This window comes from Chenopodium album, chromosome 1 (genome assembly GCF_948465745.1).
Source record: "Chenopodium album chromosome 1, dcCheAlbu1.1, whole genome shotgun sequence".
In the NCBI taxonomy this organism is placed as follows: Eukaryota; Viridiplantae; Streptophyta; class Magnoliopsida; order Caryophyllales; family Amaranthaceae; genus Chenopodium; species Chenopodium album.
The window spans coordinates 81,093,317-81,165,405 of record NC_137834.1 but is presented as its reverse complement, the minus strand read 5'-3'; the positions used below and the strand labels follow the sequence as shown (position 1 = coordinate 81,165,405).

At 34.3% G+C, this 72,089-nt stretch overlaps 2 protein-coding genes, 1 long non-coding RNA gene and 2 pseudogenes across 3 annotated transcripts; all 5 read left to right on the top strand.

The window, feature by feature from the left end:
- The first annotated feature begins 1,911 nt into the window (after positions 1-1,911).
- Positions 1,912-2,994, top strand: LOC145612799 (uncharacterized). The gene is made up of 3 exons (XR_014106766.1): positions 1,912-1,965; positions 2,062-2,139; positions 2,553-2,994. It is a non-coding gene; the product is annotated as an uncharacterized LOC145612799 (long non-coding RNA).
- Positions 2,995-44,285: 41,291 nt separating this feature from the next.
- On the top strand, positions 44,286-45,875 carry LOC145612706 (peroxidase 57-like). Its single transcript, XM_081668033.1, has 3 exons — positions 44,286-44,725; positions 44,846-45,025; positions 45,174-45,875. Exons 1-3 carry the CDS (start codon positions 44,456-44,458, stop codon positions 45,738-45,740), a joined length of 1,017 nt encoding a protein of 338 aa, XP_081524159.1. The 5' UTR covers positions 44,286-44,455; the 3' UTR covers positions 45,741-45,875.
- Positions 45,876-47,106: 1,231 nt separating this feature from the next.
- Positions 47,107-48,869, top strand: LOC145636720 (peroxidase 57 pseudogene; annotated as a pseudogene).
- Positions 48,870-53,758: 4,889 nt separating this feature from the next.
- Positions 53,759-55,530, top strand: LOC145636715 (peroxidase 57 pseudogene; annotated as a pseudogene).
- Positions 55,531-59,134: 3,604 nt separating this feature from the next.
- Positions 59,135-61,013, top strand: LOC145612612 (peroxidase 57-like). The gene is made up of 3 exons (XM_081667975.1): positions 59,135-59,537; positions 59,905-60,084; positions 60,222-61,013. Exons 1-3 carry the CDS (start codon positions 59,142-59,144, stop codon positions 60,786-60,788), a joined length of 1,143 nt encoding a protein of 380 aa, XP_081524101.1. The 5' UTR covers positions 59,135-59,141; the 3' UTR covers positions 60,789-61,013.
- The last annotated feature ends 11,076 nt before the right edge of the window (positions 61,014-72,089 follow it).

Genomic DNA, 72,089 nt, shown 5'->3' with positions numbered 1-72,089 from the left:
ATTGAAATAGGGCAGGCTAGGTTTCAAGGAACTCCAGAATCTTCTTGAAGTCCTCCTTTGTCTGATGTGCAGAGGCCTCCAACCTTTCTTCAATACCCTTGAGTTTCACTAGGAACTCCTCCTTCTGTTCCTGTAGAGCCTTGTTAAGTTCTTGCTCTTGAAACTCCTTCTGTTCTTGAAGGTCCTTGGTCTGTTTTAGCATCAACCTCTTGAGTTCCTTCAACTCCTTCCCCTGCTCCTGGACCAACTTTTCCAAAGTCAGCACCTGCAGCTTTCCAGCAGAGTCCTTCATTCGACCCTCAACCCTTGCTATTCTGTCACCAAGTTCAGCAACTTGCCCACTGAGGATATCTTCCTCAACATCCAACTCCAGTGGCTGTTCCATACTGGTTTGAGGAACACCACTGGCAGAAATCCTCCTGCTCTTCCTCACAGGCTGTTCAGACACAACCTTTTCCTTCCTCTTCCCTGTCACTTTCTCTTTCTTTTTCTCTCCCTTCTCCAATCTTTGAATTTTTCCTTGTATCACTTCCAAACTTAACCCAGCCAAGGTTTCTTCATTAATCACATTTTCTGGCTTTTCATTCAAGGCCCCATATTTACCCTTCAGAACTACTCCAGCATTTTCAAATATAGTGGACAAAATGGCACCATACCCTACTTTTGTCCTACTAGGAACACAGTGTGCTAAGTGCTGGTACATTAAAGAAGGAAAATTGACCTTAATTTTCTTAGAAATACAGAAAATCACTGCCATATCCAACAGACATGCTTCCCCCTTTTTAGCAGTTCTGGGCAGAATTGTCTTCTTTACCAAATTGAACAATAGCTTTTTTAAGGGACTAAGATCATTATGACTCATGACCTTCTTCCCTCTCTGGCCACCTAGGGCTTCAACAATATCACCAGTCAAATAGCTACCTACATTGACATTTCCCTTTCCCTTAACATAGGTGTCATATCCTTCAGTAGGAGTTTTCAAAATTTTACCTAGGGTTTCAATGTTCAATTCAATTTAACCCCATTGACCATACTTGAAATTGTACCTAATTTTGCTTGAAAATTTTGGCAAAATTCAGTCATAGCTACAGAGTACATATAGTTTGCTGAGACTCTTGACAACAGAAATTCCCAACCTTGAAACTTAATTAAATCAAGAAATTCTAGAAATCTTGCTTTCCTACACCAAACAACATCAATGCGATGACCAACTACATACCTTCCAGCCTGTGACTCAAGTTCCGCTTGATCAGTCACTTCCTCTTCTTCCTCTTCCTTTTCAGACTCTTCCTTTTCTGAATCATTTTCCTCATCCTTATCTTCTTCTACTTCCTCGCTCATCTCTCACTACTAGAAATAGGCTAAATTGCGACGGAATGCTTACGACGGATATGATTTTCCGTCGTAAAGGTGGATATTTTCGACGGAAAATATTTCGTCGCAATTTAGCGACGAAAAATTTCTATTACGACGCATTTTCCCTCGTAAAATTTACGACGGAATTTATTTCCGTCGTAATTTAAAACTTGCGACGGAATATTCCGTCGTAAAGTGTTTTGCGACGGAATATTCCGTCGCAAGTTTTAAATTACGACGGAAATAAATTCCGTCGTAAATCTTACTGTCATTTTTTGAAAATTAAAAGTTGCGACCTTGCCCTAAAAAAAAAGGGGGAAATAATTGAAAATCAGAGAGAGAAGTGAAGCAGCGCGAGGAGAGAGAGAAAGAGAAGGAGAGAGAGAAGGAGAGAGGAGAAAGTTGCGGCGGCGGTGGTGATTCCTTTATGCCGGCGACGCCTGCAGACGACGCACATCAGCCGCCGAGAAAGAGAACGGGAAACAGAGAGGAGAAAAAGAACGGGAAAGAAAGAGAGAGGAGAAAGAGAACGGGAAAGAGAAAGAGAAAGATAAGGAGGAAGGGAGAGCTGTCGAGCCCTGGTGGTTTCCGGCGAGCCGCCGCGTCTAGGTAAGTGTGTGCAATTGTCAATTAATTTTTTTTTTTTTTTTTTTTTTTTTTTTTGCAAAAAAACTACCGGAATAACATATAACCACCACAACGCAGTCGCACCTCCGTCCCCTAGCCGTGACTGAACCCACCGGCCCTTGGTTGTTTCCGGCGACGCCCCACCTCCGCCTGACAGTAAGTGTGCTCAATTGAATATCAGTTAGTTAGCTGCTCGAACTCTGTGGCCAAACGATCGCAAAATTACTGCTATTTTTCTTGCTTAATGTGCTAATTTTTATGATACTATGCTATATTTTCTCAGGAATTGTGCTAATGGTTTGTTAAATCAGGATTTTACGAAGTAATTATTTCAATTTTGTGTTAGTAGCTAATTATTCTGGAATCGTTAATTTTGTTGAATTATGTTTGCATTTTTATTTTTTTCTGGAGAGGGAACGATTAAGGTGATTAATTAGATGACAAATTCATAAATGCTCGAATTCTTTTTTTTATTTTTTTTTATTTTTTTTTTCTGATTTGCTTGAATTTTGTTGCATTGATTTGAATTATAAACCCTTATTTTTTTTTTTTTTTTAATTTTGTTGTAGGATTTGTACAATTTTGTTGGTTTAATTGTTAAAAAGAAGTGCAGATCTAAAGGTTAGTTACATTACAAACCCTAATATAATGTATATGTGTATCTTACTTTGGTTGTTAGATATTCAATAACTTTTAGTTTGGTTAATTTAGTGACATTGGTGATCTCTTATAAGTAATTAATTGCTCCCTTCTCTTTAAAAAAACAATATAATGTTAGTTTGGTTTAGTTTAGTTTAACATAATGTAGTTTAGTTAAGTTTATGTTAATATAATGTGTTTTAGTTTAATTTATTTTAATATAAAGTACCTTATTGTAGTTTATTTTTTTTTAGAAATATGTTAGTTTAATTTATTATATATAACGGTAGTTTGGTTTGGTTTAGTTTAATATAATATATTAGTTTACTTTAGTTTGGTTTGATTTGGTTTATATTAATAGTATGGTGTTATGATATGTTTCTCTTGTTTAGTTTAATCTTGATATATTTGTTTAATATTATGTATGTTAGTTAAGTATATATATTTTTAAATAAATCTTATAATTAATTAATTGCTCCCTTGATCTTTAAAATAAACAATGTTAGTTTGGTTTAGTTTAGTTTAACATTATGTAGTTTAGTTAATATTATGTTAATATAATGTGTTGTAGTTTAATTTATTTTAATATAAAGTATCTTAATTTAGTTTAGTTTTTTTAGAAATATGTTAGTTTAATTTAATATATAAAACGGTAGTTTGGTTTGGTTTAGTTTAATATGATATATTAGTTTACTTTGGTTTGGTTTGATTTGTTTCTCTTGTTTAGTTTAATCTTGATATATTTGTTTAATAATATGTATGTTAGTTAAGTATATATATTTTTTTAAAAAATCATTTGCATAATCATATGCCTAGATACCCGTTCAAGGCATACACATTAGGAGTATGTCTTGAATAGTCCCCGGTTGGGACTATCCTTGTACGTTTATTCTCACTTAGGTGGTGAATGTATTCCTTTGTTTTAATTCTAAGGAAGATCCTTGCTTGTCATTTCTCTACAATGTTCTCTAGGTACATATATAGGTGTTTCTAATCGCCTATATTGTGTACTCGGGGAACTGTAGGGAGATGCTGCCGGATTTTCCATAGAATTGAAATTCTGGCATACATTCACTAGTGAGATTGAACGTACAAGGATGGGTTAGGTTGGAGTGATAAGGACCCTTGGAAATCATTTCTCTTCTCATTTGCATTTCCATAACAGTTTGATCTACAATGAATATATATTGTGCTTTATGACTAATGTGATTAATGGCATATGTGTTAGTTGTGTAGAACTTGTAATCATGAAACGAAAAGAACGTAGCTGGATGTACGAAAGGAAGGTTGGGAATTCTATTAATCCTGAGTTCTTGAAGGGGGTAGATGAATTCCTTAAATATGTGGAAGATCATCCCGAGAGTAGCAACCCGAATGAAGTTAGGTGTCCATGTTTTAAATGCAAAAACAAACGTCTCTGGGATCCAGATACGGTCAAACTTCATTTGTATCGCAGCGGTTTTTTACCTAATTACTATGAGTGGATGTGTCATGGGGAAGGGTTTCCAGGAACTCGTAGAAGGGAGTCAAATGAATATCGTGAAATGGTTTTGGATGCCTATGGTCAGTCTCAAGATCAAGGCCATTCCGAAGAGCCACCTGTTTCATTAGAGGAGGAGCCTAATGCACAAGCCAAGCCATTTTTTGATTTGTTAAGGGCTTCTGAACAACCGTTGTACGAAAGGAGTTCATTGTCTGTGTTAGAGATGGCTTCTAGAATCACTAGCCTAAAGTGTGAGTATAATTTGCCGCACAGATGTGTTGATGGATTTGCTTCTTTGGTTAATGAAACGATTCCTAACAACAACCACATGGTCGAGACATTCTATGAGGTCAAGAAAATTGTTAAGGGGTTAGAGTTGCCCCATGAAAAGATTCATGCATGCCCGAAAGGATGTATGTTGTTTTGGAAAGATGATGCTCAATTATCTACATGTAGGGTGTGTGGCAGCGACCGATACAAGAAGACTTCTAAAGGTAGCTTAGTGCCTTTGAATGTTCTATTTTATTTCCCTATCACACCTAGGTTGCAAAGGCTTTTTGCAACTAAAAACATTTCTGAGGAAATGACATGGCATGCTAAAAATCCTCGAGTTCAAGGCACAATGGCACACCCTAGCGATAGTGAAGCGTGGAAACACCTAGATAGTTGCTTTCCTGAGTTTGCCTCTGAACCTCGTAATGTTCGACTTGGCCTATGTACGGATGGATTTGCTCCACATGGTCAGTTTGGGGGACAGTATTCATGTTGGCCTGTCATTTTGACCCCTTATAACTTGCCTCCGTCAATGTGTATGAAAAGACAGTTCATGTTTCTTTCGTTACTCGTTCCTGGTCCTAAAAACCCTAAGGGCAACTTGGATGTTTACATGCAGCCGCTCATACACGAGTTGAAACAGTTGTGGGAAGTTGGGGCAAATACTTACGATATTTCGAGAAAACAAAATTTCAATCTTCGAGCAGCCATCCTATGGACCGTTAGTGACTTCCCGGCTTATGGTATGTTATCTGGTTGGACCACAGCCGGTAAGAAGGCTTGTCCATATTGCATGGAGAAAAGCAAAGCATTTTGGCTCGAAAATGGTGGTAAGGTTTCTTGGTTTGACTGCCATCGTCAATTCCTTCCGACAAATCATCCTTTTCGAAATAGTAAAAATGCATTTTGTAAAAACAAAGTCGAAAAAGGTTCACCACCTCACATCATGTCAGGAGAGGAACTTTGGGAATGTGTGAAAAACCTCCCGAAAGCAACAGATGGCCCCGAGGCACTGAAACGTCTCAAGAATGCAAAAAAAGGGTGGTTCAAGCAAAGCACTCTATGGGACCTTCCATATTGGAAACATCTGCTTGTTCGTCACAACTTAGATGTCATGCACGTTGAAAAAAACTTTTTTGATCAGTTGATTCACACTATAATGGACGTGAAAAAGCAATCTTGTGACACCCCATCAGCTCGGAATGACATTGCTAAATACTGTAAACGACCCCAGCTACATCTTCAAGAGGATGATAGAGGAAAAGAATTCATGCCAAAGGCTCCATTTGCTCTTGACAAGGCTCATAGAAAGGTTTTGTGTGAGTGGGTCAAACAGCTGCGGTTTCCTGATGGTTACGCTTCCAATTTGAGCCGATGCGTTGATTTGCAATCAGGTAAGTTACATGGAATGAAAAGTAATGATTGTCACGTGTTCATGGAGAGGTTGCTGCCCACTGCTTTGAGAGAATTGCTCCCTACCCATATATGGAATGCAATTACAGAGATAAGCCAATTCTTTCGCGATTTATGTTGCTACATAGTTACAGTTAGCGACATGGAGCGATTGGAAAAAAACATAGCTGAGATCCTGTGCAAGCTTGAGAAGGTTTTCCCCCCATCTTTCTTCAACTCCATGGAGCATTTACCAATTCATTTGCCATATGAGGGCAAGTTATGTGGACCTGTTCAATATCGGTGGATGTATCCTTTCGAAAGGTAAATCAAAGGTCCTTTCTGAACTCTTACTTTCATCTCTTTCATTGATTTCCGTTACTTATACTTCTACGGCTACATAAACATAATTACAGGTTCCTCAATCACCTGAAACGAAAAATTGGTAATAAGGCTCGTGTTGAAGGTTCCATATGCAACGCTTATCTCACTGAAGAGATATCAAACTTCTGCTCCAATTACTTTCAGCCCTCAGTTGACACAAAAACACGAGATCTAGGTCGAAATGTGAATGCTGATGTGGAATCCCCGGTTGACAACGATGAAATCCCAGAGCTGTTCACGGTGGATAAGGGTCGTGTGTCAAATTTGGGTAAAACTCGGTATTTAGATGACAAGGAACTCGAACGTGCTAATTTGTTCGTTTTAAGAAATACCGGCATTCTTGGTGAATACGAAAGGTATATATGTTTACGATAAACTTTTGAAAATCCCTTGAATTTAATATAATTGCTGCAATGATTAACCATGTGTCATTAATCTATTAGGCAGTTTGAGGACTACATTCTTAGTACTCGAACTTATTTGCGTCGAGAAGATGTCATGGAGAAATGCGAAAGTGAATTCCCTGATTGGTTTCATCACAAGGTGATAATACTTTTCGAACATTGCATCTCGATTAATTTGTGATAATATAATATAATATATTTCATTTCAATTAGTGTGACGCTTGTATTCGTAACGGTTATAGGTGAGAGAACAAAAACCAAGTTCCGATGTGTTGCGAGCATTGTCTATGAGGCCTTTCAAGCGTGTTCGAACTTGGAACCAGATATTTGTCGGTGGCTTTAATTTCCACACACAGCCCTATGGCAAACACAAATCTACGATGAATTACGGGGTGTGTGTCTCAAGTGAGGACGGTGGAGAGTACTTTGGCATTTTAAACGACATAATTGAACTTGTCTACACCGGTCCCGAAAAAGAGTACAAGACTATTCTGTTTAGTTGTAGTTGGATGGATTGTGGTAAAGGAATGAACATTCATGAACAATACAAGCTTGTCGAAGTAAATCATACTAAGAAGTATCCCAAGTATGATCCATTTGTCTTATCTTACCAAGTGTCTCAAGTGTATTATGCATCTTACCCTAGCCTTAAACGTGATCGGGTTCAATGGTGGGCTGTATTTAGAACTTAAGCAAGGTCGGTGATTGATTCTCCGGTGGATTTAGAGTTTTTGCAGGGTCCTTCCCCACAAGTACATGCAACGCTTTGTCCACCAAATGACATTCCAGACTATGAACTTGATAGTGATGATGATGATGACGATGGCTTTATTATCTCAAGCGATGAAGAAGAAGAAGAAAGCATTGGCTCCAGTGACAGTGACGAAGAAGAGGACATCGATGTATTTTTAGATGACACTAGTGATAGTAATAATGATAGTGATAATGATAGTGGTAGTAGTGATAAGAGTAATGAAGAGGAGAATATGTAGTTACTCCTTTTACTATTGTCTTCGAATGTTTAGTTTTTAATGACTACTCAGATTTGTAATATTGCATTACATTTTTGGTCTCATTTTATTATTTTAATGTCTTATGGATCTAATTTATGAATTTACAATGTGCGATTATGGTACTAACAACTTTTTCAGGTGGTCATCATGGGAGGAGGAAATAAAGGAGAAACGTCCAAGAGGAGAAAGTCTAAGGGGAAATCTCCGGTTGTACGTGTTGACGAGGATGAGTCAATGGAGGAAGCGGAGGCACATGATTTGGGGGCCTCTCAAGAAATCGTCAGAAATGTACAAGGGCAACAGGAGCAACAACAGCATCAGAAACAGGAGCTACAGGACCCGTATCCTAATGACTTGCTAGAGTTGGACCCTTCCACACTTTGGTGCGTATGTATTTGTATAATGAAATATCCTTAAATTCGTATTTACTTTGATAAAGTGAATTTGTATTACTTTAACCATGTTTTGTTCACTTTTTGTTGATTATATACTTACATGAATGTCTATCCTTTATTATAGGTTTGATGATATCCTGGTGAAGAATGTGCTCTCCGACTCGCTAACCGGCTACTATGTTCAGCCTTGGAGGAATTATGGAGAGGTTGATGAAGATTCGAGAGAGCACTTTTGGAACTTGTTCAACGTATGATAACTTTAACCTAACATAATACATGTTTTATAAATTATATTGATGGAGTTGAATTTTGTAATAAAGACATTTTCTTGATTTGCAGAAAAAATTCAAGTGGGCACCTGAGTTAAACAACCAAGTGAAGGACACTTTCGAAGAAAAGTTTGCAAATCGCCTACGTGACACGTTCTACAACATCACACACAGGCTGAATGGTCGCAAACCAAGATGGCTTAATAAGGATGTCCACGAAGGCATGATGCGAATTGTTGCCACCGATCCAAAATATAAGAAGCGGTCGGAACAAAACAAGAAGAACCGAAGAGGCGGATCCATGGAAAATGTCGTTGAACCGACCACTTTCAAGGTTCAATGTCATCTGTACAACATGCTAAAAAGATGGTAAGGTTCCTACAATATGTCCAGTAACAATTATGTCATTTGTCTATTAATGAATTTTGGTGGGATAACATGTTTTCATTGATTTTCTGCATGTACATATAAAGGCTGCAAAAAACCAAGGCCAATTACCAAATGCCCATGATCTTTTCTTGAAGACACACTTCAAGGAAGTGCCTGGTAAAGGCCAAGTGGCTGCCAACAACAAAGCAAAAAGGATTGCGGTAAACACTTATTATATGAGTTGAAATATGGCAAATTAGCAAAGTAGAACTCAATATATGCTTATTTTGGATGAATTTGGATGAGTTAGGGTCGAACATTGACATATGTGCTTATTTCTCTTAATTTCTATCCTTAGGAACTTAAAAGTATGTGATATTGGAATGTTATAAAAAAAAAACGAGTCCATTTGCTTGAAAACATAGAAAATAGGCATGGTTTTAGCCATATAGGCCAAATTTTGATGATTTTCGATGAGTGAGGGTTGAAAATTGACATATGTGATTATTTCTCTTAATTTCTATCCTTAGGAACTTAAAAGTAACTGACATTGGAATGTTATAAGAAAGAACGAGTCCATTTGCTTGAAAACTTAGAAAATAGGCATGGTTTTAGCCATATAGGCCAAATTTGGATGATTTTGGAGGAGTGAGGGTTGAAAATTGACATATGTGCTTATTTCTCTTAATTTCTATCCTTAGGCACTTAAAAGCAATTGATATTGGAATGTTAGAAGAAAGAACGAGTCCATTTGCTTGAAAACTTAGAAAATAGGCATGGTTTTAGCCATATAGGCCTAATTTGGATGATTTTGGAGGAGTGAGGGTTGAAAATTGACATATGTGCTTATTTATCTTAATTTCTATCCTTAGGCACTAAAAAGCAATTGATATTGGAATGTTAGAAGAAAGAACGAGTCCATTTGCTTGAAAACTTAGAAAATAGGCATGGTTTTAGCCATATAGGCCTAATTTGGATGATTTTGGAGGAGTGAGGGTTGAAAATTGACATATGTGCTTATTTCTCTTAATTTCTATCCTTAAAAACTTAAAATCGATTGATATTGGAATGTTAGAAGAAAGAACGAGAACATTTGCTTGAAAAATTAGAAAATAGGCATGGTTTTAGCCATATAGGCCAAATTTGGATGATTTTGGAGGAGTGAGGGTTGAAAATTGACATATGTGCTTATTTCTCTTAAATTATATCCTTAGGCCTTTAAAAGCAATTGATATTGGAATGTTAGAAGAAAGAAACCTTACATTTGCTTGAAAACTTAGAAAATAGGCATGGTATTAGCCATATAGGCCAAATTTGGATGATTTTGGAGGAGTGAGGGTTGAAAATTGACATATGTGCTTATTTCTCTAAATTTATATCCTTAGGCACTTAAAAAAAATTGATATTGGAATGTTAGATGAAAGAAACCTTACATTTGCTTGAAAACTTAGAAAATAGGCATGGTTTTAGCCATATAGGCCAAATTTGGATGATTTTGGAGGAGTGAGGGTTGAAAATTGACATATGTGCTTATTTCTCTTAATTTCTATCCTTAGGCACTTAAAAGCAATTGATATTGGAATGTTAGAAGAAAGAAACCTTACATTTGCTTGAAAACTTAGAAAATAGGCATGGTTTTAGCCATATAGGCCAAATTTGGATGATTTTGGATGAGTTAGGGTCGATATTTGACATATGTGCTTATTTCTCTTAATTTCTATCCTTAGGCACTTTAAAGCAATTGATATTGGAATTTTAGAAGAAAGAAACCTTAAATTTGCTTGAAAACATAGAAAATAGGCATGGTTTTAGCGATATAGCCCAAATTTGGATGATTTTGGATGAGTGAGGGTTGAAAATTGACTTATGTGCTTAATTTTCTTAATTTCTATCCTTAGGCACTTCAAAGCAATTGATATTGGAATGTTAGAATAAAGAAACCTTACATTTGCTTGAAAACTTAGAAAATAGGCATTGTTTTAGCCATATAGGCCAAATTTGGATGATTTTGGAGGAGTGAGGGTGGAAAATTGACATATGTGCTTATTTCTCTTAATTTCTATCCTTAAGCACTTAAAATCAATTGATATTGAAATGTTAGAAGAAAGAAACCTTACATTTGCTTAAAAACTTAGAAAATAGGCATGGTTTTAGCCATATAGGCCAAATTTGGATGATTTTGGAGGAGTGAGGGTTGAAAATTGACATATGTGCTTATTTATCTTAATTTCTATCCTTAGGCACTTAAAAGAAATTGATATTGGAATGTTAGAAGAAAGAAACCTTACATTTGCTTGAAAACTTAGAAAATAGGCATTGTTTTAGCCATATAGGCCAATTTTGGATGATTTTGGAGGAGTGAGGGTTGAAAATTGAAATTAAATATGTGCTTATTTCTCTTAATTTCTATCCTTAGGAACTTAAAAGCAATTAATATTGGAATGTTAAAAGAAAGAAACCTTACATTTGCTTGAAAACTTAGAAAATAGGCATGGTTTTAGCCATATAGGCCAAATTTGGATGATTTTTGAGGAGTGAGGGTTAAAAATTGAAATATGTGCTTATTTTTCTTAATTTCTATCCTTAGGCACTTAAAAGAAATGTATATTGGAATGTTAGAAGAAAGAAACCTTACATTTGCTTGAAAACTTAGAAAATAGGAATGGTTTTAGCCATATAGGCCAAATTTGGATGATTTTGGAGGAGTGAGGGTTGAAAATTGACATATGTGCTTATTTCTCTTAATTTCTATCCTTAGGCACTTAAAAGCAATTGATATTGGAATTTTAGAAGAAAGAAACTTTACATTTGCTTGAAAACTTAGAAAATAGGCATGGTTTTAGCCATATAGGCCAAATTTGGATGATTTTGGAGGAGTGAGGGTTGAAAATTGACATATGTGCTTATTTCTCTTAAGTTCTATCCTTAGGCACTTAAAAGCAATTGATATTGGAATGTTAGAAGAAAGAAACCTTACATTTGCTTGAAAACATAGAAAATAGGCATGGTTTTAGCCATATAGGCCAAATTTGGATGATTTTGGAGGAGTGAGGGTTGAAAATTGACATATGTGCTTATTTGTCTTAATTTCTATCCTTAGGAACTTAAAAGCAATTGATATTGGAATGTTAGAAGAAAGAAACCTTACATTTACTTGAAAACTTAGAAAATAGGCATGGTTTTAGCCATATAGGCCAAATTTGGATGATTTTGGAGGAGTGAGGGTTGAAAATTGACATATGTGCTTATTTCTCTTAATTTCTATCCTTAGGTACTTAAAAGCTAATGATATTGGAATGTTAGAAGAAAGAAACCTTACATTTGCTTGAAAACTTAGAAAATAGGCATGGTTTTAGCCACATAGGCCAAATTTGGATGATTTTGGAGGAGTGAGGGTTGAAAATATACATATGTGCTTATTTCTCTTAATTTCTATCCTTAGGCACTTAAAAATAATTGATATTGGAATGTTAGAAGAAAGAAACCTTACATTTGCTTGAAAAATTAGAAAATAGGCATGGTTTTAGCCATATTGGCCAAATTTGGATGATTTTAGAGGAGTGAGGGTTGAAAATTGACATATGTGCTTATTTCTCTTAATTTTTATCCTTAGGCACTTAAAAGCAATTGATATTGGAATGTTAGAAGAAAGAAACCTTACATTTGCTTGAAAACTTAGAAAATAGGCATGGTTTTAGCCATATAGGCCAAATTTGGATGATTTTGGAGGAGTGAGGGTTGAAAATTGACATATGTGCTTATTTCTCTTAATTTCTATCCTTAGGCACTTAAAAGCAATTGATATTGGAATGTTAGAAGAAAGAAACCTTACATTTGCTTGAAAACTTAGAAAATAGGCATGGTTTTAGCCATATAGGCCAAATTTGGATGATTTTGGAGGAGTGAGGGTTGAAAATATACATATGTGCTTATTTCTCTTAATTTCTTTCCTTAGGCACTTAAAAATAATTGATATTGAAATGTTAGAAGAAAGAAACCTTACATTTGCTTGAAAACTTAGAAAATAGGCATGGTTTTAGCCATATTGGCCAAATTTGGATGATTTTGGAGGAGTGAGGGTTGAAAATTGACATATGTGCTTATTTCTCTTAATTTTTATCCTTAGGCACTTAAAATTAATTGATATTGGAATGTTAGAAGAAAGAAACCTTACATTTGCTTGAAAACTTAGAAAATAAGCATGGTTTTAGCCATATAGGCCAAATTTAGATGATTTTGGAGGAGTGAGGGTTGAAAATTGACATATGTGCTTATTTCTCTTAATTTCTATCCTTAGGCACTTAAAAGCAATTGATATTGGAATGTTAGAAGAAAGAAACCTTACATTTGCTTGAAAACTTAGAAAATAGGCATGGTTTTAGCCATATAGGCCAAATTTGGATGATTTTGGAGGAGTGAGGGTTGAAAATTGACATATGTGCTTATTTCTCTTAATTTCTATCCTTAGGCACTTGAAAGCAATTGATATTGGAATGTTAGAAGAAAGAAACCTTACATTTGCTTGAAAACATAGAAAATAGGCATGGTTTTAGCCATATAGGCCAAATTTGGATGATTTTGGAGGAGTGAGGGTTGAAAATTGACATATGTGCTTATTTCTCTTAATTTTTATCCTTAGGCACTTAAAAGCAATTGAAATTGGAATGTTAGAAGAAAGAAACCTTACATTTGCTTGAAAACTTAGAAAATAGGCATGGTTTTAGCCATATAGGCCAAATTTGGATGATTTTGGAGGAGTGAGGGTTGAAAATTGACATATGTGCTTATTTCTCTTAATTTCTATCCTTAGGCACTTAAAAGCAATTGATATTGGAATGTTAGAAGAAAGAAACCTTACATTTGCTTGAAAACTTAGAAAATAGGCATGGTTTTAGCCATATAGGCCAAATTTGGATGATTTTGGAGGAGTGAGGGTTGAAAATTGACATATGTGCTTATTTCTCTTAATTTCTATCCTTAGGCACTTAAAAGAAATTTATATTGGAATTTTAGATGAAAGAAACCTTACATTTGCTTGAAAAGTTAGAAAATAGGCATTGTTTTAGCCATATAGGCCAAATTTGGATGATTTTAGAGGGGTGAGGGTTGAAAATTGACATATGTGCTTATTTCTCTTAATTTCTATCCTTAGGCACTTAAAAGCAATTGATATTGGAATTTTAGAAGAAAGAAACCTTACATTTGCTTGAAAACTTAGAAAATAGGCATGGTTTTAGCCATATAGGCCAAATTTGGATGATTTTGGATGAGTTAGGGTCGATATTTGACATATGTGCTTATTTCTCTTAATTTCTATCCTTAGGCACTTTAAAGCAATTGATATTGGAATTTTAGAAGAAAGAAACCTTAAATTTGCTTGAAAACATAGAAAATAGGCATGGTTTTAGCGATATAGCCCAAATTTGGATGATTTTGGAGGAGTGAGGGTTGAAAATTGACATATGTGCTTATTTTTCTTAATTTCTATCCTTAGGCACTTAAAAGCAATTGATATTGGAATGTTAGAAGAAAGAAACCTTACATTTGCTTGAAAACTTAGAAAATAGGCATGGTTTTAGCCATATAGGCCAAATTTGGATGATTTTGGAGGAGTGAGGGTTGAAAATTGACATATGTGCTTATTTCTCTTAATTTCTATCCTTAGGCACTTGAAAGCAATTGATATTGGAATGTTAGAAGAAAGAAACCTTACATTTGCTTGAAAACATAGAAAATAGGCATGGTTTTAGCCATATAGGCCAAATTTGGATGATTTTGGAGGAGTGAGGGTTGAAAATTGACATATGTGCTTATTTCTCTTAATTTTTATCCTTAGGCACTTAAAAGCAATTGATATTGGAATGTTAGAAGAAAGAAACCTTACATTTGCTTGAAAACTTAGAAAATAGGCATGGTTTTAGCCATATAGGCCAAATTTGGATGATTTTGGAGGAGTGAGGGTTGAAAATTGACATATGTGCTTATTTCTCTTAATTTCTATCCTTAGGCACTTAAAAGCAATTGATATTGGAATGTTAGAAGAAAGAAACCTTACATTTGCTTGAAAACTTAGAAAATAGGCATGGTTTTAGCCATATAGGCCAAATTTGGATGATTTTGGAGGAGTGAGGGTTGAAAATATACATATGTGCTTATTTCTATTAATTTCTTTCCTTAGGCACTTAAAAATAATTGATATTGGAATGTTAGAAGAAAGAAACCTTACATTTGCTTGAAAACTTAGAAAATAGGCATGGTTTTAGCCATATTGGCCAAATTTGGATGATTTTGGAGGAGTGAGGGTTGAAAATTGACATATGTGCTTATTTCTCTTAATTTTTATCCTTAGGCACTTAAAAGCAATTGATATTGGAATGTTAGAAGAAAGAAACCTTACATTTGCTTGAAAACTTAGAAAATAGGCATGGTTTTAGCCATATAGGCCAAATTTGGATGATTTTGGAGGAGTGAGGGTTGAAAATTGACATATGTGCTTATTTATCTTAATTTCTATCCTTAGGCACTTAAAAGAAATTGATATTGGAATGTTAGAAGAAAGAAACCTTACATTTGCTTGAAAACTTAGAAAATAGGCATTGTTTTAGCCATATAGGCCAATTTTGGATGATTTTGGAGGAGTGAGGGTTGAAAATTGAAATATGTGCTTATTTATCTTAATTTCTATCCTTAGGAACTTAAAAGCAATTGATATTGGAATGTTAGAAGAAAGAAACGTTACATTTGCTTGAAAACTTAGAAAATAGGCATGGTTTTAGCCATATAGGCCAAATTTGGATGATTTTTGAGGAGTGAGGGTTAAAAATTGAAATATGTGCTTATTTATCTTAATTTCTATCCTTAGGTACTTAAAAGAAATGTATATTGGAATGTTAGAAGAAAGAAACCTTACATTTGCTTGAAAACTTAGAAAATAGGCATGGTTTTAGCCATATAGGCCAAATTTGGATGATTTTGGAGGAGTGAGGGTTGAAAATTGACATATGTGCTTATTTCTCTTAATTTCTATCCTTAGGCACTTAAAAGCAATTGATATTGGAATTTTAGAAGAAAGAAACTTTACATTTGCTTGAAAACTTAGAAAATAGGCATGGTTTTAGCCATATAGGCCAAATTTGGATGATTTTGGAGGAGTGAGGGTTGAAAATTGACATATGTGCTTATTTCTCTTAATTTCTATCCTTAGGTACTTAAAAGCTAATGATATTGGAATGTTAGAAGAAAGAAACCTTACATTTGCTTGAAAACTTAGAAAATAGGCATGGTTTTAGCCATATAGGCCAAATTTGGATGATTTTGGAGGAGTGAGGGTTGAAAATATACATATGTGCTTATTTCTCTTAATTTCTATCCTTAGGCACTTAAAAATAATTGTTATTGGAATGTTAGAAGAAAGAAACCTTACATTTGCTTGAAAACTTAGAAAATAGGCATGGTTTTAGCCATATTGGCCAAATTTGGATGATTTTGGAGGAGTGAGGGTTGAAAATTGACATATGTGCTTATTTCTCTTAATTTTTATCCTTAGGCACTTAAAAGCAATTGATATTGGAATGTTAGAAGAAAGAAACCTTACATTTGCTTGAAAACTTAGAAAATAGGCATGGTTTTAGCCATATAGGCCAAATTTGGATGATTTTTGAGGAGTGAGGGTTAAAAATTGAAATATGTGCTTATTTATCTTAATTTCTATCCTTAGGCACTTAAAAGAAATTGATATTGGAATGTTAGAAGAAAGAAACCTTACATTTGCTTGAAAACATAGAAAATAGGCATGGTTTTAGCCATATAGGCCAAATTTGGATGATTTTTGAGGAGTGAGGGTTATAAATGAAATATGTGCTTATTTCTCTTAATTTCTATCCTTAGGAACTTAAAAGCAATTGATATTTGAATGTTAGAAGAAAGAAACCTTACATTTGCTTGAAAACTTAGAAAATAGGCATGGTTTTAGCCATATAGGCCAAATTTGGATGATTTTTGAGGAGTGAGGGTTAAAAATTGAAATATGTGCTTATTTATCTTAATTTCTATCCTTAGGCACTTAAAAGAAATGTATATTGGAATGTTAGAAGAAAGAAACCTTACATTTGCTTGAAAACTTAGAAAATAGGCATGGTTTTAGCCATATAGGCCAAATTTGGATGATTTTGGAGGAGTGAGGGTTAAAAATTGACATATGTGCTTATTTCTCTTAATTTCTATCCTTAGGCACTTAAAAGCAATTGATATTGGAATGTTAGAAGAAAGAAACCTTACATTTGCTTGAAAACTTAGAAAATAGGCATGGTTTTAGCCATATAGGCCAAATTTGGATGATTTTGGAGGAGTGAGGGTTGAAAATTGACATATGTGCTTATTTGTCTTAATTTCTATCCTTAGGAACTTAAAAGCAATTGATATTGGAATGTTAGAAGAAAGAAACCTTACATTTGCTTGAAAACTTAGAAAATAGGCATGGTTTTAGCCATATAGGCCAAATTTGGATGATTTTGGAGGAGTGAGGGTTGAAAATTGACATATGTGCTTATTTCTCTTAATTTCTATCCTTAGGTACTTAAAAGCTAATGATATTGGAATGTTAGAAGAAAGAAACCTTACATTTGTTTGAAAACTTAGAAAATAGGCATGGTTTTAGCCATATAGGCCAAATTTGGATGATTTTGGAAGAGTGAGGGTTGCTAATATACATATGTGCTTATTTCTCTTAATTTCTATCCTTAGGCACTTAAAAATAATTGTTATTGGAATGTTAGAAGAAAGAAACCTTACATTTGCTTGAAAACTTAGAAAATAGGCATGGTTTTAGCCATATTAGCCAAATTTGGATGATTTTGGAGGAGTGAGGGTTGAAAATTGACATATGTGCTTATTTCTCTTAATTTTTATCCTTAGGCACTTAAAAGCAATTGATATTGGAATGTTAGAAGAAAGAAACCTTACATTTGCTTGAAAACTTATAAAATAGGCATGGTTTTAGCCATATAGGCCAAATTTGGATGATTTTTGAGGAGTGAGGGTTAAAAATTGAAATATGTGCTTATTTATCTTAATTTTTATCCTTAGGCACTTAAAAGAAATTGATATTGGAATGTTAGAAGAAAGAAACCTTACATTTGCTTGAAAACTTAGAAAATAGGCATGGTTTTAGCCATATAGGCCAAATTTGGATGATTTTTGAGGAGTGAGGGTTATAAATGAAATATGTGCTTATTTCTCTTAATTTCTATCCTTAGGAACTTAAAAGCAATTGATATTGGAATGTTAGAAGAAAGAAACCTTACATTTGTTTGAAAACTTAGAAAATAGGCATGGTTTTAGCCATATAGGCCAAATTAGGATGATTTTTGAGGAGTGAGGGTTAAAAATTGAAATATGTGCTTATTTATCTTAATTTCTATCCTTAGGCACTTAAAAGAAATGTATATTGGAATGTTAGAAGAAAGAAACCTTACATTTGCTTGAAAACTTAGAAAATAGGCATGGTTTTAGCCATATAGGCCAAATTTGGATGATTTTGGAGGAGTGAGGGTTGAAAATTGACATATGTGCTTATTTCTCTTAATTTCTATCCTTAGGCACTTAAAAGCAATTGATATTGGAATGTTAGAAGAAAGAAACCTTACATTTGCTTGAAAACTTAGAAAATAGGCATGGTTTTAGCCATATAGGCCAAATTTGGATGATTTTGGAGGAGTGAGGGTTGAAAATTGACATATGTGCTTATTTGTCTTAATTTCTATCCTTAGGAACTTAAAAGCAATTGATATTGGAATGTTAGAAGAAAGAAACCTTACATTTGCTTGAAAACTTAGAAAATAGGCATGGTTTTAGCCATATAGGCCAAATTTGGATGATTTTGGAGGAGTGAGGGTTGAAAATTGACATATGTGCTTATTTCTCTTAATTTCTATCCTTAGGTACTTATAAGCTAATGATATTGGAATGTGAGAAGAAAGAAACCTTACATTTGCTTGAAAACTTAGAAAATAGGCATGGTTTTAGCCATATAGGCCAAATTTGGATGATTTTGGAGGAGTGAGGGTTGAAAATATACATATGTGCTTATTTATCTTAATTTCTATCCTTAGGCACTTAAAAGAAATGTATATTGGAATGTTAGAAGAAAGAAACCTTACATTTGCTTGAAAACTTAGAAAATAGGCATGGTTTTAGCCATATTAGCCAAATTTGGATGATTTTGGAGGAGTGAGGGTTGAAAATTGACATATGTGCTTATTTCTCTTAATTTTTATCCTTAAGCACTTAAAAGCAATTGATATTGGAATGTTAGAAGAAAGAAACTTTACATTTGCTTGAAAACTTAGAAAATAGGCATGGTTTTAGCCATATAGGCCAAATTTGGATGATTTTTGAGGAGTGAGGGTTAAAAATTGAAATATGTGCTTATTTATCTTAATTTCTATCCTTAGGCACTTAAAAGAAATTGATATTGGAATGTTAGAAGAAAGAAACTTTACATTTGCTTGAAAACTTAGAAAATAGGCATGGTTTTAGCCATATAGGCCAAATTTGGATGATTTTTGAGGAGTGAGGGTTATAAATGAAATATGTGCTTATTTCTCTTAATTTCTATCCTTAGGAACTTAAAAGCAATTGATATTGGAATGTTAGAAGAAAGAAACCTTACATTTGCTTGAAAACTTAGAAAATAGGCATGGTTTTAGCCATATAGGCCAAATTTGGATGATTTTTGAGGAGTGAGGGTTAAAAATTGAAATATGTGCTTATTTATCTTAATTTCTATCCTTAGGCACTTAAAAGAAATGTATATTGGAATGTTAGAAGAAAGAAACCTTACATTTGCTTGAAAACTTAGAAAATAGGCATGGTTTTAGCCATATAGGCCAAATTTGGATGATTTTGGAGGAGTGAGGGTTGAAAATTGACATATGTGCTTATTTCTCTTAATTTCTATCCCTAGGAACTTAAAAGCAATTGATATTGGAATGTTAGAAGAAAGAAACCTTACATTTGCTTGAAAACTTAGAAAATAGGCATGGTTTTAGCCATATAGGCCAAATTTGGATGATTTTGGAGGAGTGAGGGTTGAAAATTGACATATGTGCTTATTTGTCTTAATTTCTATCCTTAGGAACTTAAAAGCAATTGATATTGGAATGTTAGAAGAAAGAAACCTTACATTTGCTTGAAAACTTAGAAAATAGGCATGGTTTTAGCCATATAGGCCAAATTTGGATGATTTTGGAGGAGTGAGGGTTGAAAATTGACATATGTGCTTATTTCTCTTAATTTCTATCCTTAGGTACTTAAAAGCTAATGATATTGGAATGTTAGAAGAAAGAAACCTTACATTTGCTTGAAAACTTAAAAAATAGGCATGGTTTTAGCCATATAGGCCAAATTTGGATGATTTTGGAGGAGTGAGGGTTGAAAATATACATATGTGCTTATTTCTCTTAATTTCTATCCTTAGGCACTTAAAAATAATTGTTATTGGAATGTTAGAAGAAAGAAACCTTACATTTGCTTGAAAACTTAGAAAATAGGCATGGTTTTAGCCATATTAGCCAAATTTGGATGATTTTGGAGGAGTGAGGGTTGAAAATTGACATATGTGCTTATTTCTCTTAATTTTTATCATTAGGCACTTAAAAGTAATTGATATTGGAATGTTAGAAGAAAGAAACCTTACATTTGCTTGAAAACTTAGAAAATAGGCATGGTTTTAGCCATATAGGCCAAATTTGGATGATTTTGGAGGAGTGAGGGTTGAAAATATACATATGTGCTTATTTCTCTTAATTTCTATCCTTAGGCACTTAAAAATAATTGTTATTGGAATGTTAGAAGAAAGAAACCTTACATTTGCTTGAAAACTTAAAAAATAGGCATGGTTTTAGCCATATTGGCCAAATTTGGATGATTTTGGAGGAGTGAGGGTTGAAAATTTACATATGTGCTTATTTCTCTTAATTTTTATCCTTAGGCACTTAAAAGCAATTGATATTGGATTGTTAGAAGAAAGAAACCTTACAATTGCTTGAAAACTTAGAAAATAGGCATGGTTTTAGCCATATAGGCCAAATTTGGATGATTTTGGAGGAGTGAGGGTTGAAAATTGACATATGTGCTTATTTATCTTAATTTCTATCCTTAGGCACATAAAAGAAATTGATATAGGAATGTTAGAAGAAAGAAACCTTACATTTGCTTGAAAACTTAGAAAATAGGCATTGTTTTAGCCATATAGGCCAATTTTGGATGATTTTGGTGGAGTGAGGGTTGAAAATTGAAATATGTGCCTATTTCTCTTAATTTCTATCCTTAGGAACTTAAAAGCAATTGATATTGGAATGTTAGAAGAAAGAAACCTTACATTTGCTTGAAAACTTAGAAAATAGGCATGGTTTTAGCCATATAGGCCAAATTTGGATGATTTTTGAGGAGTGAGGGTTAAAAATTGAAATATGTGCTTATTTATCTTTATTTCTATCCTTAGGCACTTAAAAGAAATGTATATTGGAATGTTAGAAGAAAGAAACCTTACATTTGCTTAAAAACTTAGAAAATAGGCATGATTTTAGCCATCTAGGCCAAATTTGGATGATTTTGGAGGAGTGAGGGTTGAAAATTGACATATGTGCTTATTTCTCTTAATTTCTATCCTTAGGCACTTAAAAGCAATTGATATTGGAATTTTAGAAGAAAGAAACTTTACATTTGCTTGAAAACTTAGAAAATAGGCATGGGTTTAGCCATATAGGCCAAATTTGGATGATTTTGGAGGAGTGAGGGTTGAAAATTGACATATGTGCTTATTTCTCTTAATTTCTATCCTTAGGCCCTTAAAAGCAATTGATATTGGAATGTTAGAAGAAAGAAACCTTACATTTGCTTGAAAACATAGAAAATAGGCATGGTTTTAGCCATATAGGCCAAATTTGGATGATTTTGGAGGAGTGAGGGTTGAAAATTGACATATGTGCTTATTTGTCTTAATTTATATCCTTAGGAACTTAAAAGCAATTGATATTGGAATGTTAGAAGAAAGAAACCTTACATTTGCTTGAAAACTTAGAAAATAGGCATGGTTTTAGCCATATAGGCCAAATTTGGATGATTTTGGAGGAGTGAGGGTTGAAAATTGACATATGTGCTTATTTCTCTTAATTTCTATCCTTAGGTACTTAAAAGCTAATGATATTGGAATGTTAGAAGAAAGAAACCTTACATTTGCTTGAAAACTTAGAAAATAGGCATGGTTTTAGCCATATAGGCCAAATTTGGATGATTTTGGAGGAGTGAGGGTTGAAAATATACATATGTGCTTATTTCTCTTAATTTCTGTCCTTAGGCACTTAAAAATAATTGTTATTGGAATGTTAGAAGAAAGAAACCTTACATTTGCTTGAAAACTTAGAAAATAGGCATGGTTTTAGCCATATTGGCCAAATTTGGATGATTTTGGAGGAGTGAGGGTTGAAAATTGACATATGTCCTTATTTCTCTTAATTTTTATCCTTAGGCACTTAAAAGCAATTGATATTGGAATGATAGAAGAAAGAAACCTTACATTTGCTTGAAAACTTAGAAAATAGGCATGGTTTTAGCCATATAGGCCAAATTTGGATGATTTTGGAGGAGTGAGGGTTGAAAATTGACATATGTGCTTATTTTTCTTAATTTCTATCCTTAGGCACTTAAAAGCAATTGATATTGGAATGTTAGAAGAAAGAAACCTTACATTTGCTTGAAAACTTAGAAAATAGGCATGGTTTTAGCCATATAGGCCAAATTTGGATGATTTTGGAGGAGTGAGGGTTGAAAATTGACATATGTGCTTATTTCTCTTAATTTTTATCCTTAGGCACTTAAAAGCAATTGATATTGGAATGTTAGAAGAAAGAAACCTTACATTTGCTTGAAAACTTAGAAAATAAGCATGGTTTTAGCCATATAGGCCAAATTTGGATGATTTTGGAGGAGTGAGGGTTGAAAATTGACATATGTGCTTATTTCTTTAAATTTCTATCCTTAGGCACTTAAAAGCAATTGATATTGGAATGTTAGAAGAAAGAAACCTTACATTTGCTTGAAAACTTAGAAAATAGGCATGGTTTTAGCCATATAGGCCAAATTTGGATGATTTTGGAGGAGTGAGGGTTGAAAATTGACATATGTGCTTATTTCTCTTAATTTCTATCCTTAGGCACTTAAAAGAAATTGATATTGGAATTTTAGATGAAAGAAACCTTACATTTGCTTGAAAACTTAGAAAATAGGCATGGTTTTAGCCATATAGGCCAAATTTGGATGATTTTGGAGGGGTGAGGGTTGAAAATTGACATATGTGCTTATTTCTCTTAATTTCTATCCTTAGGCACTTAAAAGCAATTGATATTGGAATTTTAGAAGAAAGAAACCTTACATTTGCTTGAAAACTTAGAAAATAGGCATGGTTTTAGCCATATAGGCCAAATTTGGATGATTTTGGATGAGTTAGGGTCGCTATTTGACATATGTGCTTATTTCTCTTAATTTCTATCCTTAGGCACTTTAAAGCAATTGATATTGGAATTTTAGAAGAAAGAAACCTTAAATTTGCTTGAAAACATAGAAAATAGGCATGGTTTTAGCGATATAGCCCAAATTTGGATGATTTTGGATGAGTGAGGGTTGAAAATTGACTTATGTGCTTAATTTTCTTAATTTCTATCCTTAAGCACCTAAAAGTATGCGATATAACTCCATTTTGTTGGTTGTTTTTTTAACAATATTTTTTTTATCTTCAATATTTTGTAGGACACCTACCAGAAGAAGCTCGAAGAAACAAGGAGTCAGGGGATTCAGAAGAGTTCCAATGAGTTGTACTGGGAGTCGGTGGGTGGGCGCAATAAGAAGGGGTGTGTGAAGGGGTCTTGGCCAAAGTGCAGAGCTCTACTATGGCAAACAGGGTCGAGGTTCCCGTTCTTCAAAGCAATACACGCCATCTGTCATTTCTCAAATGCAAGACCAGATGGAACACAGGGTGCAAACTCTCCAAACTCAAATGGAAGCCCGAATGGCTGAAATGGAGAGGAGATACAAGGAGAGTTTCGATGAGATGATGAGTCGTCTCAACAACAACGACTCATGTTCCACCATTCATCCTCAGCATCGAGACCCTAGGAACGACCCGGGTGGTGGTGGAGCAGGCCAGGGTTTCCAGGCGAGCGTAGCTTAGCTTTAGTCTAGCATAGAATCACTCTAACCTAGCTTTTGTTTGGTATAGATACCAAAATGTGGACTATCTTTTGTACTAGGACATAATTATTATATATATATGTACATAACCATAACCCTAATTTCGTAGGTCGGTAATTAATTTTTTTTAAAACAACAATTTTAGGACTCAATATTTAGTTTTAAAACATAATTATTATATTATTTGTCGATTTATCATTAAAAAAATTCAGGTTTGAAAATGTAAAAAAATAACCAAAATTAGTTTTGGGCTGGAAATACAATTTGCGACGGAATATTTCGTCGTAATTTACATATTTGCGATGGAATTTTCCGTCGTAAAATATAATTTGCGACGGAATTTTCTGTCGCAAAATATTATTTACGACGGAAAATTCCCTAGCAAAATATAATTTACGACGGAATTTTCCGTCGCAAATATGTAAATTACGACGAAATATTCCGTCGTAAATAATAACTTGCGACGGAATTTCCGTCGTAAATAATATTTTGCGAGGAAATTTTCCGTCGTAAATAATATTTTGCGACAGAAAATTTCGTCGCAAATTATATTTTACGACGGAAAATTCCGTCGTAATCTAAGGTTTGCGACGGACCTTTTTCCGTCGGAAGTTTGCGACGGATCTTCATGAAAGGCCAATTCCAAGTCCGACGATTTTATTTCCGTCGTAAAGATGGTTTACGACGGAATTCCGTCGTAAAATGGCCATTTTCCTACAAAGGGTTTTCCGACAACCATTTACGACGGAATTCCGTCGTAAACCATCTTTACGACGGAATTTACATAGTTTACGACGAACCTTTTCCGTCGCAATTTTGCTGTTTTCTTGTAGTGTCTTCTTCTTCTTTGTTCTCCTCTGTTGTCTCTTCTGGGTTTTTCCCTTGAGCAAATTCGTCAACTTCCTCAATTTGCTCTTCAAGAGACTTTACACTTTGTTTTCTTTCCTTCCATTCTTTTAGTCTTTGAAGAACGTTTGAGACAGAGGAATCCCCTTGATCGATTTTACTCTCTACTTCTTTTGGTTTTGGAGGAGATTTTCTAGGGTTTTCGGAAGTTTTATTTGAGGTGGAGGATGATTTGTAGTTTACCATGGCTAAGGGAGATGTTTCTTCTTGGATTGTGTTTTCAGAGTGTCGAGATTCTTCTGAGGAGATAAATTCAGCAATGATCACCATTGATGCTTTAGGAAGGGTTTTAAAAGGTCTTAAAAATTTTACTGGAAAGGGATTAAATTGATGTGACAGTGAGGTGAAAGAAGTGGGTGAAAATTTGCTTTTATAATAAATGAAGCGGTGTGAGGGAATTTAGGAAGTTTTCACTATTCAGTCATTAATTGAACAAATTCAATTAATTTTTTTTCAAATTTTAAAATACTGGATGAATCTTTCAAAAACTTTAAATTTCCAAATTCAATTAATCTTGAATGAAGTTTCTATAAAACACAATTGGAACACGCTTTCTAAATATGTGCAATGTACAAATTTAATAACTTATACCGTTGAGCAATTTAATGAACTTACCTTTGGTAGTTAACAACGGTGACACTTTAGCTATGTTTATCACACCAAGTCTGTGGTAGAAGTTCTTTTTGCTCTATTTACAATATTTTTGACTTTGCCATATCTTGGAACTTCAGAGGCTAGTACTTCAGCTTGATCATCCCAAGTTCCAGTCTCAATTTCTCAAATATTTCTCTGTTCAAGGGCTTGGTTAGAATATCTGCAATTTGATTTTCAGTCTGACAAAATTCTAACTTAATATTTCCTTGCTCCACATTATCTTTAAGAAAGTGATGCCTAATGTGGATATGTTTTACCTTTGAGTGTTGAACTGGATCTTTAGAAATACATATAGCACTTGTATTATCACAGTAAATAGGTACACATTTAAAAATAATACCAAAATCTCTGACCTGTTGTTTTATCCATAGAACTTGTGAGCAACATGCTGCTGCAGCCACATATTCAGCTTCTGTTGTAGATAAAGCAACTGTGTTTTGCTTCTTGGAACCCCAAGAAACTAAACAAGGTCCTAAAAATTGTACCATACCTGAAGTGTTTTTTCTATTTACCAAATCACCTGCATAGTCAGCATCAGTAAAACTATTTAAATCGAAAGAATCACTTCTAGGATAGAAGAGACTCAAATCATCAGTTCCTTTCAAGTATCTAAGGATTCTTTTTACTGCTGTCAGGTGAGACTCCTTTGGATTTGCTTGGAACCTGGCACACAGACCTACACTAAAAGATATGTCAGGTCTATTAGCTGTTAAGTAAAGTAGTGAGCCTATCATACCTCGATACATAGATTGATCAATGCAAGTTCCAGATGGATCATCATCCAATCTAGTAGCAATTCCCATAGGAGTATTGTTGGTTTTGGAATTTTCCAACTTGTATTTCTTGATCAGTTCCTTAATATATTTTTGCTGATGAATCATAATTCCCTCTTCAGTTTGCTTAACATGCAAACCAAGAAAGAAATTTAATTCTCCAGTCATGCTCATTTCAAATTCTCCACTCATAAGGTCAGCAAAATACTTGCATAAAGATTCGTTAGTTGCACCAAATAAAATATCATCAACATAAATTTGTACAACTAAGATATCAGTTCCATTTGACTTTAAAAACAATGTTTTATCAATTTTACCACGTTTAAAACCATTACCCAAAAGGAACTTGGATAATCTTTCATACCATGCTCTAGGAGCTTGCTTTAACCCATAAAAAGCCTTGTCAAGCTTATAGACATGGTTTGGGAACTCTGGATTTTCAAATCCAGGAGGCTGTTCCACATAGACTTCCTCATTTAAGTATCCATTTAAGAATGCACATTTGACATCCATCTGGTACAGCCTGAATCCCATATAAGCAGCAAAAGCAATAAGTAAACGAATAGCCTCTAACATGGCTACAGGAGCAAATGTTTCTTCATAGTCTATTCCTTCTTGCTGGTTGAAACCTTGTACAACTAATCTTGCTTTGTTTCTGACAATAATACCATGTTCATCTAGTTTGTTTCTGAATACCCATTTTAGTCCAATGGACTTCTTGTCTTTTGGTCTAGGTTCCAGATGCCAAACTTTATTTCTTTCAAATTCATTTAGTTCAGCTTGCATAGCATTAATCCAGTCAGCGTCAGTCAAAGCCTCAATATAATTTTTAGGTTCCATGGAAGAAAGGAAAGAATTGAATGCACAGAAGTTCCTAAGCTGAGATCTGGTTTGAGTTCCTTTTGTGATATCACTCATGATTGCATCAACTGGATGAGATTTCTGATGTTTCCAGGGCCTTGGAGTGAAATCTTTGATTGGATACAACCTCTCTTCATTATTGTTGACTGGTTCTTCCGTAGGAACTTGATTCTGGATCTCAGGTTGAACTTCTTCAGGAATTTCCACATTTTGGCCTTCATTATGATTTTCAATCTGTTCTTGAAGTGGAGTTCCTGGTGCATTCTCCAACTCTGGTTCAGCATTTGCTTCAGGATTTGTTACTACTGCAATTTCAACTTGCTGCTTCTGCAGTGATGCTGGTTCCTCATCTGTATTCTGCTTACGCACAAGTCCAATCTCGAAATCATCATCACAATCCTGTACATCAATCAAATTTTCAGTCTCATCAAATATAATATGTACAGACTCCTCAACACACATTGTTCTTTTATTATACACTCTGTAAGCTTTGCTATTTGAGGCATATCCTAGGAATACTGCCTCATCACTACGTTCATCAAACTTTCCCAAGTTTCTTTTACCATTATTGTGAACAAAACATTTGCAACCAAAAGATCTAAAGTAAGAAATATTAGGTTTTCTCCCTTTCATAAGTTCATATGGAGTTTTGTTAGTGATGGCCCTAACAGATACTCTATTGAGTATATAACATGTTGTGTTCACTGCCTCAGCCCAGAAGTTCCTAGGCAGCCTGCTTGATATCAACATTGTTCTTGCCATGTCTTTAAGACTCCTATTCTTGCGTTCCACCACCCCATTTTGTTGTGGAGTTCTTGGGGCAGAGAAATTGTGATCCATACCATACTCAGTACAGAATTTGTTAAATTTAGAATTCTCAAATTCTGTTCCATGGTCTGATCTAAGATGTATCAAATGATTCCCTGTTCTTCTCTGTTCTTTCTTCACAAAAGCAACAAACTCATCAAACGTTTCATCCTTGCTTACAAGAAAGAAAACCCAAGTGAACCTTGAAAAATCATCAACAATAACCATTACATATTTCTTACCACTTCTACTTTGGATTCTCATTGGACCACAGAGATCCATATGAATGAGTTCCAAAGGCCTTTTGGTACTTACCATCTTTTTGGACTTGAAAGAAATTCGGGTCTGTTTACCTTTAACACAAGCTTCACACACTTTGTCATACAAGAACTTAATGCAAGGAAGTCCTTCCACTAAGTTCTTAGATCATAGTTTATCAAGTAAAGAAAAGCTTGCATGGCCAAATCTTTTGTGCCATAAAAGAGGATCATCCTCAATAACACTAAGACATGTTAAACTGCTGTTAGGAACCTCGTTAAGATCCACAACATATGTGTTCCCTTTTCGAGTTCCTTCTAAAATAATGTTCCCAGTGTCATTGTGGATGATTCTACACTTATTTGAAGTAAAGCTGACAGAATTACCTTTGTCACAAAACTGTGAAATACTCAACAAATTGTGTTTGAGGCCCTCGACTAAAAATACATTATCAATGGCATGGAAACGTGACCTTCCTATTTTTCCAATAGCAATTATATCACCTTTCATATTGTCACCAAAGGTCACAGTTCCACCATAGTAGGCATCCAGTGAGAGAAATCTAGTTTTATCTCCAGTCATGTGCTTAGAACAACCACAGTCAAGGTACCAAGTGTTGTTCCCCCTCACTGGAACCTGCAAGAAGAATTAAATGTTAGAGTCAGGAACCCAGGTTTCCTTGGGTTCCTATGTAACAAGAGTTGATTCATTTTTCTTAACCCAGATTTGTTCTACATGTTTGACATTCTTCTGAGTGCTTTGTTCTTTCTTAGGACACTTAACCTGCTTATGTCCTGTATTGCCACAGAAATAACAAACAATGCTACTAGGCAAGTTGACATACTTCTTTTCTTTCTGGAACTTCTTTTTAAAACCTAAACCTTCAGTTTTCTTGGTTTTAGCCTTAGTGATCCAGTCAGGAACTCTATACTCTATTGGTTGCTTACCTTTCCTAGCTCTCTCAAGTTCCCCCTCAAGACGTGCCTTATCCGTTTTTAAACTCTTCCAAATCATGTTTTAATTTTTCAAAATTCGGATAATCAGTAGGTGGAGGAACTTCAGAGTTAGGAGTATCAACACTCAGTTTTAACAAAGACAATTCCACATTCAGTAGTATGTTATCTTGTTTTAAGTTTTCTAGAGTCTCTTTTAAAATTTTATTGTCATCAAACAGACTGAAGAACCTGTATTGAATATCAAACTTCATATTATCAACCCATTCACTGTTCTCTTTGTAAGTTACCAAAGCTTTATCACTTAGTTGTTTGGATCTATGTAATTCCTTTAAATCTTCTTGAATTTCCAAAACAGTATTTATTAGATTCTCTTTAGACAGATGTTTCAATTGATTGTAAGAGAACCATACCTCAGACTCAAGCTCCTTTAGTTTGGCAGCTTCATCAGTTTTTGCCATTAAACATAAATGAGCGGTTTCTTCTGATGGTTGGTCCTCCTCTTCTTCTTCTGAATCTGTATCTCCCCAAGCAGCCAGCATGGCTTTCTTAACGTTGTCCTTGGTGAAGTAAGGCTTATAGACTCTTGACTCTTTGGATTGCTCCTTGCTTTTAGTCTTTCCTTTCTCTCCATCCTGAACAGGACAATCTTTGATAAAGTGATCCTTTGATCCACACTTGAAACACGTTGTGTTTCTGGAACTTGTGTACTTCTTGTTCCTGTCAAACTTCCTATTGTTCATCATCTTCTTAAACCTCCTAACTAGCATAGCCATATCTTCCTCATCAACTTCTGATTCTTCTGAGTTTTTAGCCTTGAGTGCAAGACTTTTACTTCTGGAACTTTCAGTATTGGAACTCAGATGAAGTTCATGAGTCATCAATGATCCAGCTAGTTGTTCCATATTAAACTTGGTGAAGTCCTTAGCTTCCTGCATAGCAATAACCTTGGATCTCCAGCATTCATCCTGTGGTAGGCTTCTTAAGATCTTCCTTGCCTGTTCATCAATAGGAATATGCCTGCCAAGGGAGTTCAGTTCATTAATAATATCATTGAATCTAGTAAACATCTCTTCTATGGTTTCTTTAGTTTGCATTTCAAACCTTTCATACCTAGACATCAATAAATCTATTTTAGAACGTTTTACCTCGTTAGTACCTTCATGAGTTACCTGTAGCAAATCCCAAATCTGTTTGGCAGACTTGCATCCCATGATACGATTATGTTCATGGGGTCCAAGTCCACAGTGCAGATACTTTATAGCTAAAGCATTCATTTCAAGTTTCTAATAATCTTCTTTATCATAATCAGAAATGGATTTAGAAACTACCTCATGTTTGTCATTGGTTTGAGTTATTTCAAAATCACCAGTTTCAATTACACGCCAAACCTGGTAATTTTCAGCCTTGATGAATATCTCCATCCTGTTCTTCCAGTAGGCATAAAACTTACCATTGAACATAGGTGGACGTTGGGTAGAGTACCCTTCTTCAAGTTTCTCCTTGTAATTCATCTCTCCAGGAACTTACTCAGCAAAGTTATCTGCTTGCACGTGAGAACCGTGCTCTGATACCAATTGTTAGTTGAGATGAACTCTACAAGAGGGGGGGTGAATTGTAGGTGAGTTCCTAATAACTACTTTTGCAAATATAAAACAGAATAAAATAGGAACTTGCAAAGCACACAGTATTTTACGAGGAAACCTTCTAGTGCCCAACTAGAAGTAAAACCTCGACCCTACCTTAGGGATTTCAAACACAAACACTTCCACTATAATAGGGCAAACACCAAGTTACAACCTATTATAATTAAGCCTCTACTCACAAGTTCCTAAATGAACTTGCTACAGAACAAGACACTGTTCTACCCAGTCTAAATCCCACACTCAGACTCTCTTATACTCCTTAAGTACAGATCTTTCCTCTTCTCACCAGAAGCTCTCTCTGTATGCAAGGATAAAAACAATACTCTCGCCCAAATAATTCCAAACCAAATACAAGTATTAACACCTAGTATATGATAGGCAAGTTATGCATGAAACCCGAAACTAATATGACAAGATTATAAGCTTGGCAAACTTACACAATTAAAGCTCTGTAATTCTTCACGCATAAACTCACAAAAACCTAAACTCCTATTAATCTCTACTATTTATACAAGTATTACTTGTATAGAAAGTAGGTTTTCATCAAGATAAATAAGTAAAACTTAACTTATCTTAAAACACGATTTTTTAAGTAAATCCTTTGAAGAAAAATCTTTTCAGAAAAATAAGATAGAAATATTAAGTTAAAAAGCATAATATCTTTTTAACAAACTGATTTTAAGAAATAAATATTTAAAGAAAATCTTTTTCGATTTCTATCTTTTATCTTTTCCGATTTTAATTTATTTGCCAAGCTAATTGTCACGCTTCTAATAAATTTCATGCATATCCTACTTAACATATTTAACAATGAATCTAGAAGATAAAATCTTAACTAAAACATTGCTGCGCTGCGCTCTTGATCTGGTAGGCTTACTTGGGCTCCACGCTGACTAAGTTCCTCCAAAGATCTTAGTCAGCCATCTTCAAGTTCCTGTAAAGGAACGTTCCTGTTAGGGAACTCAGTTCCTGTTAGGTAACTCAGTTCCTGTGAGGGAACTCTTCTTCTATTTTGAATAACTTTCTTGATAAAGAACTCCTTCAAGTCTTCTTAGCTTCAGTTACTTCTTCCATCTCCAAGATCAATTTCAGCTAGACTAAACAAACACTTGAAAAGCCTTTATGAGATGAGTTTGTTGTAACTTAAGTTCCTCATCATCAAAACCTTTGAACATCAACATATCTCTTCCTTTTTATTCACTTTAAATCAAACATCACCACTATCTTGCTTTTTACATTCATCTTTAATCAATTACTCAGAAGTGAGAACTATTACAATGTAGAAGTACTACTCTGTATTATGTTTACCTTCCTACTCTTATATGGAGCACTAAATTATTAGGAGACGACGGGAGTAACAAAAAAAAAAAAAAAAGAAAAAAAAATGTTTTGTCTCCACCATTCTACGAATATAAAGCCGTGAACATTTTATATTTGGGGTTGTCGTTATAAACAAGTGCGTGCCCAATTTAATTTGTATTATCTAATTAATTATCTATAGACTATAGTACTCCGTTGTTAGTTGAGATGATTAATACAAGAGGGGGGGTGAATTGTATAGAGTTCCTAATGACTACTTTTTGCGGATAAATAAACAATGCGTATAGGAACTTAAGCAAACACACAGATTTTTACGAGGAAACCTTCCAGGGCCCAACTGGAAGTAAAACCTCGACCCTACCTTAGAGATTTCAAACACAAAACACTTCACTATAATAGGGCAAACACCAAGTTACAACCTATTAGACACAGACCTTTATTTCACAAGTTCCTCACTGGACTTGCTACTTGATATGACCCTATCCTACCCAATTTAAGCACCACACTTAGATTCACTCGTACCACCAAAGTACTACACGTACTGCCAAAGTACAAAACACTCGTACTACCCCAGTACAAAACTCACAGCCTCACCAAGAAGCTTACACAAAACTGTATGTAACACAAACTATAAATGTCACCCAAATAACCCAACCAATACAAATATAAGACGCCTATTATGATAGGTAAGCAATGCACGAAATCCGAAACTAATATGATAAGTTAAAAGCTTGGTAAACTTACTCAGTTAAAGCACTGTGATTTCTCCACGCATAAACTCACAAAAACCTAAATCATTTTGCTCTCTACTATTTATATAAGTAACACTTGTATAGAAAGTAGGTTTTCTAAAAAGATAAATATGTTAACTTGACTTATCTTTTAAACACGGTTTTAGCAAATCAAGTGGAATAAAATCTTTTCCGAAAATAAGTATAAAAGATATTTATTAAGAAGACTTATCTTTCTTAATAAACCGACTTTAGAGAAAAATAATCTTTTTAGAAAATCTTTTCCTAAAATCTATCTTTTATTATTTTCCATATTTATTTTATTTACCAAGCAAACTTATCACGTTTCTAATAAATTTCGTGCACTAACCTACTTACCATATTAACAATAATTTCTAAGAATAAAACCTTAACTATTATTGCTGCGTCGCACTCTGATCAGATGAATTACTTGGGCTCCAAGCATATCAAGTTCCACCAAAGAACTTAACTACTAGTCTTCAAGTTCCTGTTAGGGAACGTTCCTGTTAGGGAACTTAGTTCTTGTTAGAGAACTCTTCCTCTGATTTGTTTAACTTCTTCAATAAAGATCTTCTTCATGTCTTCTTAGATTCAGATGGTTCTTCAATTACCAAGATTATTCTGCACCTTGACTAATCACACACTAGAGAATCTTTATTAGTTGAGTTTGCTTTTAGTTCAAGTTCCTCATCATCAAAACCATTATGCTTCAACAATTTCCCCCTTTTTGATGATGACAAACTTAAGCAAACTCTAAAACAAGTTAAACAAAATAGAAGGTCGTATTTTTGATTTTTTTTTTAAAAAAAAAATAAACACACACGGAACAAAAATTAAACTAAAAGCAATAAGCAAAAACTAAAAACTAACTAAACAAACTAAACTACTCAAGCATCATATCAGAGAGAAATTTCTGATACTTTATTAACTAAAACCCAGAACAACTAGCCTCCAAGTTTGCTTCTTCTTTTCCCCCTTTTGGCATTATCAAAAAGTCCTGTTTTTCAAGGTATTAAGCATCTAGCCACAGCCTCACAAGCAATTCATCGAGTGTGGGAAACTGAAGGCAGCGCTGCTAATCAACCTCAAGTAAGTTCTACCTTTCTGCATAAGTGTTCAATATACACACAAACACACAATTATAAGCAAAGTTCTAACTATTCATTACAAACCAAAAGATTTATCATCCAGTTGAACAATTTAGAAAATTTACAATCAAAATTAATTGTTCAAATACTAAAAACAGAAATTAAAGTTGTTCATGACTGAGAGACAGAGAAAATAGGCTAGGCTAAACAAAGATTAAAAAGGAATAGGGTAGGCTAGGTTTCAAGAAACTCCATAATTTTCTTGTAGTCCTCCTTTGTCTGTTGTGCAGAGGCTTCCAAATTGTCTTCAAGACCCTTGAGTTTCACCAGGAACTGCTCCTTCTATTCCTGTAGAGCCTTGTTCAGTTCTTGCTCTTGAAACTCCTTTTGCTCTTGAAGTTCCTTGTTCTGTTTTACCACCAGCTTCTTGAGTTCCTTTAACTCCTTCCCCTGCTCCTGCACCATCTTTTCCAGGGTCAACATCTGAAGTTTTCCAGCAGAATCCTTCACTTGATTCTCAACCCTTTCCATCCTATCCACCAATTCAGCAACTTGCCCATTGAGGATATTTTCCTCAACATCCAACTCCAGTGGTTGTTCCATACTGGTTTGAGGAACAACACTGGCAGAAATCCTCCTGCTCTTTCTCACAGGCTGCTCAGACACAGCTTTTTCCTTTCTCTTCCCTGTCACTTTCTCTTTCTTTTTCTCTCCCTTCTCTAATTTTTGAATTTTTCCTTGTACAACCTCCAAACTTAACCCAACTAGAGTTTCCTCATTGATTACATTTTCAGGCTTTTCATCCAAGGCCCCATATTTACCCTTCAGAACTACTCCAGCATTCTCAAACACAGTAGACAAAATGGCTCCATACCCCACTTTTGTCCTACTAGGAACACAGTGTGCTAAATGCTGGTACATTAAGGAAGGAAAGTTAACCTTAATCTTCTTAGAAATGCAGAAGATTACTGCCATATCCATCAAACATGATTCCCCTTTCTTAGCTGTTCTAGGCAAAATAGTCTTCTTCACAAGATTAAACAGCAATTTGTTTAAGGGACTTAGATCATTGTGACTCATGACCTTCTTCCCCCTTTGACCACCTAAGGCCTCAACAATTTCACCAGTCAAATAGTTACCTACATTGACACTTCCCTTTCCTTTGATATAAGACTCATACCCCTCAGTAGGTGTTTTCAGAATTTTACCTAGGGTTTCAATGTTCAATTCAATTTTTACCCGATTAACAACACTCGAAATTACCCTTAATTTTGCTTGAAAATTTTGACAAAATTCAGTCATAGTAATAGGGTACAAATAGTTTGCTGAAACTCTTGACAACAGAAATTCCCAACCTTAAAACTTGATTAAGTCAAGAAATTCTAAAAATCTTGCTTTCCTACACCAAACTACATCAATGCGGTGTCCTACTACATACCTTCCTGCCTGTGACTCAAGTTCCTCTTGATCAGTCACCTCCTCTTCTTCATCTTCCTTTTCAGATTCTTCTTTTTCTGAATTGTTCTCCTCTTCTTTTTCTTCTTCTCCCTCACTCATCTCTTCTTCCTCTTCATTCTCCTCTTTTGTCTCTTCTGAATTTTTACCTTGAGCAAAATAGTCAACTTCCTCGATTTGCTCTTCAAGAGACTTCCCACTTTGTTTCTTCTCTTTCCACTCTTTTAGCCGTTGAAGAATACTTGAGACAGAGGATTCCCCTTGATCACTCTTACTTTCGACTTCTTTTGGTTTCGGAGGTGATTTTCTAGGGTTTTCGGGAGTTTTGTTTGAAGTAGAGGATGATTTGTAGTTTACCATGGCTAAGGGAGATGTTTTTTCTTGAATTGTATTTTCGGAGTATTGAGAGTTTTCTGAGGAGACGATTTCAGCAATGATCACCATTGTTGTTTTAGGGAGGGTTTTTAAAGTTTGAAAGAGTTTTTACTTAGAAGGGTTTAATTGATTTGACAGTGAGGTGAAAGAAGTGGGTGAAATCAGCTTTTATAATTAATGAAGCGGTGTGAAGGAATTTAAGAGGTTTCACTGTTCAGTCATTAGTTGAACAAATTCAATTAATTTTTCAATTTTGAAATTACTAGAAGAATCTTTCAAAAACTTTTCTTTTCAAATTCAATTAACTTAAAAGAAATTTCTATAAAAACACAATTGGAACACGCTTTTTACATATGTGCAATGTACATATTTAATAACTTATACAGTTAAGCAATTTAATGAACTTACCTTTGGTAGTTAACAACGGTGACACTTCAGCTATGCTTATCACACCAAAATTGTGTTAGATGCTCTTTTCGCTCTATTTCCATTATTTTGACTTTGCCATATCTAGGAACTTCAGAAGCAATCAATTCAGCTTGATCATTCCAAGTTCCAGTCTCAATTTCTCAAATGTTTCTCTATTCAAGGGTTTGGTCAAAATATCTGCACGTTGATATTCCGTACTACAAAATTCCAATTTAATGTTCCCTTGCTCCATATTATCTTTTAGAAAGTGATGCCTAATGTGGATGTGCTTTACCTTAGAGTGCTGAACTGGATCTTTAGAAATACATATAGCACTTGTGGTGTCACAGTAGATAGGTACACATTCAAAAATAAGACCAAAATCTCTAACCTGTTGCTTTATCCAAAGAACTTGTGAACAACATGCTGTTGCTGCCACGTATTCAGCTTTAGCTTTAGATAGAGCAACTGTGTTTTGCTTCTTGGAACCCAAGAAACTAAACAAGGTCCTAAGAACTGTACCATACCTGAAGTGCTTTTTTTATTCACCAAATTACCTGCATAGTCAGCATCAGTAAAGCCATGTAAATCAAATAAGTCACTTCTAGGATAGAAGAGACACAAGTCATCAGTTCCTTTCAAATATCTAAGGATTCTCTTTACTGCTTTCAGGTGTGACTCCTTTGGGTTTGCTTGGAACCTAGCACACAAACCTACACTGAAAGATATGTCAGGTTTACTAGCTGTTAAGTAAAGTAAAGATCCTATCATACCTCTGTACATAGGTTGATCAACACAAGTTCTAGATGGATCATCGTCCAATCTGGTTGCAATACCCATTGGAGTATCATTTGTCTTAGCATTTTCAAGTTTGTATTTCTTGATCAGTTCCTTGATATAATTTTGTTAATGGATCATGATTCCTTTCTCAGATTGCTTTATTTGCAGTCCGAGGAAGAAATTTAATTCTCCCATCATGCTCATTTCAAATTCTCCACTCATCAAGTCAGCAAAATACTTGCACAAAGATTCATTAGTTGCACCAAATAAAATATCATCAACATAAATTTGTACAGCTAATATGTCAGTTCCATTTGACTTTAAAAATAAAGTTTTATCTATTTTGCCACGTTTAAAACCATTTTGTAATAGGAACTTTGACAATCTTTCATACCATGCTCTAGGAGCTTGCTTCAGCCCATAGAGAGCTTTGTCAAGCTTGTAGACATGGTTTGGGAACTCTGGATTTTCAAATCCAGGAGGTTGTTCCACATAGACTTCTTCATTTAGAAATCCGTTTAGAAAAGCACATTTTACATCCATCTGGAACAACGTGAATCCCATATAAGCAGCAAAAGCAATAAGTAAACGAATAGCCTCTAACCTGGCTACTGGAGCAAATGTTTCTTCATAATCTATTCCTTCTTGTTGATTGAAACCTTGTACGACCAGTCTTGCTTTATTTCTGACAATAATACCATGCTCATCTAGCTTGTTCCTAAATACCCACTTTAGACCTATAGTCTTCTTATCTTTGGGTCTAGGTTCCAGATGCCATACTTTATTTCTTTCAAACTCATTTAGTTCAGCTTGCATAGCATTAATCCAGTCTGCGTCAGTTAAAGCTTCAACATAGTTCTTAGGTTCCATAGAAGAAAGGAATGCATCGAATGCACAAAAGTTCCTAAGCTGAGATCTAGTCTGAGTTCCTTTTGTAATATCACTCATGATTGCATCAACAGGATGTGATTTATGATGTTTCCATCGTTTAGGTGTAAAGTCCTTCATTGGATACAATCTTTCATGATCATTGTTGACTGGTTCTTCTATAGGAACTTGTTCTTGAGCCTCAGTTGGAACTTCAACAGGATTCTCCTCATTCTGATTTTGATCTTGTTCTTGAGCAGGATTTCCTGAAGCATTCTCCGTTTCTGGTTCTTCATTTGCTTCCAGATTCGTTTGCTCTCCAATTTCCACTTGCTACTTCTGCAATGATGTTGATTTTTCATCTGGATCTGTCTTGCGGACAAGTCCAATTTCGAAATCATCATCACACTCCTGTACATCATTTAAAGACTGTTCAGTTTCATCATATATAATATGTACAGATTCCTCAACACACATTGTCCTTTTATTATAAACTCTATATGCTTTACTATTAGAGGCATATCCTAAGAATACAACCTCATCACTACGTTCATCAAACTTTCCCAAGTTCCTTTTACCATTGTTATGAACAAAACATTTACAACCAAAAGATCTAAAGTAAGAAATATTAGGTTTTCTCCCTTTGATCAGCTCATAAGGAGTTTTGTTGGTAATGGCTCTAACTGATACTCTATTAAGAATATAGCATGCTGTATTCACTGCTTCTGCCCAGAAGTTCCTAGGCAGGCCACTTGAGATCAGCATTATTCTAGCCATGTCTTCAAGGCTTCTGTTCTTGCGTTCCACCACTCAATTTTGTTGAGGGGTCCTAGGGGCAGAGAAGTTGTGATCCATTCCATGTTCAGTGCAGAATTCATCAAATTTCGAATTTTTGAATTCTGTGCCATGATCTGATCTAAGGTGTATCAATGGATTGTCTGTTCTTTTCTGTTCTTTCTTTACAAAAGCTACAAATTCATCAAACGTTTCATCTTTACTCACAAGAAAGAAAATCCAAGTAAACCTTGAAAAGTCATCAACAATAACCATAACATATCTCTTACCACTTCTACTTTGGATTCTCATAGGGCCACATAGATCCATATGAACAAGATCCAAAGGTCTTTTGGTACTTACCATTTTCTTGGATTTGAAAGAAACTCGAGTTTGTTTTCCTCTAACACAAGCATCACACACTTTGTCATACAAGAACTTAATACATGGAAGTCCTTCCACTAGTTCCTTAGATCTCAATTTATCAAGTAGAGTAAAGCTTGCATGTCCAAATCTTTTGTGCCATAATAAAGGATCATTCACAATGACACTAAGACATGTTAAACTGCTATTAGGAACTTCGTTAAGATCAACAACATATGTGTTTCCTTTACGAATTCCTTCTAGATGATATTTCCAGTGTCATTGTGAATGATTTTGCACTTATTAGAAGTAAAGCTTACGGAGTTACCTTTGTCACAAAATTGTGAAATACTCAACAAATTGTGTTTGAGGCCCTCGACCAAAAATACATTATCAATTGCATGGGAACTTGACCTTCCTACTTTGCCAATAACAACTATATCTCCAGTCATATTATCACCAAAGGTCACAGTTCCCCCATAGTAGGCATCCAGTGAGAGAAATCTAGATTTATCTCTAGTCATGTGCTTAGAACAACCACTGTCGAGGTACCAAGTGTCATTCCCCCTCACTGGAACCTGCATGAGAAATCAAACATTAGATTCAGGAACCCAGGTTTCCTTGGGTTCCTGTGTAACAACAGTAGGTTTATTCTTTTCGATCCAAATCTGTTGTACATGCTTTTTGTTTTTCTGAGTACTATTTTCTTTCTTAGGACACTTAACTTGTTTGTGTCCAGTATTTCCACAGAAATAACAAACTATACTACTAGGCAGGTCCACATACTTCTTTTCCTTTTGGAACTTCTTTTTGAAACCCAAACCTTCTGTTCTTTTGGTTTGAGCTTTGGTGATCTAGTCAGGAACTCTGTAATCTACATGTTGTTTGCCTTTCCTAGCTTTCTCAAGTTCCCCCTCAAGTCTTGCTTTATCCGCTATTATATTTGCTAATTCAGATTTCAGTTTTTCAAAATTCGGATATTGAGCAAGTGGAGGGACTTAAGAATCAGGGGCATTCAGACAGAGTTTCATCAAGGATAGTTCCACATTCAACATTATATTATCATGTTTTAGCCTGTCTATAGTTTCTTTTAAATGATTATTATCATCGAACAGACTAAAGAATCTATATTGAATATCAAATTTCAGATTATCAACCCACTGACTGTTTTCTTTAAAAGTAACCAAAGCTTCATCACTTTTATGTTTAGCTTTATGCACATCTTTAAGTTCTTCTTGAATTTCCAAGACAGCTAATATTAAGTTTTCTGTAGAGAAATGTCTAAGTTCTTTTCGAGAAAACCATACCTAAGACTCTAGTTCCTTCAGCTTTGCCTTTTCATCAATTTTGGCCATCAAACATAGATGGGCAGTTTCTTCTGGTGGTTGTTCTTCCTCTTCCTCAGAATATGAATCTCCCCAAGCAGCTAACATGGCTTTCTTCACGTTGTCCTTGGTGAAGTAAGGTTTAATTTGTAGACTCTTGATTCTTTGGATTACTCCTTGCTCTTAGTCTTCCCTTTCTCACCGTCTGGTAGTGGACATTCTTTAATGAAGTGATCTTTCGAGCCGCACTTGAAACAAGTTGTGTTTCTGGAACTTGCATATTTCTTGTTCCTATCGAACTTCTTGTAGTTCATCATCCTTTTGAACTTTCTTACTAGCATTGCCATTTCTTCCTCATCAGCTTCTGATTCCTCTGAGTCTTGATCCTTAAGAGCCAGACTCTTATTTTTGGAACTTTCAGAATTGGAACTCAGATGTAGTTCATGAGTCATCAATGATCCAGCTAGTTGTTCCATGTTGAATTTTGTGAAGTCCTTAGCTTCCTGCATAGCAGTCGCCTTTGATCTCCATCGTTCATCTTGTGGTAGACTTCTCAAGATCTTTCTAGCCTGTTCATCAATCGGAATATGCCTGCCAGGGGAATTCAGTTCATTAATAATATCATTGAACCTAGTAAACATTTCCTCTATAGTTTCCTTTGATTGCATTTCAAACCTTTCATATCTAGACATCAACAAATCAATCTTAGAACGTTTTACCTCATTTGTACCTTCATGAGTTACTTCTAGTAGATCCCAAATCTGTTTAGCAGACTTGCACCCCATGATACGATTATGTTCATGAGGTCCAAGTCCACAATGCAAATACTTTATGGCTAAAGCATTTAGTTCAATTAAGTTTCTGATAATCTAGTTTATCATAACCAGAAATAGGTTTAGAAATTACCTCTTTCTTTTCATTGGTTATGGTTATTTCAAAATCACCAGCTTCAATAACACGCCAAACCTGGTAATTTTCTGCCTCAATAAAGATCTCCATCCTTTTCTTCCAGTAGGTGTAAAACTTACCATTGAACATGGGTGGACGTTGGGTAGAATACCCTTCTTCAAGTTTCTCTTTGTAATTCATCTATCCAGGAACTTACTCAACAAAGTTATTCGCTTATACGAGAGTACCTTGCTCTGATACCAATTGTTAGTTGAGACGATTAATACAAGAGGGGGGTGAATTGTATAGAGTTCCTAATGACTACTTTTTGCGGATAAATAAACAATGCGTATAGGAACTTAAGCAAACACACAGATTTTTACGAGGAAACCTTCCAGGGCCCAACTGGAAGTAAAACCTCGACCCTACCTTAGAGATTTCAAACACAAAACACTTCACTATAATAGGGCAAACACCAAGTTACAACCTATTAGACACAGACCTTTATTTCACAAGTTCCTCACTGGACTTGCTACTTGATAGGACCCTATCCTACCCAATCTAAGCACCACACTTAGATTCACTCGTACCACCAAAGTACTACACGTATTGCCAAAATACAAAACACTCGTACTACCCCAGTACAAAACTCACAGCCTCACCAAGAATCTTACACAAAACTATATGTAACACAAACTATAAATGTCACCCAAATAACCCAACCAATACAAATATAAGACGCCTATTATGATAGGTAAGCAATGCACGAAATCCGAAACTAATATGATAAGTTAAAAGCTTGGTAAACTTACTTAGTTAAAGCACTGTGATTTCTCTACGCATAAACTCACAAAAACCTAAATCATTTTGCTCTCTACTATTTATACAAGTAACACTTGTATAGAAAGTAGGTTTTCTAAAAAGATAAATATGTTAACTTGACTTATCTTTTAAACACGGTTTTAGCAAATCAAGTGGAATAAAATCTTTTCCGGAAATAAGTATAAAAGATATTTATTAAGAAGACTTATCTTTCTTAATAAACCGACTTTAGAGAAAAATAATCTTTTTAGAAAATCTTTTCCTAAAATCTATCTTTTATTATTTTCCATATTTATTTTATTTACCAAGCAAACTTATCACGTTTCTAATAAATTTCGTGCACTTACTTACCATATTAACATTAATTTCTAAGAATAAAACCTTAACTATTATTGCTGCGCCGCACTCTGATCAGATGAATTACTTGGGCTCCAAGCATATCAAGTTCCACCAAAGAACTTAACTACTAGTCTTCAAGTTCCTGTTAGGGAACTTAGTTCTTGTTAGAGAACTCTTCCTCTGATTTGTTTAACTTCTTCAATAAAGATCTTCTTCATGTCTTCTTAGATTCAGATGGTTCTTCAATCACCAAGATTATTCTGCACCTTGACTAATCACACACTAAGCTAGAGAATCTTTATTAGTTGAGTTTGCTTTTAGTTCAAGTTCCTCATCATCAAAACCATTATGCTTCAACATCCGTATTACATTAGAGTATTAAAAGTACTTAGGCTTAATTAGTAATTGAAAATTTTCGTAAGAGTTGACTAATAATGTCTCCATGTGCATTAGTGCATACAAAATCCCAAGTAACCCCTAAAATAACTAACAATATATGCCAGGTTCAAAGTAAACGAACAAGACTTTGCAAATCCAAAAACAATAGTATCCCAGATTCTGCTGTTTGACGTTAACGGTTAACAAATATTGTTTGTGAATAAAAAAATAGTCTTAATAAATAATAATTTAAATTCTGATAATACTCCGTAATAATTATTAAAGATACATGTATATTGTAAATGTATCATTAAGTTGTACTGTACTAGCTAGGATGCAATGTATTACGGATTACGTGATTTTTATGGGGGTCTAATTGTCCCATGCATTGTTAATAGTCTTAATAATGGCATCATTAAACAAGAATTTGACCTTCTAATAATCTAATTAGTTGTAAGTCTAACTAACAAATATATAACCGATTCTTTACACCTGCAGCAAATTTCCAAAGAAAACGTACATAGAGGGCGCAATTATATACTGTATTTTTTTTTTAGTATAGTATAACCAAAAAATTGTTTTTCTCTCTCCTCTTTGTTTTTGTTTTTTTTTTTTTTTTTTTTATAGTTAAACAATTATTTGAGTGAGGTATTACGGAGTCGGAGTAGTATATTACCTTAATACCTTATGCATGGTTATCTCATGGCAATCTGAAGGTATTATTCTTTGTATTTTGGGTGCATGAATTATACTACCTCCGTTAATTATTCTTTGCAACAAAGGGGTATAATTTGTGAGATATAAAATATTTTTTTGTTGCAAATAATGGTTAACGGAGGTAGTATATATTTTGGGTATAATTTATCTAAATTAGCTAAAGTTATTATACGAGCTTATCCAACTAGCATCCATGGTCAACCCGAATGATCTAACTTGATCCACAACCCAATTGTACTTGAACTTGAATTGGATATATGATCCAAAAGTGACCCAACTGCAGAATGAACAAAAAAAAATTACCCAAAATTGGATGACTTGAATTCACTCGGCAAAATCAGATACATACTGATTAAATAATTGAAGTTTCATAGGACCCCAAAATAAATAATTGAGATGATAGCCAAGGAGATAATCAAGATTCATTTAATTTGATAATTATGCACAATATTCATACAATCACAGATATATATAGGTCAACGCATATTATAATCCCATGCATATACACTAGTTGTTAGTTTTGTCAATTATTAAAAAATCCAAATGGTTGTCTTCAAGACATTCACCTACAAGATTATATGTTGTCTGGAATAATCTGCAGATAATTATGTCAACACCTACGTACATTCCATGCCAATAATACGATCTTCTACGCACGATTTGCTACATAATTTCTAACAACCAAGCTAAGTATTGGAAGTATTATGTGCATTGTATTAAAATTAAATTAATTATTAATCACATACTTATACATTTTGCATGTCTTTCTTTGGAATGTACGTAGTGTTTATATATAGACATTCACGTAAGTGAGAAAAACAAACCAAGTTGCTAATTACATTTGCATACATACACTAACAATTTCATTCATAATTCATAATCATTTGTGAGAAGCTAGAAAGAATAACAAAAAATGAAGTTTTCGATTACTAGTATTTTGGTCAAAACATTGGCTCTATTGCTCATCTTGGCAATAAGTCATGTGGATCAATCTCATGGTTCTAGTTTCAAACATGGACGATCAAAACCGGGCTATGGTCGTAAATCCCATGGTTCGGTTCATGGAATAAAGGGCCATGGTTCCAATGGTCGACATATGGGTCATGGAAGAAACAAGCCCCCTAGGTTTAATCTTCCAATTATTTCAGGACCTCCTCTAGATCTAAGCCCTATTATTGGCCCTCCAAGTACTCCTACCCCTACTACACCTTCTGGTTTGCAGGTTGGCTTCTATAAAGGTTTGTGCCCTAACAAACTAGTGGATATTGAGGCAACACTCACAACCAAAGTTCAAGAACAATTCCGAAAGGATCCATCTATTCTTCCTGCCCTGCTCCGTATGCAATTTCATGATTGTTTTGTACATGTAAGTCCTCGAACAACTTTCAACCCATCTATATTGTAGCATCAATTTTATTGTCCATATGGTTGATAATGACATAATTAAAATGTTTCATCTAATGTTTGTTTTGTTTAAATTTTGTAGGGATGTGATGCATCAATCCTTATAAATGGACTCTCCTCTGAGAAGACAGCCGGACCCAACCTTAGTGTACGAGGATATGATTTGATTGATGCCTTGAAAGATATAGCAGAAACACAATGCCCGGGTGTGGTATCCTGTGCTGACATCATTGCTATTGTTACTAAAGAAGTTCTTAGAATGGTAAATTCTTACACTTATTGATTTTCCTTTTGATTTTCCAATTGAATGGTATTATATTTGTGACTCATTACTTTGGAATTAATTTAAACACAAGTACATCTTATTTTCTATTTCTCTTTCAATTAATTTTGTGTTCATCCATTAATAGGGAGGTGGACCAAACTACTCAGTACAAACAGGGCGAAGAGATGGACTAGTATCAAGAGCCCAAGATGTGAATCTTCCAAGTCCATTTTTGACAGTGAGTGAAACCATTTCAGCATTCAATGCTAAAAAATTCACAACAGAAGAGATGGTTATTCTTTTAGGTTGTCACACAGTTGGTGTCTCAAGTTGTGGATTCTTCCAGGATAGACTTTACCAAGGTACTACCCAGTTCGACCCAATTATGGATCCAACTCTTCGCAAACAACTTATGCCAATATGCCCCAAGGGCACAACAGCGAACAATTCCACATTTCTTGATCAAAATCCACAAAGCTCAAATATAGTTGACAATTCTTTCTTTGTCCAAATCCTTGAGCAAAGAGGAATTCTCCCAATTGACCAAGCATTGGCTCGTGATCCTAAAACAGTTTCATTTGTTCAACAATTCGCGCAAAGTGCTTCCTTGTTCAACTCTAAATTGGCTAGTGCTATGGTGAAATTGCAGGCACTCGATGTACTTACCGGTAGCCAAGGAGAGATTAGAAAAACTTGCAGTAGGTTCAACTAATTAAAGTTCTAAGCTGTAGGCTATTTTATGTTATTAGCCCAGGAATGGAACATGGTTAGCTATATTTTAATTCTATATTTAAGCAATTGTATTTGCATTTATATGAATGTAATAATATGTTAACTTTAATGCCTATACATTCTTTTTAAAGGTTTTTTTTTTTTTTTTTTTTTTTTTTTGACACAACTAAGGGCCTATTCTCATAGACTGAATTGAACTGAACTGAACATTTTATAAGAGAAGGAAATTAGGAGCTGAACTGAAACGTATGAGAACAGACCCTAAGTGTCTGTTCACATTTATTGAATTGAGCTGGACTGAACGGAATAAAGCTGAAATGAATATTTAATTTTATGAGAGAAGGAAATTAAAAGCTGAAATGAGCAGACCCTAATTTAACTTAATTTCAGCTTGAATCATTAAATTATTAAAAGAGGTATCAAATTTGATACTCGCAATTGAATGAAAATATAAAAACTAGTTTTTTAATAATTTATATTTTTCAACACATAACTTGAAATATTATAATTACAAAGAAAAAGATATTTGCAGTCCTAAAGATTGCATAAAAGAAGCTAAAAGTGGAAAAAATAGAAAATAAATAAATATTTATTACACCGACTTACTTGTAAATTGTCGATAAATTCCCAACTTAAAATTTAAAAAGTAAATATATTAAATGCTATAGCATTAATCTAATTACTATATCACATTAATTTTTTTTAAAAAAATTAAATTAAACTAAAAAAAATGATTATGTGATATTTGGTACTTATATAATGTTCTGTGTACTTGTATAATGTACTTTGTATATCTGAAAATTTCAAAATAAAATGTGTAAAATCAAAATGATGCATGTTTTCTAAGATGGAGGGAATACATGCATCCACAATATTTAGACCACTTCAAACTTCCAAGTTGTATGTAAACGCGTAATTTCTATGCTATTTCTTCTTTTGGCAAATACTACAATACGAAGTACAATCGTACGGATTATAACTTATTATCACAGAATAATTGTCTTAGAGGAATTCACCTATCAGAATATAATATAATATAAGTTATGGTCTAAAATAATCTGCATATTACTACGTCAACACTGACGAACATTTCATGGCGACAATACAATCATCTTTGCACGTTTTGTATGTCTTCCCTATCAATGTATTCCGTACATAGTATATATCTATGCATTTGCCTAAATTAAATGAGGAAAACAAACCACTTTGCTAATTACATTTATTTGCATACAAACTACACTAATAATTATAATTTCATTCATAATCTATCCATTGTAAGAAGCTAGGAAAAAAAAATAATGAAGTTTTCGGTTACTAGTGTTGTAGTTAGAGCCCTAGTTCTAACAATGCTTATATTGGCAATAAGCCATGTGGGTCAATCTCAAGATTCGAATTGGAATCAAGGACGATCAAAATCGAGCTATGGTCGAAAAGACTATGGTAATGGTAAGCCCCCTAGGAATAGCCCTAGTCCAATCCCTTCAAGTCCTCCTCTAACTCCTCCCGTTGTTCCTCCAAGTGCTCCTACCCCAACTACACCTTCTGGTTTGCAGGTCGGCTTCTATAAAGGTCTATGTCCTAACGGACTAGAAAATATTGAGGAAGTGCTCTTAATCAAAGTTCAAGAAGAGTTCCAAAAGGATACATCTATTCTCCCTGCTCTCCTTCGCATGCAATTTCATGATTGTTTCGTACATGTAAGCTCTTTTTAGTTGTATAATCTGTGGTTATATCGCGTATTTCTAAGGGTTTTTTGTCAAAAACTATCTAATACAACCTAAAATTTGTGAGAAACTACCTAATAAAAAAAATGTTGTAAGAAACTACCTTATAAAAGGTAAAATGTTAAATCTGGGCTTTATTAGGTAGTTTTTGACAAAAAAAACTATCTCTAAATATGTTTCACCTGATTTGTATCTATCTGACTTATTTAATTTTTTTACCTTTAAAGGGATGTGATGCATCAATTCTTATTAATGGACTCTCCACTGAGAAAACGGCTGGTCCAAACCTTAGCGTAAGAGGGTATGAAGTGATTGACACCTTGAAAGATATAGCAGAAGCACAATGTCCCGGTGTTGTTTCATGTGCTGACATTATTGCTATTGCTACTAAGGAAGTTCTTAGATTGGTAAATTCATGGCTTTTTATGGTTTTAGCTAGTAATTACTTTGTTTTTTCATCAACCTTATTTATGTGATTAATTTATATATACTTATTGGTCTTTAATTTCAACAATAGGGAGGTGGACCAAATTATCCCGTACAAACAGGGCGAAGAGATGGTCTAGTGTCAAGAGCCCAGGATGTAAATCTTCCAAGTCCATTTTTGACAGTAAGTGAAACCATTTCGGCATTTGGTGATAAAAATTTTACACCAGAGGAAACGGTTATTCTTTTAGGTTGTCATACAGTTGGCGTCTCAAATTGTGCATTCTTCCAAGATAGACTTTACGAAGGTACTAGCCGATTTGACCCACTGATGGACCCAGATCTTCGACAGCAACTAATGCCAACATGCCCTAAGGGCACAACAACGAACAATTCCACATTTCTTGATCAAAATCCACGAAGCTCAAACATAGTTGACAACTCTTTCTTTGATCAAATCCTTGAGCAAAGAGGAATTCTCCCAATTGACCAAGCATTGGCTCGTGATCCAAAAACGACACTCTTTGTACAACAATTCGCGCAAAGTGCTTCCTTATTCAACTCTAAATTGGCTAGTGCCATGGTGAAAATGCAGGCACTTGATGTCCTTACCGGTAGCCAAGGAGAAATTAGAAAAACTTGCAGTAGTTTTAACTAATTGAAGTTCATCTGATACAAAATTTGAAATATGAAGGATATATATGTTTTCAAGTCTTGCCAAGGATTGAGAACTCTTGGCTTTTTTATGTTACATTCAAGCATTATATTTGCTTTATAATATAATCGTATATGCTACATTCATTTCCTTGCCTTATGAGGTTTTAATTGTTCAATTATTTATGTTTATTTAATTATTAATTTTTTTTGTTCCCTACTAATTTCTATGTTTTTTTATACTGTCATTCTCTAGCTTGAATTATTCTAAAAAGTTATATAATTTGATCGCATTTAAGCATATATGTAAAATAAAATCAAGCTAGCATTCCTTCTATCTATATATCAAGCAAATAAAGCATACAATAAATTAAAAAATGAAAAAGGCAATATATGTTTAATTTAAAAAAAAAAAAAAAAAAAAAAACCCATATTTGAAGCAATCATGATTGATGATCTTCTGAGTTTTCTACTCAAACAAATTAAGATTTTGTTTTTTTTTTTTTTATGAAGAAACATGGTTTCATGGATGAAAGACCATCAAATGGCTCTTACAAACAATTTCTAACAATTCCTCAAAAAAAAAAAAGAAAAAAAAATTCTAAGAAATTTAAATAGCAATACAGGTTTAGGCACTAATTACATCACATTTTAATCGCACAACTTCATCTGAAGCAATACAATATGTCAGTTAGCACTAATTCAGCTTGCAATCTACTAATAAATAAATGTTTGCAGCTATTGGGTGAAATATTCATGTGGTCCACTAGCTAGATACTTATGGTGATTATGAAACCCTAGGGTTTTAATCCTTGTTAGTAAAACATATAACAAAATAAACCACAATAGAAAAAACATCATTTCAACAATGAGATTTATTTATTAAAAGTAGATAAAATTGTTTGAGGGATTACCACCGATAACAATACCCATGGAAATCCCCTACAATTATTCACAATTAAGACCAGAAACAAAAGAGATGAAAGAAAGGACAGAAGAGAAAAGGGAGAAGAGTAAAAAAAACCTAGCTATGAAGGCTAGGAAAATCCTCCTAAAAGAGAAATCCTAGAAGGAAACGAGAAACTCTCATAAGGGAGACTCAAATACATACAAAATTAAATATTAAATAATACTTTCTCAGGGGGTATAAACTTTAGATTGTCTCATATGCAAAATAAAGCTTCTATGGCTAAACTCTGTTGGAAACTGTAAAACTCTTCAAATCTCTCAGCCACCATCATTAGAGAAAAGTATTGTCTTAGGGACCCTGCTACCCCCTTTGAGAGAGGCTCCCATGCACATTTGGAGGATGCTGGTAAGGGATGGGACACTCTAACTAGCTTCTCCCAGATCTGTGTGGGGAAAGGAGACCACTGTAGTTTCTGGCATGACAACTGGACTGGAAAAGGATCTCTCAGGGCTAGTGTTGCTGGTCCTTTACCTCAGGGGGGAAGATAGTAGGCTAGTCCAATCTGTCCTTATCCAGGGGAGGATTAGCTTATCTCACTCAGCCCATATCCATTTTCTCCCTCCCCATTTTCTCCTCTTTCTATCCAAGCTGACCCTGCCTTGCCATGGAGAGGACTCTCCTTTCTCTGGACTTGGGCAGGGAGGCTATTTTGATAGTCAACTTGCCTATAATTATCTTTGGGACATCTCTCATCCAAACCTTGCTCTTCCCATCTTTCATCACTCTTTCTGGGATCTTAATATCCCCCCTCTAAGCAAATTCTTCCTGTGGCTATGCCTTTGGGATAGGCTTCCTACAGCTGATCATCTCAACTCCAGGCACATAATAACCTCAGGCTTCTGTTGTTTCTGTCCTGATATGAAGGAAACAACTCTACACATCTTTAGGGACTGTCCTAGAGCTTCTAAAATTTGGAACCTGGTACACCCCTCAAACCTTTCTCAAAGCCTGACATCTTATGAGTGGTGGATCTCAAACTTGCAAAACACATCCATGCACCCTTTCCTTAATCTCCCCTGGAATGAATCATTTGCCATGATCACTTGGACACTTTGGCTAAGAAGAAATGAATGGGTGTATGTTTAACAAGAAATCTGTTAAACCTGAGACTTAGGGTGAGGTCTCTCAAGCATTGTGCTTCTCAGTTTACTCTCCTGGGGCCCTCCTCTTCTACTCCCCATTCCCTCTCTGTTATCCCTCTCCGCCCTTCCTCCCATAATATGCAAATATGTGTGGATGCATCCTTTAAGCCTCAATCCTTGGAAGCTGGGGTAGCTAGTATCTGTAGGGATAAGGAGGGAAACTGGATCAAAGGAATTGTTGTGCACACCTCTGCCATTTCATCTCTCATGGCTGAAACCTTAGCTATCATTGCAGCTATCTCTTGGGTAATATGGGAAAAGTGGGAAGATGTTCAGATTAACTCTGATTGTCTCAGAGCATTCCATGGAATAAATTAAGATGTGTTGGGTTCTGATGAGATGGGAAATTTTTATGCTCTCTGCAGGGACCTGATCTTGCGTGCAGGAACAGGAAGGTTGGAAAAGCTCCCAAGGAAAAGAGTTTGGGAAGCAGATGTGGTGGTCAGGCAAGCTATGTGTTGGATCTACCTCTTTCTTCTAGCTCTCTGTGTTTGGAATCGTCAATTCTGCAATCTTTTGTAATTATTCAGCAGCCTCATGTGGCACAAACTTCGGATTGTAATAGTTTTAAGACATCTTTTGGCACAAAACTTATTAACTCTAGATTTGGTTTTGCTGATCAGTAGCAAACATTTGGAGCAGGGAGCTCTCAAACTTATCAGCCACCTTGATTATCAGGGTGCATTTTGTAAATTTGGCGCATGCCATAACTTATTAATTATTTAATCAGTTCATTTCTGCCAAAAAAAAAAATAATAAATAATACTTTCTCCGTTTCTATATAGTTGACGCGTTGATTTAGACATATATTAAGGAAAAGAGAGAGATTGAGAAAGAATGATAAAGCAAGTGGGATAGCTAGTAAATGCAAGGTAAAATACTTACCCCAAAAGGAAAAATGTCAGCTAAAAAAAATTCTTAAAAAGGAATACGGTCAACCTAAAAAAAACGGATGTAAGTAGTTGACTTGTACAAGGAGAAGTGTTGGTTACTCGATACAAGATCAGTACAAATGTACAATCAAAATTCAATTTATGAAAAGCAATAATCAATCGATGACACTAATACACTATTAGAGTATTGGGAAAGGGAAGGGTTTAAGCAATTCTAGGGAAATTGCAATAGTGGTTAAGGGTAAATTATTGCAAAAATAGGGGAAGGGGTTTGATAGAGTATATAACAAATTATGGGCTTTAACTATTAACTTAACCTTTTGATTGAGTTGGTTCTTGAACATGGTATTAGAGACAACATGACACAAAGATCACGAGTTCAAATCTCATCCACCTACCCCTAACTTTTAGTTAAGTTGGTCCATAAATATGGTCAAGGGTTAATGAAACTCTATTTAATGCAATGAGTGATTAGAAAATTTGCAAGGTTCTCTAAACAAACGAGTGTACAAATATGATGGTGGTCCAATGCTCTTTATAAAATTATAATCTCAATATTAGCTTATGCAAACGAATAAACATATATATCTTGTAACATTCTTCTTAGCCAAAGGTTAAACAATGAGGGGCGGCATTATGCATGACATTTAAGCTAAGGGACCTATTATCAAACGATGTTCACTTAAATGATAAATTATACTTTACCAACCTAATTCCGATTCTCATTGACAAATGACAATAGATTCAATTTCTCAAGCAATATGCACAAATCAAATAAAATAAAGGAGTAAGGAAATTCCAAATGTATATATGCAAAATTAATCACAGTACATACTATATATTTATCTTAATATTTACTTTTATTTTCTTATATACAACCCTTAAACGACTACGGCAAGTACTAAATAACAAGAAGATAGAGAAATATTCTTGCTAGCTAGGTGTTTCAACCACCTAAAGTAAATAAAATTAATATCTACATGTCTATGTGCATCCATATCTCATTGATCGAACATACCATTTAAATTGAATAATATTATGACATTCTGATAACTTTGGTAGTCAATTAAGAAAATAATTGAATGAATTGGACAAGGTCAACTAAGTGGTTTCCCCAAATCCCCCCTTAAAAAGTCAACATGTTATTCTAATCACCGAACCCATGCAGGTTCAAATTAAACGAACCAGATTTTGCAAATATTTTCTTCATATAAAGAATGATATCAGGCTCGATGTTAAACGGTTGACGAACATGAGTTGAGATTAATATTAAAAAGTCAACATGTTATTCCCATGGCATGATCCTAATTAACTATAATCTGGCTCTAGAACTAGTTCTAATTTAATACTCCGCATTTTTTTATTAAATATTATCAATAATAACTTATTAAAAAGGCAAAAGCTAACAAACGTTCCGGGGTATTGGATAAGCTAGCTAAAAATAAAAGGATTAAATTAAAAAATAACATTAATAACACTAATCGACGCGTGATTTTGTCATGCTTTCTCAGATTAATACCACTTTAGGTAATATTTTAAATGCTTATACAACACCTCGTAGGCGTTCGTTAGCAAGATCCTATTAAAAATGTGAGAGACTTAAGAGGAATTGTTGGAGTAGTTGTAATTATCAATAGTAACTTATTAAATAATTGTGATGAATTATCAAAAGTTCTACATTTTTATTTTATTGGAAGATTTTAATGGCATTGAAATAAATAAATAATTCTCCAATACCCAAAAATATTTGAAACTAAAACCCTTGTCATTGCAAATTAAAGTGGAACCAAGCAATATTAGAAACGAAACTACAAAAGTGAACAATAAAACAGATATAATATGCTTATTATAATTAGACCAGCTTAAGCTTGTACGGCAACACGTCTATTCTATCCTTTATATTTTAAACAATCTTCAAATAATTGTGTTGGAACTTTGCCTACCAGAAGAATATGGCGACAATACATTCTGCTACGCACGTCTTCTTGCAATACTAATTGTAAATTTAAGCCGCCAAGTTTAGGAGTTATAGAAAATTAAATAACAATCATTAGCCAATTAATTATACCTCTAAACCTATGCATGTCTTGCAATATATATAGGTCCTTGCCCAACTGAAACAAATAAGCCAATTTGCTAACACATTTACAAACATACAAGAGTAACACTTTCATTCATACATAATCGATTTAAAGAAGCTAAAACAAAATGAAGTTTTCAGCTACTAGTATTTTAGTTAGAGTGTTAGCTTTAACAATGCTCATTTTAGCATTAAGCAATGTGGGTGAGTCTAAGGGTTTGGGTTGGAAACAAGGACGATCAAAATCGAGCTATGGCCGAAAGTCTTATGGTTCTACTCATCGTCATGGACTAAAGAGCCATGGTTCCAAGGGTCGACATGTGGGTCGTGGGCACAACAAGCCTCCTACATATAGTAGTCCTACTCCAATCCCTTCAAGCCCTCCCTTAATCCCTCCTCTAAGTCCTCCTCTAAGCCCTCCTAATGTTCCTCCACCTACCACTTCAACTCCAACTCCAACTCCAACTCCTACTCCTACTCCTACTCCTACTCCTACTCCAACTAGACCTTCGGGTTTGCAGGTTGGTTTTTATAAAGGTCTATGCCCTAACAAACTAGTGGATATTGAGGCAGAGTTTACAGCTAAAGTACAAGAACATTTCCGAAAGGATCCAACTATTCTTCCTGCCATCCTTCGTATGCAATTTCATGATTGTTTTGTACATGTAAGCCCTCAACGCTCTTGCTATCTATATTCTATGTCGATCATTGCATCATCAATCTCATTTCCAAGTGATGGCCTCATTTATTACCTGTTATTTTAGGTTGACTACATTTTATATAATTTGAAAGAATGATTCAAAACCTTATTATAACATCTATATGTCTTTCTTATATAAAATACACTTATTAATTTAGCTTAATGTTTGGACACCCCCAATCCCAACATATGTCATAATCATACATTGTCATTGTCAACTGCATGTACTAATAGTCTTTTCATTAAATTATTGAAGGGATGTGATGCATCGATCCTCATAAATGGACTTTCCACTGAGAAAGCAGCAGGTCCTAACCTTAGCGTAAGAGGATATGAATTGATTGATGCCTTGAAAGCAATTGCAGAAGCACAATGTCCGGGTGTTGTTTCGTGTGCTGACATTATTGCCATTGCTACTACAGAACTGATTAAACTGGTAAGCTCGTAGACTTACAAATAAACCCAGTTTGCTTTCATATTAAATATGATTCAATTCATTTTAGGTCAATTCTTTGGATTAATATTTACATTTAATGGTTTTCCAACAACAGGGTGGTGGACCGATTTACTCCGTACAAACCGGACGAAGAGATGGACTAGTGTCAAGAGCTCAAGATGTAAATTTGCCAAGCCCTTTTTTGACAGTCAGTGAAACCATTTCAGCATTCAGTGCAAAAAAATTTACAACAGAAGAAATGGTTATTCTTTTAGGTTGTCACACAGTTGGTGTCTCAAGTTGTGGATTCTTCCAGGATAGACTTTACCAAGGTACTACCCAATTTGACCCAATTATGGATCCAACTCTTCGCAAAGAACTTATGCCAACATGCCCCAAGGGCACAACGGCGAATAATTCCACATTTCTTGATCAAAACCCACAAAGCTCAAACATAGTTGACAACTCTTTCTTTGATCAAATCCTTAAGCAAAGAGGAATTCTCCCAATTGACCAAGCATTGGCTCGTGATCCTAAAACAGTTTCCTTTGTTCAACAATTCGCGCAAAGTGCTTCCTTATTCAACACAAAATTGGCTAGTGCCATGGTTAAATTACAAGCGCTTGATGTATTAACAGGCAACCAAGGAGAAATTAGAAAAACGTGTAGTAGGTTCAATTAATCAAACTTCAAAGTTGCTTGTGATTCTGAAAATTATTAGCTGACGAAGGTTATGACTTGTGTCATATCAATTTCAACATTGTTAACTTCATGAACTGTTTTTATAATACAATTATTTATCATTACATTTGCATTTATATGTAATCATATGTTCCCTTTCTTGCTCGCTCTATGATCTTTCATATTTTAGTTTATATGGTATCAAACTATCAAGTAAATTTCAATTCATGCTTTAATACACTTCTGCAAATTAATGTCCAATTCGAGTTGTATGATAATTAGTTTGTTTTAATGTTGATGTGGAGAACTAACAATTAACTTAAATCCATTTATCATTTACTAATTATGTGCTTGACAGTACTATTGGGACATAAATTACAAGAAGAAAGTAGAGAATGTAAAATAATTTGGGCAATGTCCGCTAAATCTTAGTACATATCTATGTTGTACCAAGAAACAAATACCGTTACAATTTTTTTAGATAATATGAACTTTTTATGAAATTGTTAAGATATCATTAAGTTCTATGAAGTAGGTAAATTTCAATGATACCAATGTGATATCTTTTATGTATATGTTTCTAATGGTGCACAAAATATGTTATTGAAATTTAAAGCTGAAAAAAATGACTAACAGAACCCGTGTTGTATGATGCTCGTTCAAACATAGGTACGCATCCATAATCCAGTAGCAATTTCCCAAAACCATGATATTTCTTCAATCAATGATAAAGTGATTAAGGATCTATTCAGTTCAGCTTAATTTCAGTTTAGTTCAGTTCAGTTCAATTCAATTCCAATCAGTTCAGTTTAGTTTAGTTCAGTTCAGTTTCTAATTTCTTTATCTCATAAACAATTCTTTTCAACTTAGTTCAATTCACGTCAATTCATCCCTAATCAGTTCATTTCAATTCAATTTTGTTTTCAGTGAATCGGAACAGACTTTAAGTGGGGGGTTTGTGTAGGATGTTAAGGATGATATTAAAAAAAATTAAAATTAATTAAAAATAAAAGAACAAAATAAAATTGTAGAAGTATAAAGAACAAAACTTATTCAAAAAAAAGTACAAAAAAAAAAGGTAATTTCATGGAAATTGTGCAAGTTATAACTATTAATATAATCTAATCACCTAATTTATACCTATCTAAACATATTAAACTTTATTAAAACTTATTTTAATTGTAAATTGATTTTTTTTTTTTTTTTTTTTTTTTTGAATAGCAATTGTAAATTGTAAATTGAACTTCTTTAGCTTTTATTAATCCTTTCCAAAATTTAATACTACCTCCGTTACATATTATTTGCAACGATTTGATATAAAGTAGAGAGGAAAAATGTCTAATCGTTGCAAATAATATGTAACGGAGGTAGTATTTTTTTTCCTCAACTTATTTTTAACCTTCTACACTTTATTGAAACTTTATTTTAGTTGTAATATCTCTGTTTCATATTTTTTGCAACTTTGCCAAAAAAAAAATGCTACACATTATTTGCAACTAATGTTTTCTTTTCTTTTTAAGTTGTCATTTCTCTCTACTTCTCCCCTTATCACATGCATGCCTATTTTTTCTTCTCTAATTTACACTCACAAACAAATCCAATAGTCCATGCACCCTTTAAAGTTGCCAAAAATGTGAAACAGAGGTAGTAAATATAAGTAAGGAACTATCCCTTAGGTTATGTATAACGAAATTTTCATGTTTTCTACAGCTTAAATAAAGTCAATAGAACTATGATGAATTGGATTGATAATCTTGACGCATCCTACTATTGGTAGCTTGAATCATGTCGCGCCTACATTATTGTTATCTAAGTAGTTTACAACTTATAAGCAACCTTTTACCATGGTAGTAGTAGGTACGGACTACGGAGTATCATATGTGTACGGGCTAAATACTAGTTATTCGTATATAGCATCCTTTTACCTTTGTATTATGTATGGACTATCATATGGGTACGGGTTGAATACTAGTTTAGACAATTGGGAAATAATCTTGATAGAAGTTTCAACCACCTATTGTGAATCTGACTAACGTCTGCATGTCTATGTGCATCCAAATAATGTCTTTTTATTAATATTTGTTCATAATCATTTAAAATATTCTCACATCTTTGGTGATCACGAAAATAATTAAATTAATTATTCAAGGTCAAACGAATGGTTTTCCCCTGAAAAAGTCAACATATTATATCAATCACCAAACCCAAGGTTCAAATTAAACGAACCAGATTTTGCAAATATCTTCTTCAAAAAAATATTATATCCAGGCATATAGCTGTTTAAACGGTTGGTAAGTTGAGATCACATATAATAATAGAATGGTACGATCCTTGCTTTACACAATTGCCATGATCTGCAATGTTTTCCAGCATTAGTATATAATATAACAAATACTCATATGAATTTTTTGTTCTAAAAACTAATTAAAAAACCTTGTTTGAACTTAGATAAAAATGAACAATATATTGTATTATGAAATGCAGGGAGTAATAAAGTTATCAATTATGTATATGCCGATAAATATTGGTAATGTATTCATTAATCTAATAAAATACTATTAAAACGTAATTAAATTTTCGTCCATGCTATATTATTTTTGAAGCATTCAAATTTAATGTTAAATATAGAATAAAAAATTTAATACAATATAATATAATTAATTCACAAAATGTGGGTTTTCGGAAAGAGAAATATCACTAATACGTTTTTGGTTAATTGATGTTCACACTTTAATTTATTTATTAAAGATTATTTTCCTAATATTGAATTTGAAAGGAAAAAATATGATAAAAGTGAGAAAATTTTGGAGGGAAAATTTTTCATGAGAAATTGACATGTGTACAATGGTGATGTAAGCAGTTTTTATTTTAGTTATAGATAACTTTGCTCTAGTATTTTTAAGCTCGAAGTTATACATTTATACTATTACATATAATCCTTCATTTTAATGATATAAAATGTGCAATAACAAGTGTGAAATCTCAACTTTACAATTGCTCCCAAAAACAAAAAAGGAAAAACAAGTTTCCGACAAACCTTTGAAATATTTGAGACGAACTTGTTGTAAAATCAAGCTGTGTTTTTACGTTTTTAGATTCATAGGATCGGAGTAAACTAGAATTTTTGCACCTTTCAGCTTCTAGCTGTAAGTCAACGCTTTTATTATGTGTTCTATCCCAAATTTCTTGGCAATGTACAATAATAACAATAACAATATAATAATTTTCAGAATAATTGTCTAGGAAACATCCACCTACCAGAATAACATACGGATAGTCTGCAGGAGGAATAATCTGTAGGTATTACGTATACACCGACGTATAAATGTACATGTACATTCCACGCCTAATTGAATTGGAGACAATACAATCTGCTTCGCACGTATTGTTGCATAACTAATTGTGATTTTTAACAGCCCAAGTTTAGAAATTATTGATTGATAAAATTATATTAAACTAAATTATTAATCAATTTTATATTTTATAAGTTTTATTTGCATGTCTTACATTAATATATAAATTAGGCATTTGCGCAATTGAAACATACAAACAATTTGCTAACACATTTGCAAACACGTACACTAGAAATTTCATCCATAATCGTTCTTAAGAAGTTAGAAAAAAAAAATGAAGTTTCCCGTTACTAGCATTTTGGTTAGAGTGCTAGCTCTAACCATGCTCATCTTGGCTCTAAGCCATGTGGGTCAGTCTAAAGGTTCAGGTTGGAAACAAGGAGGTTCAAAATCGAGTCATGGTCGTAAATCCTATGGTTCTACTCATGGGCAAAAGAGCCATGGTTCCAAGGGTCGACATGTGGGTCGTGGAAATAACAAGCCCCCTAAAAATATTCCTACCCCAATCACTCCAAGTCCGCCTCTTAGCCCTCCTTCGAGTCCTCCTACCCCTACTAGACCTTCGGGTTTGCAGGTCGGCTTTTATAAAGGTCTATGCCCTAACAAACTAGTGGATATTGAGGCAGTGCTTGCAATCAAAGTACAAGAACATTTCCGAAAGGATCCATCTATTCTTCCTGCCATCCTTCGTATGCAATTTCATGATTGTTTCGTACATGTAAGCCCTCAACTTTCTTGCTATCTCCATTATTGCATCAATTTTATTTTCAAAGGTTATGACATTATAATCTGTTAGTGGACCAACTCAACCAAAAACTTAAGCGGATAGTTAAGGTCCAAGAATATGTTTTATACTCTATCATGTTATAGCTTTATAGGTTTCTTATACATAACTTTTACCTCATGTTGCAAAATGTTTTTTTTTTTTTTTTTTTTTTTTTTTTCTCAATAAAATTACACGATCATGCAAAAGTTTATAATGCATGTACGTCATTTTCATATAAAATGCTAATTTATTTAACTTAATATTCATCATGTCATAATTATAATTAATATGTCATCTAATGTTTTTTTTTTTTTTGAAGGGATGTGACGCATCAATCCTTATAAATGGACTTTCCACGGAGAAAACAGCTGGTCCCAACCTTAGCGTAAGAGGATATGAATTAATTGATGCCATGAAAGCTATAGCCGAAGCACAATGTCCGGGAGTTGTTTCGTGTGCTGACATTATTGCTATTGCTACTAAGGAGCTTATCAAACTGGTAACTTCATTGCCTTAAATATTTCGTCAAATTGTTTTATTTGCATCAATGGAAAATCAAATCATTAGTCAATTCTTATATTTGATTTTTTTTTTTTTTTTCATATAAATATTTCAATAAATTTTCTCCAATAATAGGGAGGTGGGCCAAACTATTCGGTACAAACCGGACGAAGAGATGGACTAGTGTCAAGAGCCCAAGATGTTAATCTTCCAAGCCCATTTTTGACAGTTAGTGAAACTATTTCAGCATTCAGCGCTAAAAGATTTACCACAGAAGAGATGGTTATTCTTTTAGGTTGCCACACAGTTGGTGTCTCAAGCTGTGCATTCTTCCAAGATAGACTTTACCAAGGTACTACCCAATTTGACCCAATTATGGACCCAACTCTTCGCCAACAACTTATGCCAACATGCCCTAAGGGCATAACGGCTAACAATTCCACATTTCTTGATCAAAATCCACCAAGCTCAAATATAGTCGACAACTCTTTCTTTAATCAAATACAAAAGCAAAGAGGAATTCTCCCAATCGACCAAGCATTGGCTCGTGATCCTAAAACTATTCCCTTTGTTCAACAATTCGCGCAAAGTGCTTCCTTATTCAACACTAAATTGGCTAATGCCATGGTGAAATTGCAAGCTCTTGATGTACTAACCGGCAACCAAGGAGAAATTAGAAAAACGTGCAGTAGGTTCAACTAATTTATTTCAAAGTTGCTTCTGATAGTGAAATTTGATAGATGAATTGAAGGCTGCATCATATCAAACCCTACGTTGAGAAGTTGTTGAGCTTTTTTTTTACACTATAGATTTTTTTTATCATTACAAATGCTTTTAAATGTAATTATATGTTCCCTTTCTTAGCCAATGATCATTCAGATTTTAATTTATTTAGTATCAAGTAATTTTCATTCTAAAATACTCCAATGCAAGTTGTTTGAATTTTTAAAAAAGTATTATTAAAGTTGCACTTGATTGCAATGCAAATAGAAATAGAATCAAGCATTCCTTATTTTCATATCTTAACTAAAAAAAAAAAAAAAAAAAAAAAAAAAAAATTATACTTGGGTTTCAACCAATAGTTTAAGCTTTTAGTTAGTTTTGATGCAAATTACCATATCTTAAACTTGGCCAAAATTCGATCTTAATCAAATCATAAATTGTTGAAATAGAAATTTTCCAAACAACACATATAAATATCTCACATTGAGAAATGAGAGAGAGTTGGGACTACGTACTCCTTGATAATGAGTGTCGCCTACACCTCTAAACTTCTAAAGATAGATACATGACTTATAGAATAAAACCATTAATCAGTATGACACTATGACTCGAAATGATACCAACATAGCAATAAGCTAAGTCTTGTATAAGGTGGGCTTACATTAATTATTGTAGCTTGAAAGACGGTTAATTTAAGGGTAACTTTAACAATTTTTATAGTAAAACTAATTTTTATAAGGGTAACTGTTAAATTGTGACTCGAAATCTAGTAGGGCTGACATTGAACGCTTATATCTCTCAAAATACAACTGATTTTGAGGTGATTCAAGTTGGAGGTGATAGCTTGGTTCAAGAGCTTTCCAACAATAGGTCAGATGCCCAATTCCAATAATAAACGAGAAAGTTATGATCGTTTTTAAAAAACCTGACGAAGCTGGAAATTTGCAACGAGGCTGCGAGCTATACCTCTATGCGAGTGAGCTATAGCTCGGCCCTATGAAGACTTGCGGAAGGTATGAGCTAGCTGCCGAGCTATAGCTCGGTAGTTAAGTTATTCTAGGATAATTGACGAAATATTTCCTAAAATTATATCTTTTCTATGACGGCTATTTGAGTAATACTTGGGGAAGAATCTTAGGGTTTTATTAGGATTTCCTTGTGTTATAAAAAGACCCTTTAGTTGATTAATTAGATCATACCTTTTTTTTTTAGCCATTAGATTAAGGACTCATTGTATTATTCTCTTGTTTCTTTCTCCATTATAGTGAAGAAGCTCTCGAATCCCCCACCCGTGGATGTAGGTCTATTTTGATCGAACCACTTAAATCCTTGTGTTATTTGTTTATCTTCTTTATTTTTTTTCTCGTTCTTAATTTCATTAACTTGTTCTGCATTAATCAAACACAATTACACCCTAATTTCCTAACAGTATCTTTTAATTTATAATGAATTTGATTGCATTTTAATGTATAATATCTAAATATTTTGCTAACATGATTAATCTAATATATTATAAGTGTTTTAAAGGTCAAATTTATGTGGTTTTAAAAAAAAAAGGTCAAATTTATGTTAGGAAAATGACAACTTTTATATTATATAAGGATAACTTTAAAATTTTTTAGGGTATCTGCAACCTGTCTTTAAATAAGTTAATAAATCTAGAATTTGTGCCAACATAAAACAATACGAATGAATCATGCCACTTGTAGCCCTTAATGACTCAGATAGTCAAATACATCACGTTTAGCAAAACTAAAGAATCACCCAAACGTCAAAACAAGGCTTTGGAGGCAACTTCTCTAGTAGGTCAGTATTTCTCTCTATTTTTTCGTTTATTTTATATCAAGTTCCAACTTTTATTGATTTTCTAATCTAGATTTTTAAAATTTGGGGTCATTATAATTCGAATTTAATAATTCATAAACCCTAATTATGTTGCTAGTTGTTTTTTTTTTTTTTTTTTTTTTTTTTTTTTTTTTTTTTTAATTTTATTTTAAGTTAAAAGGAACTAATATGTGTTGCTAGTTTTTGTATAGTCTATTTTAAGATTTGATGTTTTAAAATAAACTAGTTTTGTATTCCAAAGGGTACAATTTCTTCTTTTAATTTTTATCAATTTTGTGGATTAAATTAAATTAGGGATATAAGGGAAATTCTACATGGTGGCCTCCTACTTTTAAATTTTCCACGTGGGAGACACACTTTTTTCCAATTCTCTCAAGTGGCATCCAAGTTTTGAAAAATTACGTACAGTGCCCTTTTTTAGGTTTTATGGCTAACCTTTTGATTTTTTGGTTAACCACAATTATTTTTTTTTTTTTAAAAAAAAATCAAATTCTTTTAAAAAAAAAAAAAAAAAAAAAAAAAGAAAGAAAATTCGCAGCCCCCATTCCCCCAACCTACGACCACCCTCCCCACCACCACCATCCCGGAAGGCGGCGACCTTCACCATTCCGACAACCCAGCCCTCCCCCACCCTTCGCCGCCACCCAGACAACCTTCACCATTCCGACAACCCAGCTCGTCCACCTACCCATTAAACCCACCACCTGAAACCCCCAAATATCCGACCCAAAACCCGAATAAACCACCCCCGCCACGTTAAACCCCAAAATAAGGACCTTTCCCACCCTCAAAACCTTGGGCGTCAGAGTTTCAAGGGTGGGGGAGGGTCTAATTCGGGGTTTAAATTGGTGGGATAGGGTTTTTAAGGGGTTTCGAGTTGGGTATTTGGGGGTTTCGGGTTTGGGATATGGGGTTCAGGTGGTGTCGTGGTGGGTTCAGTGGGTAGGGGGACGGGGCCGCCGGCGCCGGCGCGGTAAAAAGGGATTCTGGGCGCCGGTGGTGTATGGGGGTTGGGGTTGTGGATGGTGGACGTGGTGGTGGGAGGGTGGACGTGGTGGTGGGAGGGTGGTCGTGGGTTTAGGATGTTTTTTTTTTAAAAAAAAAATTCTTTTTTATTATTTTAAAATATAATTTAATTAATTTTTAAACCAAAAAACCTAAGGTTAACCATTTTAATTATAAAAGTTAGCCATAAACTAAAAAAAGGACACTATACATAATTTTGCAAAACCATAGTGCCACTTGAGAGAGTTGGAAAAAAGTGTGTCTCCCACGTGGAAAACTTAAAAGTAGGAGGCCACCATGTAGAATTTCCCATTAAATTATGTGATACATGACTGACAAAACTATGATTCAGGACTGTATCTAATTTGCATTTGGAGTGGATTGTTCTAATAAAGATAAGAAAAATTTGTAAATTACCACCCAAATAGGAGATCTGTTTTGAAATTACTACCCGTTAAATTAAAAAAAAATATTTTGATTCCCACCTTTTTCGAAAATCAAATCCGGTGGATTTTCTAGTTTGAGTCCTCCGCCTAACGGCTATATTGACTGATTTTCCCCCGATTTTTCTATTTAAAATAGCTTCCAACTTCAATTCTCATTCCCTTCACCAAATTCCACCAAGTTTTCTCAGATTTTGCTATTTGTTGTTTGAAGATAAATCCCCACAATTGCAGACACTCAATTCACAGTAAGGTATGATTTCATTTGTAATTAAATTAGGGTTCTTCGCCAACTATAATTAGGGTAAATGGGTAGATTGGGAAATAAGGATCTAAGAGCAATTGAATTGGGCGTTTTCAACAATTAGGGTTCTTGGGACAATTGAATTGGCGTTTTCAACAATTGAATGTCAGGAACTTCGCCTATAGTTTTTGATCCCCAAAGAACACCCAAAGATGGCGACTTTTTGCACTTTTTCCCCTTCACCAGTACATGCAAGTACAGTATAGCAATTACTTTGTAGAAAAACAAAACTTAGTATTTTACTTTAAAAATTTTAGGGGTAATTGAATACTTGATAGAAAATTTAAGAAGATTGAAGATGGTTCACCAATTTATTGGAGGAATTGGATGAGGGAAGTGATAGGTAGAGTTTAATAGAATATTGAGAGGGTTAAGTCCAGAGAAAAGAAGAAGAAAAAAAGGAGGGAAGTTAGTTTTGTGCGGCCCTCAAACTAAAAATCCACCGAATTTTTAAAAAAGGAGGAAATCGGAATATTTTTTTTAATTTAAGCGGTGGTAAATAAAATAAAAAAATATTTAACGGGTGGTAATTTCTAAAAACAGGTCCACTTTTTGAGTGATAATTTACAAATTTTCCTAAAGATAATAATTATTTTCCAATAGATGCAGTTGATCTTCTGAATTTCCATAGGCAACTAGTTAGTTCATGTTTAAGGACCCTTGTTTGGAAATTTCTATTATATATACGGTCAATTCGGATATAAGATAGTCATTTTGCTCACCATTGTTTCAAATTCTTACAGGAAGAATTTTAGAAATTTGGAAAATATGACGATTCACGATTGTTACCTAAATACTTATTTACTACATCTGTTTCACATTTTTTGCAACTTTGAAGGGTGCACGGACTCCTAGGCAAAAAAATTTTGTGAGTAAGATAGAGAAAGAAAAAGGAATATGAATGCATGTGATGAGGAGAGAGATATAAAGAAATAACAACCTGAAAAGGAAAGAAAACATTAGTTGCAAACAATGTGCACCGACCATTTTTAGCAAAAGTTGTAAAATACGAAATGGCGGTAGTAAGTAGCTACTGTCTAATAATTTATATTAGATGATTTTTGCCTCAAAGTTATATTGGTAACAAACACTAGAATCCGGCAAGATTTGCAAGAAATATATGGGACGAGTGAACAATGAAGTGACTTTTTAATGGCAAGTTACAGAGTAATTACATATAGAAAGAAGTGACTTGTTAATGACGGATAGAGTCTAAAACATATTGTTGGGCCTCAGCCATCAATTTAAAGTTTTGGTTGAGTTGGTCTTTTTACATGTGAAAGGGGGCGTGATAGAGTATAAAACACATTTCTGGGCCTTAACTATTCGTTTAAGTTTTTGTTGTTGAGTAGGTTCTCTAACGTGGTATCAGAGCCAGTGTGACATAGAGGTCACGGGTTTAAATCTCATCCACCCATCGTTTAAAGTGAAATTAATTTGCGCCGGGTATGAAAAGGCCTGTGTTGCATCCATATTTCAAGTCCAAAGGGCCTTTCATGTGAGGGGGAGTGATAGAGTATAAAACATATTCTTGGGCATCAACCATTAGCTTAAGCTTTTGGTTGAGTTGGTTCACTAACAATGACAAGTTACATTACATATAGCTTATTGCCTGTAATAAAAAAATGCATAAAGATAATCAATTATTGGTATTATACACCCCTAATTTTGTATAAAATCATCACGATTCATATTGATTTTAGCCTTATGAGAGGAAGCAAGTTCTGATTTATCTGCATTCTATCTGTAGGTCGCGTTGTGGCTTGCAGAGCACACGCTGATATGATCGGTGCATGACTTGCTATTAGACGTAACACATTATTTATCCTTGAATGCTTACCTTTCTGTGATGCTGTAAGAACAAGCATCTTATCAAGACACTGGAAATACCAATGGAAAACACTTTCCAAGATAAAACTCGATCATGAATTGTTTAGCAGCATCAAACATTTCACAACAGGAAGTTCATACAATTCATTATTACCACTTTCAGACATCACTTACAATATTCTACTTACCAACACTGCCCATTCATACTTTTGTTCTTAGTGTACCTTTCTGTTTACAAAGGATGTGAACATTAGTCAATGGCCGGGTGCAGTATGTTTATGGTAAAGGGGTCAAAAAATTCCATCTGATTAACGGTAGTCGCTATGACATATTGGAGCTACCTTCTTGTTTGTTCGTCTTGTTTTGAGGTTTTTTGGAATCCTTCGGGACATTGGTCACGCTTCGCCGGCAATGAGACTCAGACACCTGCAAAACCACATAACTCCGGTTTATCGGAGTTCCGTCTCCGACGATCTAGTAAGTTAATCGGAAAACAGAATAAATAAGAGAGAGGAAGTAGAGAGAAGTTGGAGCTTCTAATGCTCTATTAAATGTTATGTCACAATCCGCCCCTCCACTACGTGAAAAAACGAAATTGGCACCGGTTCAAAACCCCTCAATGCCACCGGTTTTGAACCGATGCCAATGTGGGGGGTGCCAATTAGTGCATGAAAAAGGCACCGGTTCAAACCGGTGGCAAAACTTGTTATTGGCACCGGTTAACCGGTGCCAATGTCCAAAAATTTTTTTTTTTTTTTTTTTTTTTTTTTTTTTTGTCTTTTTTCTCTTAAAAATTAGCAGAAAAATCATACAACACCAACTATAATCGAAATTCATAATCAATAATTAATTACACACCAAATGCTAAAGTATAATTGAAATTCATATATAATCACCAAAATGTTATATATAAACATTTCTGCCAACAATAATATCTCCAATAATAATATCTCCAATAATACATGATAAAATTAAATTAATAATCTGTAATTTTACATTTGCCAACAAAAAAAAAAAACAAATGGATTAACGAATATTGTTTAGCAGTTGCTGAATAGTATAAGCAATATCGGCCTTCAATTTTTCTCCTCCGACCCCGAATTCGACGAAGATACTCACGAACTGGAAAAAAAACCAGAAACTCAGAATTATAAAAAAAATTGAAAAAAAAACAAAATCCTCGAAATTTTTTTTTTTAAAAAACCCAACAAAACTCAAAATTTAAAAAAAAATTCGAAAAAAACACATGCATGTGCGAATTAAACCCAGAAAAACTGATTAATTAAACCCAAAATTAAAACGCATAAAAAATGAAAAAAAATCGAATTATATACAAAACCGATTAAATTCGGATAATTATACCCCGAAAAATCGAGAAAAAATCGAATTAAAATCCAATAATCGATTAAGTAAACCCAGAAAAATCGATTTAAATCCAAAATCAAACCCAAAATTAAATCCAACAAAATCGATTAAAATTGAATTAAAACCATAAATTAAACCCTAACCTTAAATAATTATACCCAGAAATTGTTGTTGATGTCGGTGGGCTTCGCGGCGGTGGTCAAACTTTGTGGTGGTGGTGGCGGTTTTGCGGCAGTGATGATGTGGTAGTGGTGGGCTTTGAGGCGGTGCCGCGGTGGTCGAATTTTCTTTATAAAGAAAGAGAGAGGAGATCAAAGAAGAGATGAGAGGAGAGAGGAGATCGAAGAGGAGGGAGAGGAGATGAGAGGAGAGAGGAGAGAGGAGAGAGGAGGGAGATCAGATTAGAGGAAATGAAATGGAGGCGGAGAGAGAGAAGCTAAGTTAGGGTTTTATGTACAAAAGTTAGGGTACTATTATGTTCTAGAAGCAGAGATGAAAGAAGACCGTTTTTTTTTTTAACCTTTTGGCACCGGTTTGGTTTGAACCGGTGCCAATACTCTACTCTTAACACCCCGCCCATTTTCACCCTTTTTTTTTACCACCGGTTCTTAAGAACCGGTGCCTATATCTCGGTGCCAATTACCATTTTTCTACTAGTGCTCCCATCATAAATGATAGGGGTATTTATAGGGGTGGAGAATTGTGCCCTTTTAGGGTTATTACCCTAGAATGACGTGATTTGATTGGCGACGCAATTAAGTAGCGACATGTGTCTAGGGGTCAGCGCCGTTTTGCGGCTTTCTCGGGATTAAACCTCCTGATGTAAGGAGGCCCCTTTTCTCTTATTTCAGGTGCTCTTCTTGAGCTTGACACGCGTCATCTTCTCGTAGAGACACGTGTCGCCCGTTGATTGGGCCACGTGTCCTTACGAGATTGGACCATGTGTAGGGGTATTTTTACCCTAAATACTTCTGTACAAATTTGACACACTTGTCACTCACCAATTGCTATATTATATCCCTTCCACCAACATTTTCAGGCTTTCCATTTCTTACTTGCCTTAATTTGTTTATGCATATGAGATTAGTCAATCCTAGTAACACAAAAGTGCTAGAAATTTTAATTTCTAGTTGTCCAAGGCTACAGAGTCTCAACTTAAACACTTTTAGAGTGGAGGATCTAGTTATTCGTGCTCCTGAACTACAAGAGTTAATTGTACAAGTCATTATTGATAATCTATTACGCGTGAAAGGAACAAAAAATATAAGCACATTAGATCTACGTATTTCATTTGTACATGAAAATAACTTAAGTGAGTTGAGCCAGTGGTTCAGTTGCTTGTCGTGGTTCAGTTGATTGTCGAATATCAGGAAGCTCGTTTTCAATGACTTTTTTTGGCCTGCGGTACTAAATCCATTTACACTATGTTTGGATAAATAAAGGGGAAGGAAAAGAAGGGGAGGGAGGAGAAGAGGAGGGGAGGGGAGGGGAAGGAAGTATGGTGAGTTTTCCTTCCAAATCTCTCCCTTGTTGGATGGATGAATTTCTTACTATTTAATCCCTTTATTTCTCTCCCCTCTAATTCTCTTCCTTCTCATTTGTTATCCAAATAAATGATACCTCATCGCTCCATTTTCATTCCCTTTCTTTCCCTCCATTTCCTTCAATCCAAACACACCATTAGCTTCTCTGTATTTGTTAATTCGGATGATATACTACAAGAGGGGGGGTGAATTGTAGTATGTTCCTAGTGCCTACTTTTCGCGGAATATAAAACTGATTGCTGTTAGGAACTTAGACAATGCAAAGCGGATTTTACGAGGAAACCATCCAGGGCCCAACTGGAAGTAAAACCTCGACCCTACCTTAGGGATTTCAAACACACTTCACTATAATAGGGCAAACACCAAGTTACAACCTATTAGACACTGACCTTTATTTCACAAGTTCCTCACTGGACTTGCTACTTGATAGGACCCTAACCTACCCAATCTAAGTACCACACTTAGATTCACTCATACCACCAAAGTACTACCCACTCGGCCTCACACTAGAAGCTCAATTGGCCTCACCTAGAAGCTCACACATTGCACTCTTACAATATAATTATAACGAGAATCCTCACGAACTCTCACACCCCAATACATAAAACACTCAAAACCCTTTTTCCCAATTACAAGATCTCAAAGAGTAACTCTAAATACATACCAATGAATAAAGGGATAAAACTAATATGCTGGACACTTCAAGATCTGTCTGGAACTTACTGGACGAACTGTAACTGGAACCTGACTGGAACTTCGACCTGGAGGTTTGACTTAGCTTCGTGGTGAAGGATGAAACCATTAAGCACGACCACTAAGCTTCATCATCCTCAACTTTGAATGAATACATATGAGCATATTTATAGTACACCCAAATTATTCTTTTCGTAAATGATAAGTTTTATTAAAAGATAGAAATAAAAGATATTTTCCAAAAATAAGTTTTCCAAAAATATATCTTTTGTTAAGAATATATTCTATCAATAATAATAAGATATATTTACCATAAAATCAGATTTTATCTAAATCTTATATTTTCCAAATATACTAATATATCTTTTAACAAAAGATATACTTACCATATCTTTTTACAAAAGATATACTTGCCATATCTTTTTATAAAACATATACTTACCATATCTTTTTACAAAAGATATATTTACCATATCTTTCAACAAAAGATGTACTTACCATAAAATTAGATTTTATTTAAAACTTATTTTACTGAAAATATTTTCCAAAAATAACTTATCTTTTTCCAAAAGGGATTTATTAGAAAATAAATATTTTTATTCTGTAAAACCAAATCCCTAAAAGATATGCACGTATTAGGTAAATATTTATATCATTAAATTCGACCTGCGACCTTTAACGACGTGCAGACCTAAGTTCCGATTAGGTTCTGGAACTCTGACAGTCTCTGAGTTCCTGACAAGTCAGTAACTCTAATTTCATTGACTATCATGAGTTCACCTTGGTTCTTTAGACTTGTTCCAGACTGACTTTTATGTCCAACATACTTACATGAATCCTAGAGCGACATACTTCGATTTCTCCGTCTTCATGTTGTTTCTTTGAAACACTTGTTCTGGAATCTTGTAGTATTGATGTATTCTATATCTCGGGGCAAGTTCCTGTTAGGGAACTTAGATAGTTCTTGTTAGAGAACTAAGTTCCTGTTAGGGAACTCTTCATGTACCTGTTAGGGAACATGGAACTCTTCATGTACCTGTTAGGGAACATATTCCGGCTTTCATGGGAAAGCCTACCGAAAGTTCCTTCTGGATCTTGTTAGAGAATACCTTCAGGTTCCTTTGTGGTTTGGTTCTCATGGGAGAACCTGCTTTAGGTTCATTCATTCTCTCTTGTTCCTCTTGAAGTCTTCTATGTTCCAACCCATTGACTTCACCTAAGTCAGTTCCTGTCTTCACATAAACACTTAAGAGAAACATTAGATTGAAGTTTGTTTGTCATAAACAAACTTCAAGTGAGAGAACTAATTAACTTAAAGCTTATGTAAATACTCCTACACATATACAACTCATGTATGCATAGTGTACTTACCTTATGAAGCTAACATATGCAAACACCTATTTACATAGTTACCTTCATGGTTCTTTAGCCATCATCATGTTTATCAACCATAACACTCATCATTGTTCTTGTTTCTCTATTGCTTATCATATATTGCTCAGGTTCCTTATATATATAAATATATATATATATATATATATATATATATATATATATATATATATATATATATATATATATATGTGACTGCTCAGGTTCCTTGTATCCTGTTCCAAGTATAACTTGTTCTTTCTATGCACAACTTAACAAACACATTAGATAGATAATCATCATTAGTTTACAATCATCAAAACCTAATTACTCAACAGTATTGCATCTGCTTATTTCTCTTAAATTGTTCTGATTTACCGATACTATGTTGTGCAGTGGAAACAGGTTTGCAATACTCGATCTCCTAATGTGTTTGCAATAAAATTTAAACGATTGAAAGTGCTAGAACTTCTTCGTGTATCTTTTGGTTATCACTATATCTTCCCTATTTTTCTTTACTTGATTGAAAACTCACCAAACTTACAGCGACTACGTTTTAACGTAAGTATTTAAAATTCTTCATTCATTCTCCTAGTTACCTTTGTCATGATTTCTTGTGTGCATTGTTGTTTTGTGAGTTGCTTCGAATTAATGAATCTTCTACCTTTCCATCTCTTAAACATGTAGAAATTGAGACCTTGGGTATAAATAATGATTTAGAGGTTATATAGTATCTACTAGCAATTTCGCCAATAAATATCTTGAGAAGATGAATGTTGTACTTTATGGTAGTCCATGGCCTTCAGGCTATGAACCAGAGTTTAAGTTACATTTATCCAAGAAGCTGATGCACTTTAGCCGAGCCTCGCCAGCAGAGGTT

Bases quoted from the DNA above. Each gene is read 5' to 3' on its own strand.
- LOC145612612 (XM_081667975.1), top strand. From the start codon at position 59,142: ATGCTCATCTTGGCTCTAAGCCATGTGGGTCAGTCTAAAGGTTCAGGT. The intron at 59,538-59,904 runs GTAAGCCCTCAA...TTTTTTTTGAAG, and splicing joins TTCATGATTGTTTCGTACAT to GGATGTGACGCATCAATCCT. The intron at 60,085-60,221 runs GTAACTTCATTG...CTCCAATAATAG, and splicing joins CTAAGGAGCTTATCAAACTG to GGAGGTGGGCCAAACTATTC.
- LOC145612706 (XM_081668033.1), top strand. From the start codon at position 44,456: ATGGGTCATGGAAGAAACAAGCCCCCTAGGTTTAATCTTCCAATTATT. The intron at 44,726-44,845 runs GTAAGTCCTCGA...TAAATTTTGTAG, and splicing joins TTCATGATTGTTTTGTACAT to GGATGTGATGCATCAATCCT. The intron at 45,026-45,173 runs GTAAATTCTTAC...ATCCATTAATAG, and splicing joins CTAAAGAAGTTCTTAGAATG to GGAGGTGGACCAAACTACTC.